Genomic DNA, 70,669 nt, shown 5'->3' on the forward strand with positions numbered 1-70,669 from the left:
CTCAGCAACTCAAAGGTTCACACTTTCTATGATCACTGTTGACAGACACTTGGGTGGCTTCCCTGGCCCATCAGCAGGCTGGCAGAGCGCAGTGGCAAAAGCACACAGTCTCATCTTCCTGTCCATCCACAGGCCATTGGCAAGGAGATGCCTCATGCGTGACAGACTATTTGCTTTTCAGCTTAAGAGACCCAGTGCTGGCAATACCTCACAACCATAGGCAGTGAAGGGAAACATGCAAATCCCCAGCCTGGGGCCACTGACAAGTGGCTATCCGGGCAGACAGCTCACATTAAATTATGATAGAAGTGGCTGAATGGGACACATTGGCTGTTCTGCACCAGCTGTGGGTCAAGTCAGTGACTGTCAACCTGTGGGTCGTGACCCCTTCGGGGTTGACCAACCCTTTCACAGGGGTAGTATATCAGATATCCCGCATATCAGATATTTGCTTTATGATGCATAACAGTAGTGCAATACAGTTAAGAAGTAGCGATGAAAATACTTTTATGATTGGGGGCCACCATAACATGAGGAACTGTATTAAAGGGTCACAGCATGAGGAAGGTTGAGAATCACTGATCTAGAAGCTACTGGAAACACAAAAGAAATCAAAAGTTTCTTCTACTCTGGCTCTTCTTAAACAGGGTCTTCGAATCTAAAAGCTGAAGTATAAAAGAGACTTTGACTGCGGATACAAAAGAAACCCTCACCCATGAATTCCTTCTGGTCTCCTTCTGTGATGGGCAAATTATCAAAGTGACAGTCTAAAAACACCTGAGAAGGGAGTCCCAGTGAGGTATTGTCTGGATCAAGGCAGTCTGTGGCCCTATCTAGGGGGTTATCTTGACTGTGTTCTCTGATGTAGGAAGACATGCCCATTGTGGGTGGCACCATTCCCTATGCAGGAAATCCTGTATATAAATATAAATCCTGTATATAAGTAGAGAAATCCTGTATATAAGGAAGTTGAATTCATGCATAAATGCATTCACTCTGTGTCTATATTAAACAGCACAGAAAGCAACACACGAGGAAGGAACAAAATCCTCACAGAAATCTTTTAACAGTGTTACGAGGGATTAAATCATTGACTCCAATTGACCCAGACAACAAACAGTACTATCAACATCATTGTTTATCAACCAATATCCATAAATGAATATTCATTTTAGAAAATGGCTTTCAATATGTTTCATGCCTGTTTACGCGGTACTGGAAATCAAAACCAGGACCTCCTGGCATGTGAGGCAAAGCACTCCGCCAACCAAGCTACAGCTCCATGGGGCCAGGCTCACGATGCTGGGCACAGCTGTGCACACTGTAGGCATTCGGAAAGTCTGTGCTGAGTAAAAGAACCACCTCTACTGGGAAGGGATCATCACGTCTCTGTTATACTTAAGAGAACAAGAATAGGAAAAAAATGCATCCAGTATCCCAGAGCCACAGCGCTCAGATGTAACACTAGTCAGGATGGGCTGGGGTTTGCCGCAGTAAGTAGGGAGCTGAATTTTAGGGCTTACTCCAATGGCAGGCTGCTGCTCTCCCATGCCCAGTGTCTCTTATAGCCAAGCTTCCACTGTGCTCCACAGGACATCACAGGTCTCAGGATGAAGGAGCCCCTCTCAGAGTACCGCTGATCTCACGCAGTGGGGAAGGGCACCCACAGCCCAGCTGTGCACTGCCTCTAATGGGGCTTGGAGGCCTCACACCTGACTTCTGCTCACATTGATGGAACCGAGCAGGATGCAAATTACACATCAGGAGCAGGAGCATCAGGTGGGGGGGCTCCTGTGAAACACATTGTAACAATTCCTCTCATGTAAATCACCCAATTACCACAATTACACAGGCACCTGCAATTGCCCTCCTAGCTATAGTCCCAAAGAACTGAAGATACTATCAGTACAGCTTCGAGCTGTATTAACAATGAAAGGAAAGAAAAAAACAAACATATATGTCATCAGAGGAATGGGTAAAGAAAACATCCATTCCTGCAATGGGAAATCGTTCAGTCTTAAGGAGAAATGAAAGGCCAACACACGCTACAACATGGAGGGACTTTGAAAGCGTGTACGGCGGCATACATACACCATGCTGCAAGTGGTAGATAGACGATAAAGGATAGAAATGACAAAGCACTTACGTTTTATAAGCTGGGAAGTATGATGACCAGGCATGCGGGGGAGGGAGGAATGTAAAGTTCTTAGAGGTAGAATTTCGGTTTAGAACGACGAGAAATCTGGGTGTGGATACTGGTGATGGCCTCAGAACGCTGTTAGTGAGGAGCTGGGGGTGTAGCTCAGCGGCTGAGTGCTCGCTAGCACGTGTGAGGCCTTGGGTCTGAAACTCAGCCCTGTGAGAAAATGCAAAGCAGTGAAGCACGATTAATAAAGAACTCAGAGAGACTGGGGTTCAGCCTGAAGGTCAGAAGAACCAAACAGCCAGCCACTGGCTCTTACCTCGATCCCACTCCAAAAATGGCCATCCCGCTTCCAGGAATCTCAGAATAAGACTGAGCCTTAAGAGCTGTCTCTTCCCGTTTTATAATCCTCTCTAGGGCTGGGATTAAAGGCATGCTCCGCCCAGTTTCTATGGCAACTAGTGTAACTACTGGGCTTAAAGGTGTGTGTTACCACTGCCTGGTCTGTAAGGCTGACCAGTGGGGCTGTCTTACACACTGATCTTCAGGCAAGCTTTATTTATTAAAATACAAATGAAATGTTACTACAAAGCAGCAAATTGTGTGTACATTTTACCACAGTGAAGAAGCAAAAACAAACAAAAAGATTAATTCTGGGTTCCACAGTACCAGGGTCTTCATTGAAGCAGAACCCAGGAACACAGCAGTATACTGTGCCTTTGTCTCCCTGACCTCTGTGTTGGCTGTGTGCCCCTTGGCTGGTGGCTGTGCCTCCAGCAGTACCTGGTACAGTTTGTTTTCTATTGTGATAAAACACTGACCAAAGACAGTGTGGAATGGAAAGAGTTAACTTGAGTTAGAGTCCATCATCAAAAGACAGAGGCAGGAACCTGGAAGCCCAAACTGAAGCAGAGACCCCAAGGGAACCCTGCCTCCTGGCTTCCCTTCTAGCTCATGTTCAGTTACCTTTCTTAGACTAGGACCACCTATCCAAAGGTGGGCTGGGTCCTCCACCATGGATTATCAACCAACCAATCCAAAAAAAAAAAAAAAAAAAAAAAAAATACTCACACAGTCATACCCATTGGGCCACATTGATGGAAGCAATTCCTGAAGGTCCCCTTCCTCTTGTTTGTGTCTAGTTGACAGAGGCCACAGAGGGTTACTGCTTAGTGGCTTGTTCCTCACGGCTTGGTTAGCTTACTATCTTATAGAACTCAGGATCACCAGCCCAGGGATGAACCCCCTCAATCACTAATGAAGAAAATGCCCTACAGATGGATCTTAGGGAAGCATTTCCTCAATTGAGACTCCCTCCTTTCAGATAATTCTAGCTTGAGTCAAATTGCTTTAAAACTAACCAAGCACAGTCACGATGTGTTTCTGTGGCGGCCCAGGTCCACCCCAGGACTTCGTGCATATTCTAGGCAATCGCTCTACTGACAGAGCGGCATCCCCAGTCATTATTTTTAATTGTGTCTTCCTGTAATGAGCATGGAAACAGATTCCTCTGAATGAATAAATAAAGGGGAATCTGTGGTGTAGATAGAGCAGGAAATTTATGGAATAAGAATGAATGCAACTTGGTGTAATGTAAAAGCATTTCTTCTTGTGTGTGGTGTGGAAAATTACTAAGGTGAAATATTAAGAGAACATTTGCCCGCTTGAAGGCTGCCACACCCTTCTGGCCCTGCCAGATGGGGGGGAGCTGCACCCAGCAACTGTGGTAACAAAGTAATCTTGCCATACAAGAGGGACCCCCCACCCTTTGTGGCCAGTCGATACTGATAACCCAGGACACCTGGTTATCGGAAGGATCAAACGAGGGGCAGTTTCGAACTGACTTAAAAAAGAGGGCTGAAGCAGGACGGTCATCTCACTTCTCACAATGGCCTGGGCACCAAGCCTTGTAAAGAGAGATCCTCCAAACCTGCCTCCCGGAAAGCAGAAATATTAAACGCCTTGCCTAAACATTTAATGCTCTGTCTCCCGAGTACAGAACTTCATCTCCCGAAAACAGACATTTAACGCCTCACATTCTGAATGCAAAGCCTCATTCCCTGAGAGTGGACATTGAAGGTCTGTCTCCCGAGAACAGACAAGATACTCTGCCTTTCAGAACGCTTTGCCATCCCGAGAGCAAAGCTCTCGTCCTCGAGGGTAGAGAAAAGCCTTGTCTCCCGAGACTCTGTCACCCAAAAAGCCGAGTCCAAAGGCCCTACATTCTGAGATAGTCCACAGACGACGTGGTCAAGGACTGATCCAGGACCCGATACCAATCCTGGAACGGGACATCAGAACCTTACCTCCCCAGCGCAGACTATGGGGTCAACAGTCGATCTACGCTACTCAGCCCCCAGTGCGGACAAGAGCCCAGCCTGAAGAAATTCAAAAAGCCCTTTTTAAGCCAGGGAATACCAGGTGGTATGATGCTATTTCATGTGTGTATGAGATGTTAAGAGCACAGACGTGTTAATACATATGTTTAGTGTGTGAAATGTTAAGAGATATCTTGTGGATAATTGATAAGATTAGGAAATATTAATGGATAAGTTAAGGTTAAGGAGTGTTTTATAGATAAGTAATGGATAAGTTGTATTAAGGTTAAGAAGTATTTTATAGATAAGTGATAAGTTAAGGTTATGAATTGGTTTTATGTATTAGGTTTAGTAGGATTAATAATTGTGATATTGAATTGCCTGTGTGTTGCCCATTATCAATCCCCGATGCCTATTAAGATTGTAAACCCCATTGATGCATTGGATATTTAAGTTGCTAGTAAAGAATCATTATAAAAACAATTCTCTTGGTCTGGTCACTCATCCCTCTCTGGGGAGAAGGGCACAGAGTCCTCATAGATATTGCTCGAAAAGAACCTGGAGCTGAAGTCCCCCAGCTGGTAACACTTACTCTGTTAGCCTTAAAACACCTTTGTAAACTCTCTTGGCCAGGTGATACATTTTAGTTCCCATCCCCCGCCGCCAAGACCGAGGACTCCTGCTCTTTAAACTCTGAGGGTCACGGGGTCACGTGAGTGAACAAGGCTTTGAAGTCACTTTAACAAAAGAAGTGTGGAATGATGCTATATACCGAGTAAGCTCGGCAAATGGGTTTCACTGGATACTCAGTCCGCGTACAAAGCAATAAAAATGCCATTTAATAAGGTCGTAAACACGTGAAGACCCGGGACTATTCTCCCAACAGAAAGAGACAGATCAAAGAGTGAGAAGTGGAAGAGGCCACGAGAGAGGCAAAGAGGAAGGAGAATGAGGGACTGGGAGAAATGAAGACCTCAGCCTTGGAGTCTTGAGCTAGCCCAGGAAAACTTCTGGAGACCAGAGGGACCCGCAAGGGCGTAGCCCGACATCCACTGGTCCCACCTCTTCTTTCCCCGCCCATCGCCGCCCCGCCCCATCACGCTCTGCTCCTCGGCTGGTCCCTGGCCCCACCGGGGTGGGGGTGGGGACCCAAACCGGTAACCTCTACCCGGCCGCTTCCCATTGGCCATGCACGCGAGCGAAGTCCACACAGGCCAATGAGCGGCGGCCACGGCGCGGCGAGCCCTTCCGGCCCGCCCCCGCGCGCCGGCGCACCTCCCGCTAGAAGCCGAGGGCGGGACGTGGGCGCGGCAGAGACGAAGCAGCGGCGGCGCGGATAGAATGCGGCTTCTCGGCATGGCTCGCCTGGAGCTCGGTAAGCGCTGCCCTGCGAGCGGAGGCCTGGCTGGGGTTGGCCGGAGAGTCCGGGGCCCTAGTGGAGGGAACGGGGTGCTGGCCCGGCTTGGGGACTTCTTGGCCGGCGGGGGAAGGCCCAGCCGGGCCCTCTGCAGGAGGCCCCCGGGAGTCGGGGACTCACTGCTTCTGCTCACCTCGAGCGCCGGTCACCACCGGTCCAGCTCAGCCTTCACTTTTAGACGCGGGTAGCAGAGGTCTGACCTGTGATGCGGACTGTAGGTGGGCAGTGCCTTCCGAGGGAGGCCTCACCGCGCTTAAGCACTTTAATGCCTTTGAACGTCCGCCTAGGTGTCCCGGAGTGATGGTTAGCGACCCAGTGGGTGAATTTTGGGGTCCCCTCCTTCCCCGGCTGGCTTTGTTCATGGCCCTAGAGTCTTTAGACAGTATTTTGCGCAGCCTAGATCATGACTGGAAAGAAGGGAAGATAGGTCTCTTGCACTCCCTCCTGTTTGTGACCGGCAGCGTGTTTTCTCACCTCTCTGCCAGTGTTCTTTTTTTTTTTTTTTTTCTTCTTCTTTCAACCGTGCTCACCCTATGAGCGGTAGTACATGTTTAAGAAGTACTTGCTGGGTTACCGTAGAGAGCAGATAAGAGGGAAAAGATTTAATCTCTAGTTTTCCCCGTGAGTGGCTGTGAAAGTGAGCCTATCAATTAGCTCATTATTTTAATCAGGTAGTCAGCCCTCTTTTGGACACCCTGCTGCAGGCGGGTGCCAGGCAGAAATATTACAGGCGTGAATTTATAACACCCTTAACGGCTGCGGAGATTGAATGGGAAGCCACAGATGGCCAAACCATCTGCACGCATGGAGTGTGGACCCCGGGAGTTCTGTTTCCCGTTGGTGCTCATAGTCACTGTAGAGTGGCCCAGCGGAACTTGATGGGTCAGCATTGACCTACTCCCCCGCCCCCCCCAATCCCAACCCTACGAGGGGGGTGATGCTGGCAGAGCAGATACAAGGGGACAGTGTGTTTGATCCTTCCTGACCCTGGTAGATCTTCTTGGAGCCATCATTTGGTAGACTGAGGCAGAATTGGGAGGTTCTGCTTCTCTTGGCTATTTGGGCAGGCATCTGCAGGGATAGGTGGTGACTCCATCCTCAGGGAGGGAGGCATTTCTTTTGCATGGGCGATTTGTTTTTCCTAAAGGTTGTGGTTCAGTCTTTTGTCTGTACACTTTTACCTAGTTCTCTAAAGAGCTTCCCTTAACAGATGTGGCTACCCAATTGAAACAACTTATCAAAGATCTAAGACCTAAACACCTTAAAAAACTTAGAGTCACCACCGGTCAGAAGTAGATTGCAACAAGGTTCTAGTGTGTTGGAGGTCATTGTCCATATGACTTTGGGTACAGAGTTTCCATAACTTCTGATTTTTTTTCTCCAGCTCTGAAATTTTCATAAGGCATTAGTGTATCAAGCAAGTCTGAATTCATAACAATTTCATAAACAAGATAAACTTCTTGTAAAGCAGTAGAACTCATTGGGCACGTCTTTAATCCCAGTACTCTTGAGACAAGCTCTACTAGTCCCTTGGCTGAACAGCACCATCCAATAGAAATACAATGATGCAAATGCTCTGTGTAATGTAATTCTAAATTTCCTAGGTGCCACACTAAAGCAGAAGAGGTAACAGCACTTTGAGTTAATTTTATGTAATGACCTCATTTATGGTGGCAACCCCATTGGATTATACGCCCTAATGATGTCCTAGCTGTCCCTATTTGTGGCTTTGTCGCAGTGGTGAGATCGGCTACATGCATGCATTACAGGACGCGTCCTGTCACTAAGCCCGCTCATCTGTACTTAGCCCATCATGATTTCAGCACATGCTCAGTATGAAAATATTAATAAAATTTGTTTCTATTTTCTCTCCAGCTCTTTGGAATCCAGTATGTTTGTTTTTTGTTTTGTTTTGTTCTTTACCCTTGGAGAACCTTTCAGTTTGGGGTAATGACATGTGGCTGATGGCTTCCATAGTGGATATTAGCTAGAGGGACCAGCCCCACCGACTGAGCCAGTATTTAGAAATGAACTCATCCTGTCCTACTCTGTGAATTAGATGGAGGCCTCCAGAGCCCCCTTGTCACCGACTCTGGATTCCCATCCTGACTTGGGGCATTTTGTTGAGATCTTCAGTGTCCTTCACCTCTCCCACTGTGCACATAGGTCCACACAGATCAGTCCCATCTCTACACCGAAGCTCCCCTCTACTCTTCATGGCGCTTGCTCTCCCCAGTTCCTCCTAACAAAACTCACTGAAAGAGCTCTCCAGACTTACTGCCTCCTCTCTCCAATCCTCTGCCCACTAGCTGCTGGTTATTTTCACTGTCACAGTTGCCCAGGTGCTCACAGACAACTTTGTCATTAAATGCAGTAGCCAGCTTGAACCTATCTTGCTGTTCCCTGGTAGTATGTTGATTGTCTCTCAGTCCATACTTCTTGGTTTGTGTGACATCACTCTTAGTAAAGGCCGCTTTTATTTCATAAGTGTCTACAATATTGGCCCCATCTATAATTCAAATGCAATATATTTCTTAGACTTTTATATTTGGATATATTAGCTGTACAGAATAGTGGGTTTCCTTGTGACATTTTCGTGCATGTACATATGTATTTTGGTCATATTCACACACACACACACCATTACCCTTTCCTATTTCCTGTCCCTCTGGTCCCATTCCTTTCTCTATAGTTCCCTTCTGTTGTGTGTTTGTGATGTGGGAGTGTGTGATACGTTCTCTTGCGTGTAGAGATGTATACACCTGTGCCTGCATACGCAGAGGCCAGAAGGGCATGTTGAGTGTCTTCCTCTGTCACTCTCTACCTCATTCCCGAGAGAGGGTCACTGAGTCAAAGGCTCACCTTTCAGCTAGGCTGGCCAGCAAGCTTCCAGGAGCCTGCTCCCCCCTCCTGTCCCCCCATGGTGGTGTTACAGGCATGTAAAGCCATGCTCACCCCTTTATGTGGACAGTAAGGGTGCAAACTTGGATCGTCATGCTTGCATAGCAAGTGTTCTTGATCCACTGAGCCATCTCCCCTACTTTCGCATGTTTAAAAAACAAATTGGATTCCATCAGATGCAGTGTTCTTGAATAATGTATCTGTTTATTCATGCCAAGGCGTACATAACCAACGGCTTGGAAACAGGAGTTAGAGAGCCACTCTGCCGCTTGTCGTGTTTGCATCGACCATACGTGGGTCTTTTCTTCCTGTGTTTGCTTATTTACAAAATGAGGATGATTCCTAGATTTCTAGCTGTGAAGAATCAGGCGCTTCATTTGACATTGGAAGCGGCAGCTGGCATGATTTTGAGTGCTCCATGCCCTTCATGCCCAGCACTGCAACAGGAAGGCCCCAAGGGCAGGCCCAGGCTGTCCTCTTCAGCAGGGTCCTTGGGTTGGGGAGGATCCTGTACTGTGGGCCATGCTGTCACTGCTGTGTTTTGTCGTTTGTCCAGGTCTGGTGAGCTGTGCCTTCTTTCTGGCAGTCAATGGTCTGTATTCCTCTAGTGATGATGTCATCGAGTTAACGCCATCAAATTTCAACAGAGAAGTTATTCAGAGCAATAGCCTGTGGCTTGTAGAGTTTTATGCTCCATGGTACGTATTATAAAATAGTTATGCCTTTTAAAGATTGACCGGTTGATTTTCTTGTATTTTGCCATAGCGTCACTTGCTCCAGCTGACCTGTAATTACGTAGACCAGGCTGGCCTTGAGCTTGCTGAGGTCTACCTGCCTCTGCCTCCCCAGGGCCAGAATTAAAGTTGTATACCGTCATGCCCAGCTCTTTTTAATTGTGTTTATGTGCACATAAGTACAGGTGTCCTGTGTGGTCTAGGTTGGTCTGGAACCCTGGAGTTGTGTAGCCCAGGCTGACCTTGAATGTATATGTTCTTGCCTCAGCATCCTGAGAACTGAGATTACGCATCTCTGCCACCATGTCCAAATAGTTGTAGACTAGGAGACTGGACTGCACATGTCAGTCTCTTGAAAGCCTCGGAGATTGAGTCAGTTTTGGGGTGGTCTGGCAAGGCGTCTCAGTGGGAAAAGGTTCTTACAGCCAAGCCTGATGACCTGAGTTCAGTCCTCGGGACCACGGTGGAGCGAGGCCTGGGCTTTCATACCTGCACAGAATGCAGTGCTGCACTGCGCGCTGGGTAAAGCCTGTGCTGGAAAGGAAAGCAAAGGTGCAGCAGTGGGAACTGTGTGAAGTGTGCAGGGCTGTGGTGGCTGTAAAGTGGCAGAACATCAGACCCCTGAGAGCAGCTGACTGCCAGATGCTCCTCTGAAGAGGAGCTAAGCTGAGAGGTGGGGCGGCTTCTTGTCAGTTTCGGAAGGGATATTTTTAGTCACTTTTCTAGTGCTGTGGTAAAACACCACAACCAAGAAACTTTCAGAAGAGTTTATTTGGGCTTATGGTTCCAAAAGGAGAGTCCGTAGTGGTGGAGCCGAGGTGGCCGACCAAAGGCATGGTGCTGGAGCGACAGAGTCAGCTGACTAGAGGTGGCATGAGTTGAAACACTCAAGGCCCACCACGGTGATACACATCCTCAAGCAAGGCTGCACCTCCTCAGCCTGCCCAGACAGCACCACCAACCGGGCACGGAGTAGCACAATAACCAGGACTACGGGGAGCATCACAGGATATGACACGAGGCAGGTTCTTATCAAGTTGCCCAGGCTGGCCTTGAACTTGTTCCTTTGCATTAGTCTTCCCAAATAGCCGGGATCACAGACCTGTACTGCCAGACCTGAGCTCATGGCATTCTTACCATCGGATCCCAAAGTCCTGAGTGGGTGCATTTTAGGGTGTGCCCACTGAAAGTTCTGTTGTGGATGCTGAGACTGTTCTCGAAACTTAGCACTGCTTCTTGGAAAATTACCTGAGGGTCAGTCTTAACATTTATGCCAGCACAATGCTTTGACTATCTTCTAAAGATCTTAAAATTTAGTTGCTGGTTTCCATCTGAATTAGCCTGGCAAATAGTACTCGCCCAGGCTGCTAAGTTATTAAATGGCTCTAGGAGGCGATTTAGCACACTCAGCTTCTTATGTCGTGGGTAGTTCATTTGTTTTTGAGAACTGCAGCACAAGAAAACGTCCCAGGAAGCCTAGCAGATGGTGTGATCTCGAAGGCAGGTTCTGGATGTGGTAGGCAATAACTATGCCGGCAGTTTTATGCGTAGTGTTCTGAGAAAATGTCTAATTAGAACAATCGCTTTCAGTCTTTTTATGCTTGGTTTCTAACATCCCAGAGACAACCGTGGAAGGCTTTAGATGTTGAACAGAGCAAAGTAGGGTATAATAGGTGTCATGTAGTGCTCCAAAAGTTCCCTGTCTGGATGGTTTTTCTTGTTTTTTACTTTTTGCAGTGCTGGGAGTTGAACCAGGACTATGCTCACGCTGGGCCCTGAGCTGCATCCCCACCTCTGGATTTAAAATTTCAGGATTATGGATACTTATCTTGCATTTCTTTTCTAAACTAATAAATACCAAGAAGCATCAGCAAGTCTAACAGCTATGTAATTCTAAAGGTGTTATACACATAAATGATGTTACAGTGTCTTCAGCAATTGTAATGATAAGAAAATAGCTGTGGTTTTTATTTATGGAAGCCATTAAGTAGTAGTAATCTCACCAATTTTGTGTAACACTATGAATTAAAACCCAGAGACAGAAATTGGGGTTCAGCCTGAAGTCAGAAAAGCAAAACAGCCAGCTACTGGCTCTCACCCCTACCTCAGTCTGAAATGGCGAATCTATCTCCTGGAATCTGATGAGACTATGTGTGAGAGCCGTCTCCTACCATCTTATATTCCTTTCTAGGGCTGGGATTAAAGGTGTACACTGCCCGGTTTCTATGGCAAACTAGCATGACTACTGGGATTAAAGGTGTGTCTCACCACTGCCTGGCTAAGGATGACCAGTGGGGCTGTTTTACTCTCTGAACTTCAGTTAAGATTTATTTATTAAAATATAAGTGAAATATCACTATAACTGTAGATGTTTACATTTATAATAGAAAGAACTTCTAAGTTTCTATTATAGGTTAGCAAAAATGGATTAATTTTTATGTGGTACTTTGGTCTGTGCGTAGGACCTAACATCAGATTGAAGCAGTGTGTGCTCTAACCATTTCATTTGAATCCTCCTGTCTTAGAGAAACCGAAACCTAAGCCTTGTGAATATTTGACTTCCGGATTTTAAGTGTCTCACCTAAGCAGCGAAGCATACATAAATGTGTGTATTAATATGTTAAAGCACCGATTCAAGACACTGCTGCAGAATAACCTTGCTTAAAATGTTGGGACTGAGTTCGGGTCCCTCTAGAGTATTAATTACATGGTGTCTTCATGGGAGCATGGTGGGGTAGGCTCCTTCGGAAAAGCAGTGGCCCAGGCAGGCGAGCACTGGAATCGAGTCATTTGCCAGTCTCTGTTTCTAGAGTGAAGATAGTAGCAAAGTTCTGTCCTCGGCTTTACACAGATCCAGTGATGTCCTTAGAGTCCCAGGTAGAAGAGACGAGTAAAACCTTGTTAAATTGTTTACCATACTGCCTGTTAGTAAACTACACTGTCTGTACACAGTGGGCATTGCACGGCCGTGAGATTGAGTGGTGCCGTTACCATGACCTTACTGGATGGTAGAAGTGGATCTCTGTTTCTGTCACACAGTATACTGTGTTGTTATGTTCACAGCACATTGTGTTTGGCCTTTGAGAGAGGATCTCGCTGGGCTTGTCTTAGCTGTGCTGAAACTTACCGTGTAGACCAGGCTAGCCTTGAACTTGTGGTCCTGCCTCTGCCACCCAGGTACTGTCCTGACAGGTTTGTCCTGTCCTGCCTGACTTACAGAAGGTTTTGGTTGGTTTTACGGAATTAGTGCCTGCAAAAGGTTTGCCTGTGTGATCGTTTGTTGATCGGTTATGGTTTGCTGGAGTTGTTAGATTTATGAAATGCTGAGTACCCTAAATACAGTCACTGGGCCTCTTAGTCCTTGTCTACCTTACAAGCTCCCGGCCCTTTGGGGTCCCCCACTGGTGGCTGCTTTATGAACTGAAGGTCAAAGGATTTAACTGTCAACCTTATTTGTGTTTTGACGCTTGCAGGTGTGGTCATTGCCAGAGGTTGACACCAGAGTGGAAAAAAGCAGCCACTGCATTGAAAGTAAGTGTCTGAGATGGCCCATTCGCTGTGTGTTTAAATTTGAAGATGGGTTAGTGTATGCTGGGAAGATAATTTGCATGGTGAAGTCCTGAGTGCTGGTTGTGCTGCCAAATATCATGTAGGGGACAGATATCATGTAGGTGTGGGACAGATACTATTCTCATGTCATCTGGTTTATTCCATCTGATTTCCAAGCTAAATTATGTAATTATCTTAGCCATGCTGGTTCTGAAGTCTTTGGTGTCCAGTTGTCCCCCAGAGACACCCCGCGTTGGCTGGACTTGCCCTTCACTCATTGTGTGACTTACATGCTCTTCTTTCAAGGCTTACCTCCTCAGTGGTCCTTTAACTTCACTGAGTTCTTTTTACCTTGTGTACTTGAGTCTGACGGGGCTGTGGGGTAGGGAAAGGAGGTAACCTGTCTGTATTTCCTCAGGATGTTGTCAAAGTTGGTGCAGTGGACGCAGATAAGCATCAGTCCCTGGGCGGTCAGTATGGTGTCCAGGGATTTCCTACCATCAAGATATTTGGAGCGAACAAAAACAAACCAGAAGATTATCAGGGTAAGGACTCTACTCCATTCCCCTGTAGGCAACACCGTCTGTAACCAGTCAGTCTGGCTCCCTCAGGGACTTGACCTTGCTGTCTGTGCTGACGTACAGCACTTAGTACTGTTGAGTATTAGCTTGTAGGTAAGGGGGTGTGTCCAGGCACATGTGTGCGTGAATGTCAGTTCTTTAGGGTGGCTTTAGGGCCCACTTAGCTCCATGCCTTTCCCATTACAGCTGTTTCATATTTGATGAAGATCTGTTTTCCTCCCTTTCCTGTAAGCCTAGAGACTGGCAAAACATACATAGTATTTGCCTGTAGTCTTTTTGCCTTAACGCATGCGCCATTGACTAGGAAACAATTATTAGTGTCATAAACTGTTGGTAATGTGCTCCACATTCTCCCAGTTCTAGAGATAAGAGAATTGTGTGTGTCTATTAGGAGGCAGGTAGAGAATCCGGCCCTGAATTCCCAGGATTAAATGTTATCTTAGTCACACTGCTCTCAGAGCACCACTGGGGATAGGACTGGCGTGTCTGTTGGTGAGCTGTGTTTGTACATGCAAGGTTAAAGATTTGCTAAATATGGCATAAAGTAATTGATAATTGTGTATGTGAACAGAAGTGCCTATGGGCTGAATCCCAGTCAGACTCGGCCTGGGGAAGTCCCAGGGCTGTGGAATCTAAAGAGTAAACTCAAGGCACAGCCTGCTATAACTGCCCCGCCTCTCCATGCTTGGGCCTCTGGTCCACACGGCACTTAACTGCTCTGGCCTTGCTGCTTTTCTGTAAAGAGGCAGGAAATCTGCCCAGCCTACCAAAATGTAATTGAAATAGTACATGCTGAGGGTAGGGGATGCATACTTGGTAATAGTCTGCTTGGTAAATCTCTAGACTTGGGGTCAGAAGCCTTAAAGACAAAGCCTTGAATGCTTGGTTTCTTCTTGATGATGTTTTGTTTTCCAGAGTAAGCATGTCTGTCTTTGCTTCAAAATGATAATTGGTTATAGTTTCGCTGCTTGACAAAAACAGAATACTTAGAGCATTCTGCTGTGGCTGTAGTTATTTGTAAATAAGGTTGTTATACTTATTTATTGGTGGCATGAATGGACTTCAGTGCTCATATGAAGTCATAGAACCATTTTCAGGAGTTCTCTCAATTCAGGTTGCCTGGCTTGGTGCCAAGCACTTTTACCTACTGAGCCATCTCACCTGCCCTACATAAGGTGTTTGGGACATAGCCCCACCTGGGACTTCATGGATTGGCAAGGCTGCTTTTGCACTACAATAGCAGAATCAAGTGGTTACAAGAGGCAGATTGACCCCAGAGATAGATAGCACTTGTATGCGTATGACCTGTTGTGGGAAGAGTGGTTAACCCTCTTTCCCTAGATGGTTCTCCTTGGGTATATTCTGTTCCATGGGGTGGGACAAGGACGCTGGCTGGGATATAGCACTATCTGTGGTAGGGATGGAAGGCTGCTCTCATGTTGAGTCTGGCCCTTCAGTTAACTGAGCGCTTCCTAAGTGTTCTCTCTGTACTGTTTAGTAGGTACGTGACCGTAAAGCAGCTTTCTTTCCCTATCCATGTGTCCTTTATAAACTAGGAGGCGGAGACCAACAGTAACTAACGGTAAAGTAGAACTATGGAAGTTAGTGACTGCAGTCTCTCTTCAGAGAGCTAAGACAAACCATATTCTTGGACTGTGGCTGCGGGGACATAGAAGATAGGAGCCGCAGGTCAGGTGTTCCTCTGGTGTTTCCCTTCTAATGTGATATAGGCCTTTCAACTTCGAGGGTGGCTTCAAGGCATGTATTCTGTGTCCCATGTCCTCTTCCCACACACTGTCTACTCTCCGTGTCCCGTATCCTCTCTTCCCATACTCTCCTGTCTATTATCCATGTCGTAGAAAAGGTGTGTTGACTTTCTCCCCGGTGCTTGGGAAGTTTTTCGTCTTCCTGACCAGCTGTAAGTGTGTCTTCCATGTTCATGTTGTCCGTTCAGTAACATGAGATTCTCTCATTAGAAGATGCGATTTTTCCAGACAGTAGGCAGGGAACTGAAGAAACTGGCATTTTGAGTGGGGAGTCTAGGGGAGAGTGCCACAGTGAGTGTGTGAGACCTGCTCACCATCAGCTGCTGACAGATGTGGAGTTACGTGGCCCTTGTGCAGAAGGCCAGCCTGAGATTGCCTGTCCTTGCTGTCCCACAGGTGGCAGAACTGGGGAAGCCATCGTAGATGCTGCCCTCAGTGCTTTGCGCCAGCTTGTGAAGGATCGCCTTGGTGGGCGGAGCGGTGGGTACAGTTCTGGAAAACAGGTAAGGCTGTGTGGTGCCTGACTTAGTGTGTCTTGGTTTTCTGCCTGAATGTGTGTGTTCCTTACAGAGGGCACCATGTAGCCTAGGCTAGCCTTGGATTCTCTCTGTGGCCAAGGATGACCTTAAATTCTTAAATTTCTACCTCCCTAGTTCTGGAATTACAGGCGTGTACAATCTCTGCCCAGTTGTTCTTTGCCATCCTTAGAGTTACATGGCAAAACCTACTTAGTCACAGTCTGAGAATGACCCTAGCCTGGAATGTAGTTGGAATTACAGAGTGCAGAAGCTCCGTGCCGGGGGCGGAAGGCTCTGGGATCTCGTGACCTTCCCGGTTCTGAGAGGAGAACAGAGTCCTGGACTCACTTTCCAGACTCTTTTTGCAAGAGCTCTTGACCTGTGTCTGCGGCAGTGAGTCCGGAGTACATGGGGCATATAGGTAGGCATGGGGTAGATAGGAAGCGGAAGAGAGACAAGTTCCTGTTCTAGGATTTGTGCCCGACGTGGTTTTGTATAAATGCAAAGCTTGACTGTGATGCGCCCTTAGAATGAAGCTGTTTATAAAATGGCTCTCTGCCCTAAGGGCCAGTCCAACTTAGACAGTCTTAGCCCTACTCATAGGTGACATCGTTGCCTTGCCTCTGCCATGGCAATTAACCTGGTGACAGGCAGTAGCATAGCAGAGTGATTAGCACCGTAGTTCTGCCTGAAGAAAATTCAGGTCTAAGGGTGTAGATTCATGGCTGAGTCCTTGCCTGTCACCAAGACTTGGGAAGATGAAGCACTGGTGTGAGCTGTTTGAAGGATCTGGACATGAGAATATGAACATAGAGAAATCGTTGTGTCTGCACAGAGCCCTCTGCTGGAGCCTGCATTCAGCTTCAGCCGTGCTGTGGGCATTGAGCTCTTCATAAACACAGCAGGTGGAAGAATTCAAGGCAGACCATACGTTGTTCTGAATGTAATAAGAAGTGTTGAAAAGTGAGACTACTACCAAGCAAAAATCGTAGTAAGGAATGCTTCCCATTCAATCATTAGATAGTGGTTTTCATTTATTTGCCAATGAGCAAATCGAAAACTTGATTACCTTGTAAAAATGATTGTTTGGTCTAACTTGCAGTAGTGGTATTCGTTTTTGACCGGGTAGTAGTTAATATTTCCTGTTGTTGTGACAGGGCAGAGGCGACAGTTCAAGTAAGAAGGACGTGATAGAGCTGACGGATGACACCTTTGATAAGAATGTCCTTGACAGTGAAGATGTTTGGATGGTTGAGTTTTATGCTCCATGGTGCGGACATTGCAAAAAGTAAGTGCCTTTGACCAAATAAGTGTGTTCAGTCATGGTGCTCCCGGTAATAGGTAATAGTCATCCGGCTACGAGCTGTGCTATTCCCAGATTCAGCCAGGGCCTGGCTAGTGTCCAGATTGGGGGACAGGTGCATCATCTCTTTGGTGAAGCCACCAAGATGTGTTTGAAGTGTGAAGGCAGAATGTAAGCTCAGTCAGTGTGAGGACCTGCGCTGTGGGCTCACTGTGCTTCTAAAATGGGTCTCTGTAGCCTGGAGCCAGAGTGGGCGGCCGCAGCCACAGAAGTGAAGGAGCAAACGAAGGGGAAGGTGAAGCTGGCAGCTGTGGATGCCACCGTGAATCAGGTTCTAGCCAGCCGATACGGGGTGAGTGTGTTTACGACTCATTTACTTGGAGAAATACTCAAGATTTTCAACAGCTGTTCGACCCCTGACCTCCTTTCGAAGTAGGCAGGAAGTGTTTAAGCACTTGTAGATGAAGAGATGGTGTCCCTAGCTGCCGAGTTGGAACTCGGGACTGGTGGGTTAGTACACGTCACTCCACTTGGCCTTTGCTTGTTCTCATTTGACTTTTGAAAATTGATCTTGTTCTGGAGTGTACGTACTATATTAAATACCCAGAGCTTGGACAGGGTTTGACTGAACTCCTCAAGTAATGAAACTCTGACCACGTTTCCAGCTGGGAACTCCTCCTCCTCCCCGTTTTGATGGTTTACGCCATGGTGTATGCTAGGCAAGAGCTCCACCACTGTGCTACGTTCCCGGCACTTACGTATTTATTTTTGGGGCGGTGTCTTATTAAGTGGCCCAGGGTGGCCCCAACTTGTGATCTTTGCTTCAGCCTCCCAAATAACTTGAATTACAGGTATGTGCCCATGCTTGACTGGAACATATTTTTTGTGATAGTGAAGTGTCTATGAAGTGGTTTTAGAAACCATAAAGATTGTGGGTTTATTGTTATTATTATTCAATTTTCCATTTTAAAATATTGTGGTTGTTACTGTACTTTAACAGATTAGAGGATTCCCTACAATCAAGATATTTCAGAAAGGCGAGTCTCCTGCAGACTATGATGGTGGGCGGACAAGATCAGACATAGTGTCAAGGGCCCTCGATTTGTTCTCGGATAATGCCCCGCCTCCAGAGCTGCTTGAGGTAAAGTGCTCCCCCTGGTGGTGAGGAAGCTCCCGTCTGCTGTGAACCCTTTATCTGGGTGAGCGCTTTGCTTTTGACTATGTAGCCCAAACTAGCCTTGAATTCACAGCAGTCTTCCTGTTTCTGCCCCACAAATATTGAGATTATAGGCATGTGCCCTAGTGATTTACTCCCTTTCTTTAATTTACTACTTTTGGGGATTAAAATACTGTACAAAACCTCACCTAAGTGGATTCCGTCACCTGGGCTGTTGGAGCCCTGCCTGGCTCTGCCCGGTAGTGCAGATGCCTCCAGTTCTCACAGCAGCACCGAGAGGGGAGATCTCTCCTGCCTTCATGCGCTTTTGAGAAAACAGACACAAGAGCCTCGAACTGTGTGAATGTCTTGTGCACAGACATGTGACCTATTTATTCAGCTGTGGCAGGCCAGGCTGCTTAGGTGGCCTAGGAATGAATGATGGCATGCATTTCTAGAGGGTTCTAGGTGGCATGTCTGTGTGAGGAGACATCATGTAGGGGTCTCTGAGTGCTGCGTTGCATAGCTGCTCTGTCTTGGTGCAGATAATCAACGAAGACGTTGCCAAGAAGACATGTGAGGAGCATCAGCTCTGTGTTGTGGCCGTGCTGCCTCACATCCTGGACACCGGTGAGCACAGGCTGGGTCTCATTGCTGCCGGCTGCCACTGCTCAGAGTACTTCCTGAGTAAACTGATTTTATTTCACCTTCCATGTTCTTGTCTGTAAATCAGGGGCTGCAGGCAGAAACTCTTACTTGGAAGTTCTTCTGAAACTGGCTGACAAATACAAGAAGAAAATGTGGGGGTGAGTTCTGAAGCTCAAAGTGACCTCTGAGTACAGGGCACAGACCTGCCTGCCTCTTGCCTCGAATGTTCTTTGCAGTATTGCCTGTTTGTCTGCTTGTACTTTGTCACTAGATGTTACTTACCAGTCCTGAGATATGTGTGATAACCTAAGTTTAGGTAGCATAGGAAATCTGTGACTCAGTGGACAACAGCCTTGTAGGATCTGAGCACGCGCCCATCCCACACTCCTTTCTAAGATTTGGATGTAACTTAGATTCTAATCCAAAAAGCGTCCTTACCCTAAAGCCAGTCTGCTTTCCCAGGTGGCTGTGGACAGAAGCTGGAGCTCAGTATGAACTGGAGAACGCACTGGGGATCGGAGGGTTTGGGTACCCTGCTATGGCAGCCATCAATGCACGCAAAATGAAGTTTGCTCTTCTCAAAGGGTCTTTCAGTGAACAAGGCATTAATGAATTTCTCAGGTAATATTTTCTTAGTTGTTTATTTTCTTAGTTGTTGGGTTTTGTTGATTTATATTGTTATGTGTCAACCAGGCAGTAAGTGGAACTAGTTTGCATTTAAAACGTAAGAGTAATTGGCTGGATGGCAGTGGCGCACGCCTTTAATCCCAGCACTTGGAAGGCAGAGACAAGAGGATCTCTGAGTTCGAGACCAGCCTGGTCTACAACAGCTAGTTCCAGGACAGGCTCCAAAGCTACAGAGAAACCCTGTCTCAAACAAACAAACAGCATAAGAGTGATTGGATGTTTATAAAATTGAGCTTCTAAATCATTGCTCTCTCCTGTGGCAGGCATCCCACTCTCCCTGCCCTGCTTGTCATGCTGCGCACGTGTTCAGGCCTCACTCTTAACCACGAGGTCTTGTGTGTCTCACCGTTCCCACCCTTAGTCTGTACTTGGTATTGCTGACCTCAGGTCAGAACCCTTGGCTGTGGAATGTATGTGAAGGCGAGGATCCTCCTGCTGTAGGCAAACATGATGGCCTCTTAATTCCTAAGCCAGTTTGCAGAGCTCTCCATCCTGCCCTGCTCTTCACCTCTTCCTAAAACTCATTCCATCTGTTCCTGGGCAAATACAAGCATTGACCTAGAGAGGTCAATTGTGTTTCCTCTTCCTGCTTTCTTCCTTGTTCATTGCTCAGCTGGCATGTGAAGTGAGGGTTTTTAACTTTGTGCTTGATAACAAACGTTGGTGGCTGGCACTCTGCTGAGACTGCCCTGTAAGTTTGCCTGGGCCAGGGGCCACGCTGAGGCTGTTGTTCAGCCATGTAGACTACAAGTTGTGCCATGCTTAATAACAGTGGGGAATGTTGCATTGAAAACCTTCCTGTAAGTCCTGTAGTGTCCGTAAGACGTGAAGTGAAACTGTACAGTTCCTCAAGCTGGTAATAAGTGGAACCCAGAGTAATGAATTGTTTTGTGTCCCTGGCTGTCCTGGAACTCACTCTGTAGACCAGGCTGGTCTCAAACTCACAGAGATCCACCTGCCTCTGCCTCCCGAGTGCTGGGATTAAAGGTGTGCACCACCAGTGCCTGGCTTAGTAATGAATTTGTTTCTTTGTGTAATGGTTTTCTTAAAAGTATTCTACAAAAGATAAATAGCATAAAACTACAGAACCCAATGTAAAAGACGGGTTTTAGCCTGACACGGTGGTGCATGCTGTTGTCTATACACTCAGGAGGTGGAAACAGTAGGACCAGAAGTGCAAGACCAGCTCAGGCTACAGTAGTCTCAAAATGTCACCAATAGAAACACTCCACAGACAGCATTCAAAAGTCCAGTTAGAGCTGGGCTAGCAGCAGTTAGATGCCAGCAGCTGGTAGAGGCCAGAGGATCAAAGATTCTCTCTGGTAGTAATTTTGAGTATAGATGTTCACATCATACTGGCAAACACAAGACTGGTTGGCTGAAAGCATCACCTCACTAGTAATGAGCTTTTCAAGCTCATAGGCTTAGCAGGCAAGGGTCATGGGCAGCTTTTGCTGAGTGAACTTATTTTAAAAACACCCTCTCATGTTTTATTTATTTTAAAAAGAAAAAGAAAACCTTAGAAGTAGTGCTTGACTTTATGGGTGCACGACACATTGCATTTTGACAGTTTGCTTGTTGGAAATATATCTAAAATGCGTTGGGTATTTTTTCTCCAAGGGAACTGTCTTTCGGACGTGGCTCCACAGCACCCGTGGGAGGTGGTTCCTTCCCTACCATCACTGCCAGAGAGCCCTGGGATGGGAAAGATGGTGAGGTAAGTGGCAGTGAGGGGCTCTTCTCCCAGCTTGTGTCTCTCTGTCTGGAAACCGCGTCCACCATAACCAGCATGCACCATGACTGGCTTCTGTTTTAGAGAAAGACAGTTGTAATCATGATTGGGGCTGGAGAGGTGGCTCAGCAGTTAAGAGAACTGGCTGCTCTTCCCAAGGACCCAAGTTCAATTCCCAGCATCCACACGATGGCCTACAGCCATGTGCGACTTCAGACCTGGGGGATCCAATGGCCTCTTCTGGCCTCCCTGGGCATTTTGTGCACATGGTGCACAGACATACATGCGGGCAAATACCCATACACCTACATAACATGTTTAGGAGTTTAGGACTCACAATTTAAAGGTCAGGGGAGCTTGGTTTCATGCCTGTAATTTCCACACTACAACACTTGAAAGGCTGTGGCAGGAGGATTGCCATGAATGATTTCAGATTTGAGCTAAATAATGGAGCCCTGTTTCAAAAACTCAGACAGAAAACTCGGGTGAGGCGCATGTGTAGAATCAGCTGTGGGACCCTGAGGTGGGAGGATTTCAAAGCCAGCCTAGGCTACGTTTGTCAGACTTTGCCTCTGCACCCACCCCAACCCCCACCGCCTGTCCAGTTCTCTGGTTTCCCATCCATGTTATAATTGGTGCAAGAGCCAGGCTGTAATCCTGGAATTTGCTTTTCTGTTGAAACCGTTGGTCGTTTGAGGCTCTAACATCACTTTCTGCCCCAGCTTCCTGTGGAAGATGACATTGACCTGAGCGACGTGGAGCTCGATGACCTGGAGAAGGATGAGTTGTGAGGGCCGCAGCCCAGCCTCAAACTTCCTTTCTTGGGAGCAGGCAGTTTCCCAGCAGAGAAGGTTCTGGTCGGTGTCTGCTGTTGGCTTTTCCGAGCAGCACTTGCCGGCCCTGGAAACACTGCAACAGTGAACCTCAGCGTCTCAAGAAAACACTGAAGAATTCTATGAATTGTAGCCATGAATTGGATTGTATTCTTTGGCATATTTTGAAGAAAACTGGGCTGTTGAAACATTTTCCCCTCCTCTTGACTGCTGCTTGACTGTTCTTGACTGTTCTTGGAGGCTGTTTCTATGTATAGGGTTTTTAAATGTGATTCCTTTGTTTGAATATTAATGGCTTTTTCCATTAAAGAATAAAATGATATTTTGGACAATGCTGATAATGTATGAAATTAGTGGCACATCATACAGTTGGAGTCTGATGTTTAGCCTGAAAACTAACCCTATGAGCTGACGACACCACCACTTCCCTGAAAGTGTTTTTTAAATGAAGACGAGACCTTTTGGAAAACTTGGTACCAAGTGAGAATGGCATTTCCTGCCCCAAAGTCTTGTCTTGGGGCTTCACCGGTGACAATTAGGCTCAGGTTGTCAACATTCTCACTAATCTCCCATTCAAAGTCCCATGAATACAAGAGCCTAGTTAGTGGGTTACCCTGTTACAGGCTTTTCGCTCTATGTAAAGCGCTCAGGAGAAAGTTTGGAGTTATGTTAGAACACAAGAAGAGACTCAGAACTGAGCATTTTATTGTAACTTAAAAAAATAAATACACTCTAACTAATGTCTGTGAGTATCTCGTGAGTCAGGATCCTGCAGGACTTGGTTATCTGGCTTAGAGCAAGGTCTTAGGCTGCAGTGAACCAGGCTGGCCACCTAGTCCAGAAGGCTGAGGTCAATGTGGAAGTACACGTAGGGGAAATAGTCCTGGTTGCTGAGCTGCAGTCCTGGGATTTCCACAGAGGCCTGTGGAGGGAGCAAGGGCAAGGATGATTCTTGTTTTTAAGGGAGCTCCTTGGGTTCTGGCCACGCGCCCTATCCTGTGCAGTTGCCCCACCACTATCCCCCACCCCCTTGCTTAAAAGTATGTGACATCATACAGCCCTATGGTGGCAGGGCCCTTGAGTCCCCATGATACCTACATCCAGTAAGCTTGCTGCAGCAACCTCATCTAGATGCCGGAAGACAGAATTGAGCACCTCTCTCAGGCGCTTGGTGGCTGACTTTTTCTGGGGCTGCAGGAGCACAGCCTGGAAGTTCACTGGGAGTCCGTACCTGTTCCGACAAGACGACCGTGTGGGTGTTTAGTGTAAAGGCCATCCAAGACAGCCAAAGGCCCAGAGCCCATGTCGGGGGCTCACAACTGCCTATAACTCCAGCTCCAGAGGATCCTACGGCCTCTGGCCTCTGGTCAGCTGAGTACGTGTGTTGCACACTTGGGATTAAAAAGTGAACGAATGGCTCACTGACACAACTGAGGAAAGCAGAACTAGAAAATGGTGGCCAAAGACTGGGAGTAAGATACTAAGTCTCAGTACAGTGCCAGCCGTCTCTGCAGGTCAGAGCTCATGGCCCTGCCTGGCCACCTTGCATACTTAGTTGTACAAGCAGTGGATCTGAACTTTGCAGGTCGTAAATGTTATATGTGCCAGCTGTTATGTGCCCACTAAAGGAGAACAGCATTAGCCATGTCAAGGTATAGTCATGCCTCTTGTTCGGTTTTTGGGTGTATGGAAAAGATTTTAAGTCTGCTCAAACATTTCCTCCAGAATCACTGCCTGGGATGTCCATTACTCCAGAACACTGTTGAGGTATATCACTGAGCCATGCCCAGCCAGTGCATCCAAACTGTGCCCCAGGCGAGTGTCCTCGGGTGACTTGGCTCTCGTCTAAGCAACAGGATTATCTACCTAGAGTCTGCTCTGGAAATGAGTCAGCTGGGATCTGTGGCTACCACCATCATGTTAGGAATGACTCCCGAACCTTCCCAGTCCTCACACACTGTGGGCAAAGCATCCCTGGAATGTGGCACTGCCCTTCCCAGTCTGTCTGCAGAGGCCTCTGGTGGCTCTGTTTTTGTTGGCCAGAGAGGCCCCTGTACTGCCTGCCCTCCTACAAGACAAGCTGGCCAGTAGGATGCTCATAACATGCAGGCAAGCCGGGGTGAGTGACAGCCTAGTTGATTGTCAGACTGTTTGCTCTTCTATCCCTCGCTGACCAGAGACTAAGTACCTCACTCAGCGCCCCCCACCCCCCCCGCCCCAAGTGCAAGGATCATAGGCTTGAGCCACCACATTCAGGGCCATCTCATCCTATGTCCTTCAGATCTTTTAGCTTTTCTGCCAGGGACACCAATCCTGCTAACCCTCCTGGACAGTTCAGAGAAACATTCTGCCAGGACATGAGTTCAACTGCCCATCCTCAAGGTGACATCCAGGATGCCCGCCCACCTAGACTTCTCAGGAGAGAAGCTGCCTGCAATTTAACATGAACAAGCTCGATATCTGTCCCCTGAGAGCCAAATCTGCACACCCAGTGTCCTGTGTCATTTATTCTTTAACCACTGCCTCCCTTTGGAAAGCATTTGCTGTAGATTCCTTTTCCATGAATACATTGAGAATGATAGGCTATCTGAACATTAAATACTTGGGCTGGGGGGAAAACAGAACCATAAAAACCTAAATGAGCACACACTGGGATGTGTTTGTTTGTGGTTTATTCTGTGATGCTCAGTACTGAACTGGGGGCTTTAGGGGTGCCAAGGAGATGCTCTCTCACTGAGCTCCACCCCAGCCCCAACAAGTGATTTGGATTCACACCTGTGCTTGCCTATATGGTTTCCAAATTTTCCACAGTGGCTCTATTAATTTTAAAATGATAGAAAATAAGACAAAATAATGTTTGCATGTGTAGCTTTCCTATTTTAGTGGGGAGCTACCTGGAGATCTTCCCTTAGGGGGTGAAGAAATAAGACAGTCTAGGGACATCTTCCAGGAGCCACTGGGGCCCTGCAATTGCACAGAGGGCCTGTATAGGGTACACAGGTGGGGCAGGCAGAGCACACAAACAAGTCTGGAAGAAAAGAGTGAGCTCTGGAGAATGGGGCACACATGGCCAACAGGGATTCCTTTGACAGAATGGAGAAGATTGCCACGACATGGTCACAGAAAGCAAAAGGCAGGAGGGCTGGAAGAGAGCAGGGAATGGAGTTTCCGAGCTTCCCCTCCAGGCCCTGCCGCTCACCTCTCCAGCCCAGGATCCCCAGCACACACCTGAGCACAGACTCCACAAACACTCTCAGGGCCTTTATGTGGATCCAGGCAATAAAGGCCTCGCTGAAGTTCACCTTGAGCCAGCGCAGCAGAGGGCCCTGCAGAGATGGGAGAACGGCATGAGCCTCCGGACACTCTCCTGATAACGGCCAAGAAAGGGCTCGCTGTATACAGAGCAAGCCCTGCAACCAGAGGAAAGGGCCAGGAGCCAGCAGAAGCAGAGAAGAGCCTGGGGAGGCTCGGGACCACAGCATGCAGGTGCCTGGTACTGGGGAAGCTCTGGGGCAGCCACTGGCACATGCGAGAGGCCACCTCGGACCAGGGGTGGGAAGCTAGGCAGCTCTTGACCTCAAGACTGTCATATGAGCTAATAGGTTCTTGTCTGGCACTGCACAGCCAAGAAGCCCACCTCATTGGAAGGCACTACTCTCAGGGTCCAGCCCACCCATCTACCAGCTGCACCTGTCAGGGGCTCTTCAAGCCTCATCTAGGCCATAGCTACTGCTGCCGAGCCTGACGTGGTTGTTCCTTAGTGGCAGTCCCCCTCTGCCACTTCTAACTGCTCGACAAGGCCAGAGGTGATCCAGCCAAGGCAGTCAGGGAGGAACGCTGAGCGACCCAACCGCCCTCCCTCCAGTCAGAGCCCTGCCCATCACCAGACACCAGCTCCAGCCACCATCAGCCAGAGCACAGACATCCCAGCCAGCCGACAAGCGCCATTCCCTGCCTAGAGAGCCAGCTCCAGGAAGACCATGAAGGCTAGGACAGCAGGGTTCTGGGCTCCTCCAACTTCAGACCTCACAAGCCATAGGAAACAAGAGAAAATGCAAAGGTTTGTTCCTCAGCTGGGGAAAGAGTTGAGCCAGGGATCCCCAGGGTTCCCAGGAGGTTCTTACCTCGCCCTCGCCCTCACTCTCTCTGTCTCTGTCGGTCTGCCCCGCAGCGGGCCTAGCAGGGTTCCCTAGCGGGGTTACCTTAACCTTGTGGTCCCGGTAGGTGGCTGATCCCTTTTTAAGAGCAACACAGGAAGTTTGCTAAAGGTATAGAAATTATTTATTAATCTTTCAGCAAGCATGGATCGTGAACACAAATAATTCTCATGGCCCGGAGAGCAGGTGCAAGCAAGCTCTGGAGTCCGGGCTGAGAGAAGGGTATGGCGGAGGTTCAAGGCCTGTGATTTCAGACACTAGGGACAGAGCCGAACCCATGTGCCTGCTTGGGTCAGGACCCCAGAAGCAGCAGATTAAAAACTGCTCCCAGAAGGATTACTGAAGTATCCTGACCTAGGGAGCTCATCAGTCCGGGCCCTGAGCCTCAGGAACAGCATCCTCCGTGGTGTTCATGGGACACTTCAGCATGTTACATACAGGACATTAGTCAGGTATACAAACAGGCTGTTTCACCCTTTATCACCCTGTCTGTAAATGGGTAGAAAACACAGGGTAACTAACCCGGTCCCTCAGCTCCAGTGACTTGGTAACTAAAGGATATGGGATGCTTGGCTGCATCTGCTCCCAGCCATACCAGACGAGAGATTTCAGGGTCCTGGGGTGGAGGGGGTCCTTCCTGAGCCTCTCTGAGGCTCCATTCACCAGCATGGATTCTGAGTGCCTCCAGGAGACTCTAGCAGGTTGTCTGGGGCACGTGGGGCTGCAGAAGTCTATGCCATGGAAAGATACCCACCAGCTGGGAATCTGAGCCCCAAGGAGAAGGCGGCAGGCTTACTTGTGTCACCCTGATACACAGGGTGGATGCCAAATGTCCTACTTCACCTATAGGCAGGGCCCTCACAATCTGTCTCCATCCAGGGGTACTGCAGGGACTCGGTAAGGGGAGGAAAAGCTCCACCTAAGGGGAAGGCTGGGCATTGTGATGGACAGGGCCCCAAAGCTGAGGTCAGGCAGTGAGCTGGGCATCTGATTTTGTTAGTGACAGCCACTCCTGCCAGAATGTGCCATGTCTATGCCATTGCTCTAAGGAGCTTAGAGCATCTTCAGGGACTCAGGGCCCAGGCCTCTAGCCAGGCCGTTCATCTTTAGGAGCCCTGGCTAGAATCCAATTGATTTTGGGTCTGAGCAGTGTGGGTAATGGCTCAGTGCATACACATGGCATATGTGTGTGTGCAAGTGTGTGTGTGTGTGTGTGTGTGTGTGTGTGTGTGCGCGCGCGCAAGTGTGTGTGTGTTCATGTGCCTATGCTCACGGGAAGAGGGTTAAAACTCTCCATTATGGGCTGGGTGGTGGTGGGCACATACCTTTAATCCCAGCACTCGGGAGGCAGGTGGATCTTTGTGAGTTCAAGGCCAGCCTGGCCTACAGAGCTAGTGTCAGAGAAACCCTGTCTTCAAAAAACAAAAAAACAAAACAAAACCCCACACCTCTCCACCATGGGGCTGAGTGTCGGACCATGCACCTATAATCTCTGCACTCTGTAGGTGCCAGCCTCAATAACATATTAAGTTAGAGGATACATGAGACCCTCTCCAAAAACAAACAACACAGAAAATCCAACGCATGAACCATCACCAGTCGGGCTTCCTTTCTGAAAAAGGAAATAGCAGGCAGGTGAGGCTCCAAGAACTACGTTGGGGATCTCGGTGGCTTGTGCTTATTCCTAGAAGGGTGGGTGAGAAGAGCCACTCACTCAGCAAGATCAGATCGGGGGTGCGCGCAGGCTCTGCCTAGTGTGGGAAGAGGCCTGGTGCAGACGCTGGCGCACGTGTGGAGCGCTGTACCAGGCCAGCGGCCCTGTTCTCCCAGCACATGCTTACAGCTCTGAGTACACAGGCTTCCCCCTGAGGACTCAATGACACTCTACGTGTCCCACCTGTCACTGAAGTGACACTAGAAGGTGCTCAGCGGCTGGGGAAGAAGGGGCCAGAAAACACACACCCAACCAGTGCCTTGAGGAGGCAGGGCAGAGCTGGGGCCGCTGTTCCAGGCCTCCAGAATCTGGAACACACTGGCAGAGCCTAGAGGTGATGTCCCCCGTTCAATACCGCGCTCTCAGCTTTGCTCCAGGGATGGAGGCTGACCTCTCCACAAAGCTCCTAAGTGGTTATGGCCAGAATCTCAGAGAAGCACCCACTCTGCTAAGAGCATTGGAGAGGTAAACACAGGCGCTGGTGACACCCTGAAATCTACAGTCACAGACCATAGGAAAGGAGTGGCTGCGCAGTCTTTGAGGCGGTGACCCTATCCACTCTGGGCACAGATGCTTCATCCTGGTGCCCCTGCTCTGGCTGACCTGTGGCAAAGCCCAGGGTGGTCCCCCTGGCCAGGGCTCACTTCAGCATCTCAACTACTGTGCAGCAGACAAGCCCTGCCAGAAGGCAGTGATCCAGGTGGCTGCGAGCTGCGTCAGGGGGTGGAGCTCAGTACTTATGACATCTGAACTCACATGTGTCTCGACAGCACGAGCCCAGGAGATGGGGACAGTGAGACTGAGGAGTGGACTCTGGGCCCCCGGAATGTCTAGAGAGCCCCTCCCACACCCTGGTACTCACATACTGTTGTCTCTTATCAGACAGCAACCTGGTCATCTCCTCCCTTTCTCTTTTAATTTCTTTTTCATCATAGTAAAATTCCCGGACGATGAACCTTCAAAAAAGCAGCTATAGCTGTCACTGAGAACACGGTCAAGGCAGACTCTCCCCAGGGACTCGCACCAAACCCGAGCAGCCGGTGGCCCGTATCCTTACTTGTTTTCTTTGGCTTTAACTTTGAAGTCTTCAGTCACTTTGCGGAAGAGAGTCACTGTGAAGAGGCCAGCCTCATTGTCCTCGGCGATCAGTCTAAAGGGAGAAGCATTTGTTGGCTGGATAACCTAGGGCTACTCCACTTCAGGCTCTGAGCTGAAGCTAAGTTAGGAGAAACTCTTCTTCCACCTCAGGAGGTCATCCCCACTGACAGAGTCAGGTGCCCTGAGCCTGGTCGCCTATGCTTGTGCCATTGGCAGTCACCAGGGGCTGGGAACCAAAGGTGGCCTAGGACAGCTTCCTAGGTCTGCCCCCACTACCCACCCCTCCAGGCTCAGCCTTGGGAGCTCAGCAGAGCCTCTGGTTGGAAATGACAGGGAGTGCAGCATCTGCTTTGCCTTATGATCCTCAAATGGCTGAGTGATCCAGTCCCCCATAGGGCCGGCCCAACACCGCTGCTGGCTATGCAGGTTCCAATGAAGTCAGTGCAGAAGCCATTCCACAAGCCCACTCCACTTTCAATAACGTGAAGCCCTAACTAGGCATGTCATTGCCAGCATGTAGCACAGGCTGCTGGAGTCACTGTCCCAACATGGAGATAGCGGTCTAAGCAAGAAGTCATGGGGGTCTAGGCATGCCTGGTTGGAAGATTACCTCTCCAGTGTATCCAAGCCCACACCCACAGGAACTGCCCCTAAGCCCCAGACCTTTCCAGGATTGTTGGTGCAGGCTCTCAAGCTCTCTGAATCATGGAGGGCCTGAGGTCTCTGCTCTGATGCCCAACATCCTGCCAAGCTGAATGCAGTGGTTTGAAAAGGAATGGGCCCCCACAGACTCATGTGTTTGAATGCTTGGTCCATAGGGAGTGGCACCATTAGGAGGTGTGGCCTTGTTGGAGGAAGTGTGTTGCTGTGGAGGCAGGCTTTGAGGTCTCATAGGCTAGACCTAGTGTGGCTATGCACACTAGGTTCCTGCTGCCTATAGATCAGGATATAGAATTCTCACTATCTCTCCAGCACCATGTTTGCCTGCATGCCACCATGTTTCCTGGCATGGCGACAATGGACTACACCTCTGAACTATAATCCAGCCCCATTTAAATTCCGTCCTTTATCAGAGTTGAGTGATCATAGTGTCTCTTCATAGCAACTGAACCCTAACTGACACACTGGCCCTCCTAAAAGGACCCCAGAGGCAATCTTTAAGAACAAAAGAAGCCTGCCTTCCAGGCAGCTCCTGACTGGTGTGACCTGTAAGATGGACCTCCTCTTCAAGCTCCTCCTTAATCCTTATACTATGACTAACCTACTCCTTGCGATTCCTCATATTAGCTCCTGGTGGCTGTCTCCTGGGAGCTGGTGTATGTTCCTCAGTGCCAAGACCTCAAGAATGAATGGGTCGAGATAGGAAGGGGGCTAAAATGGGATGGGATGAGGCAGATGAGGATGGGGTGGGACAGGGCAGGATGGGTAGGGTGTGATGGGACGGTGGCTGTAATGGGATGGGGTGGGAAGGGGTGAGATGGAAGTGAGACTGGATGGGGTAGAGTGGGAGTAGAACAGGATGAATGGGTAGGGGTGAGGGAGGTGGGATGGAAGGAGGCAGATGGAGTAGGTAGGGTAGGATTGGATGAGGTGGAGTAGGAGTAGAACGGGATGAATGGGTAGGGGTGAGTGATGTGGGATGGGATGGAGTAGGCAGGGTAGGATTGGATGGGGTGGAGTGAGCTTGGATGAAATGAGATGGGGTAGGTGGGATGAGGCTGGGTGGGCTGGAGTGAGGTGGGCGGCTCTGGGTGCAGTGTGGTAGAGCAGATAATTGAGCTCATGTTACTTGTGGCTCATTCTAAAGTTTCCTTTATGGCATACAGAAAGATGTATGACTTAGGATCACAAACAGGTCCTGCGTAGTTAAGAGTTCCTTAGGCCCTGCCTCACTGAACTAGACATGTAACTCCTTGCCACTCTGACCCCGCGGGTGATTTTCCTCATTCCCAGGGCCCTGTGACTCTGCCATGGACTGTATTACGGCCCAGGCACTGAGACATTCCTGTCGCATGGATTTTTTTTTATTTTTCTTTTTGGTTTTCTTTTTTTAAATTCAAGATAAAAGGCATGGTCCTCTGTATACCTGCTGTGGTAATAAGAACGGCTACCATAGGCTCATTTTTTTGAATGCTTAATCACCAGGAAGTGGCACTATTTGAGAAGGATTGGGAGGGGTGGTCTTGTTGAAGGAAGTGTGTCTCTGGGAGTGGGTTTTGAGGTTTCAAAAGCTCACGTCAGGCCTAGATGTGCATTCTCTCTCTATTTCTATCTCTTAGTTTGTCTCTTTGTCTCTCTGTCTCTGTGCCTCTGAGGATACAGCTCTGAGCTATTGCTCCAGCACCATGTGTGCCATTACGATCCCTGCCATGATGAAAATGGACTAAGCCTGTAAAACAGCGAGCAAGTCCCTGACTAAATGCTTTCTTTTCTAAGAGTTGCCTTGGTCATGTGTCTCCTCACAGCAATGGAAGTGTGACTAAGACACCTGCCAACAGCTACTGTCTGCTCATTCTCCGAGGGAGCTCTGATGTGTGTAGTTCATTGCTGGTTTTCCACGGCAGACACGGAGTCAACCCTGGCCTACCCATCATTTTTGCAGTGCTAACTTGTTCCCATTCTGACCCCAACTGGCGACACACTGAGAATGTCCTCCCTGCCCAACCTCTGAGGGCAGCCCTACGCTGTCACTCTGTTCAGGCATTTGCCAAATGGATGTTTAGTAGAGAATAAAGAGCAGGCCGGCAGAGAACCCAGAAACTGTGCTGGAAGCAGCCAGAACAGCCTTCCCAGAGGAGGGACAGGGAACTGGAGCTTTGAAGGACAATGGCAAGAAGGAATTCCAGGCCACAGGGACTTACTGCGCAGGCATGGTGCTGTGAGGTGCCCCACCCTTGGCACATGTCTGGTGCTCCAAGAACATCCACACATTTCCCCTCTGGGGATGTAGACTAAGCTGAGGTCTCACTTACTTGGTTGACCGAGGGACCACCATGTCAGACAGGGACTCATACGTCTTCTGCCACTGTGCATAGCTTGACCTGTGAGGACACAGATCTGTTGAGTATTTGAGGAAGGAAGGACTTCTGTTGTCTCAGGAAACTGTTTGCACCTTCTCCTGAAGATGGAAACTCAAGAGGTATCACCAGGGAGTGCCCCTAACATCCCCAAACTCCTGCTATTGCCCAGGGCTGCACTGAGCCCAGTCTGATTGCAAGGGCTCCAGGTCTTCCCAGAAGGTCCCCATGTAGAGAGCTCAGGTATCGGTATATTTGAAGCTTACTAATAATGATCTGATCCTGGCCCAGGTGACCTGAACCAGGGGAATGGTCTTTCTAGCGCCAGGACAAAGGGAACAGCAGAGCTCTCAGGCTCCTTGTGGGCACAGCACAGATCCTCATTTAAGGCTCTGTCACTGCTATCATCTACCTGGCTCTGTGCCTGTGGAGATAGTGCCCCCCGCCCCCGTGAGCCCCGAGAAGCAATGTCTGCTGACCTGACCCAGCAGGGCACAAGGGGCCCACCTCATTTTCCCCTGAGCAGCACACACCCACTATCTTCCTGCCCACATACTTGGGAACGATGACCAGAAGGGTTGTGAGATATTCCGAATCAAGTACAAAGTCTTCTTTGCTGACAATGTCGCTCAATGTCCGAGTGAAGAGGTTTCCCCTGGAGGACAGAGGGACAACGGGTAAGTCCAGCAGAGAGAGGCTCACTGACCCCACATGCCTCAAGAGTCCAGACAAACAGCAGGAAATAGAGCAGGCCCAGGGGAGTCTCTGAGCTGTCTGCCAGGGCCAGGTACAGCCAAATGGTAAGTGAGCTACCTCCTCTTCTCTCTGGGGGCAGGGAAACTGGCAGAGCCTCTGCAACTATCACCTGCCACTCAAGGGGCTGCTGAATCTAACACCTCAGTGACCCGCACTGCCCTCAAAAGCCAACCCAGGTGCTGGGAGGGGAAGTGGCAGGCGGCTAAAGTTATTCAAGTATCAAAACAGCAAGGTTGCATGGGACAGATAGGCCCAGATAGAGCTAGCTCTGTGTCACTTTACAGGCTGTTCGGTCCAGCAGCTGGGGACACTCACCTGAAATATCAGCTTTGTCTACACCACCAGCCCTGGCTCAGATGAGGAGTGTGGTATTATTACCAAGCTGTTGCATGGACAGACGCAGCTACCAAGACATGGTAGTTCCCCACACTGCAGAGTCCTAACCAGACAGCCCCTAGAGCACGGAGGCTGCAATGTGAGCCCAAGGCTTCCCACCTCCCAAGCACAGAGCCAAGGGCAAAGCCTCAAAGGCAAGAGAGAAACTCTATCTTCCAAGGGTATCTGCTCCCGCACACAACTATGTGTGCAGACAAAGCTGGTGGATCCCCTCCCAGCCACCCTGTCACCACAGTCAGCACGTCACCCTGCTAGGAGACATAGATAACCCACACACATAGCAAACCCACAGGTTTGCTGAGTGAGTGGCTGTGACTTTTTGCTTTATGTCCACAGGGCCTGAGGACATGTGCATTGAGAGAACAAATGGAAGGCAAAGTCAGCAACTGATTGGTGAAGGAGGAGGAATCAGAGACCGTAGGGGAGAAGCAGTTGGACCAGTGCCCCGCTAAAGTTCCAATTCTCTAATTGCACTTTTTATTTATTTACTTTGTGGTGTGAGCGTGTGTGTGTGTGTGTGTGTGTGTGTGTGAGCGTGTGTGTGTGAGCATGTGAGTGTGTGTGTGTGTGTGTGTGCAGGAATCCATGTGCTATGGCACATTGGTGGGGGTCAGCAGACAACTTACAGAAGTCAGTTCTCTCCTTCTGCCAGGTGAGACCCAGAGACTGAACTCAGATTGCCCATGGATCCATCTTGCCAGTCATCAAATTGTCTACGACTTGGTGGTGAAGTGAGTGGGTGGCCCACCATGGTCTGGACCCCAAGCTCAAAATAGACTAAGCTACCCTGAACTCAAGGCAAAACAGTGCCCGCCTGACTGGCATCCACCACCGCTCAGGTTCAGGTACCCAGAGGTGAAATCAGACAACTGGAACTGGCTTTCTAAGCTCAGTGCATCTGTGGTCTTCATCCCCACTGACGGAGGGCAGCTTCTGGTGGATTTCAGGTGGTTTTGTTCATTTGAATGTTTTATTGGAATAATGAGCTTTCTTAGAGGAAGGACACAAGTCAAAGCAGAAACCCATTGGCTTCATACAGGACTCATACAATAGCTGGCAGAGAAGCTTACATGGCAGTTTTAGTGTTTGTATCATGCCCGTGGCCAGAGTCACAATAGGGTCAGGTGCAGGACTTTCCATTTAAGGAATCATGTTGACGCTTAAAACTTTTCTGGTCTTGGAGCATTTTTTAATTTCGGATTTTCAGATTAGGAATGGTCAATCTCTGTTCTCTTTTATGACTGGAAAAGCTAGCCTAGGGAAGGTTTAAGAGGGAAGCTTAAATAAGAGACACCAAACAGAGGGAGGGCAGCTGGCTCTAAGCTCCTGGGCCACTCTGCTTTTCTAGATTCAGACTCAGGGTATAGAGGTGAGTGCTGGGGACCACTTCATGCTTGCTCGGGCCCTACCCACTCTCCCCTCTCAATTGGGACCTTGCCTGGCTCCTTATTGCCTGTTCCTCCTAGGGTGCTCACTGCCATCCCCAAATAGTCCCTGCCATGATGGTCCCGAGCTTCCTTTTTTATTGATTCCACCACTATGAAGCCTGGTCTGTCGGGGGCCTGAACAACCCATTCTCCAGCAAACAGCCAGGGCACCTGAAGCCCTGCAGCTGTCAATCCTGACTGCTGCCCATGAGCCATCCTGGTCGGCCCTGGACTGCTGCCTGTGATCCTATCTGCCCCTTGAAGAGGTCTGGGCTCTAACATCCCATCCTGCCTGCCCTCCCTGAAGATGAGATGCAGCGAAAATCCTAAGCAGGCTCCCCAGAGCCTCCTACTGGGTAAGGAGTGGGGACAGGAGAAAAGGAGGAACGAGAGGAAGCAATACCGTGTTCCTCTGTGTTCACAGGCAGGAGTGGCGACCCTGCCTGGCTTTGTCCCCTTAATCTGCCTCAGGTTCCTAGCACACAGCTCCAACTGTGCACCTGTTCAAGGCCACAGCCACGGGGAAGGTACGAGTGAAGGCTATCCCCGCCCCCCACCAATGCATGCATGCACAGAGAATGCAATGGGTGTGGTACGCACGTGGATTTCTTCTCCAAGTTCTCCAGGTTGGCCTTCAGAACGCTGTACGCAGCTGTGCGGGACTTCAGGTCTGTCTCAATTTGTGCCAGTTGCTGGGAGGGAGGGGGGGAGAGACGCTCCTGGTGACCTTGAGGAGTTAGTAAAACTCTTCAAAATCTGGCCAAGCATCCATGGGACACTTAACAACAGTGACCAAGCCAGCCACTGGGGCTCACTTCTGTAATTCCAGCACTTGGGAGGCAGAGGCAAGATCAGATCAAGATCATCCTCAACTCCATAGCCAGTTGCAGCTCAGCCTAAGTGAAACCCTGTCTCAGGATAAAGAAAGAAACAAGGAAACAAAAGAAAAACAGCAACCGGCCTGCTCATCAGGGTGGTCGGTCTCCCTCCTGACTCTCCCAGTCCCCAACCCCTGGCCCTTGCAGTCAGTCCCCACATGGGGAAGTGGGTGGAGACAACTTTACAGCGACTGAGGTGCCACAGCTTGCCCAGTGTCACACACTAGCTTGTGCTCCTTCCCAGCAAGTGATGCCGGACTTCCCGGCCCTAAGTACCTCTGCTAGGTACCTATCTTGTCTTCCCTGCTCATCCTCCCAATCACCCACCTCTCCAGACTTGACTGCAGCTCCTCCCAACCTGCAGTGCCCAGTGACTGAGCGCCTCTGCTCCTCGCCCCAGGCTCCCCATCTACTCAACATAGGAGGAACGCCATCTTTAGAGAGGCCCCAAGGACAGCTGACCCCAGTGAAGAACAGTTCAAGAGGATGATGGTAAAAAAAACTCTCTGAGGCCAGAAGGTGGCAAGTGATTCAGAGCCACAGTAAGTCCCTCCCAAGGGCTGAGCTCTGTGGTAATTTAAAGACAGTTCTGTCCTCCAAGGGCTCACGGCAGACCTGACCCTGCAAAGACACAGCAGGACAGTGAGCAGCGCCTTGCAGCCATAATGACAACAGGTGGCTGTGTATTTGAGCATGCTTGGATGCATGTCAGCTGGAAGGCAGTCACGGGTACCCCAAAACACAAGCCATCTGGCCACCCGTTTGCCTCCAGTTTGGCACTGGGATATGATGAGTGTGTGTGTGTACGCCCAACAATGTGCGTCCATGCTGTAGGGTCATGCACACTTCCGAAGGGGAAGCTGTTGAGAATCATGAGCTGAAACCCGGTGTACTGTGGAAGTTTAAATACTCAGAATAGACATCCAAAGAGAAGCACGCTCCCAGGACCTTACAAAAATGGCTCCACAGAGATCCATGTGCCTCGAGGGGTTCCGTCACTGATGACATCCTACCGCATAACTAGGCTGCACAGCTATGCTGTACACATGGACCACACGGCACATACCAGTCAGGGTGCCGCTGCATCACATGACCATAGGACAATGTGCTACACAAACTGTACAAAGCCCTAAGCCACCTCAGAAGAACAAGGTGAGGCTGGGGCTCATAGACAAATTCCTGGGGCAGCACAGACTGAAGGTCCAGTCTCCCCCAACCCCTGTCCTGCTAGCCTACAGCCCTGTGATGGAGCGTGGAGCCTGAACACTGCACACCTTGTGGGATTCGATCTGACCCACCTGTCCTCAGTCTGTTGCTTTAATAGCTGTGCATTTGGGTACCCTGGACTAGCGGGGAGCCAGTTCTGACTCTACTGCTCTCCGACTCCCCCAGGGCAAGTCCATTGTCCCTGGGACTCAGAATCCCAAGGTGGCATGCGCAACCCCACAAACATCTGTGTTCTCCGGCTCAGTGGTGGATGTGGTGATGCTCTCCAGAAAGCCATACCTGGCACAATACCCTGGGCTGCTCCCCCTGCTAGAAGAACCTCTGAGAACCTCTTGGGAGGGGATGTAAGCCCAGGGAGCCACACCCAGATTCCCAAGAAACTTGAAGGAGAAAAGGTCTCAAAGCCACCCTTCCTGTCCTGACCTGCCTACTGCCCTCAGGGAAGCTCAGCCACTTAAGAGAACAGGGCAGCTTTGTTGAGTGTAGAGCTGGGATTTCCCCAGCCATTGGACCAGCCATGACATATAAAGGGTTCCGTATGCACCAGCAATATGCAGGAGAGTCAAATCTCACCCATGGTGAAGGCACATAGAAGTCACCTTGGCTATGGGATGCCCACATTGTCCCTGCAGATCCCTGTGCTATGGGGCGTGTACCCAGTGTGAATTGAAGAACATGGATTAGTAGATCGCACCCTGTCATGGTACTGTTTGTTGTCACAAGACACTTAGTGGATGAGCTGGCACAATATGACCAAGGGGTGGAGCTTCTACGCCACACTGTCTTCTAAACAATGATGTTTTGCAAACCATTTACCAAGAGAGCTGGGCCTAGTACCCAAGCCCTGTAATTTCAGCTACTAAGGAGGCTGAGGCAGAAGGATGAAAAGTTTAAGTCCAGCTTGAGTTTCAGAATTGGCTCAAGGCCAGTCTGAGCAACTTAGTGAGACCCTACCTCAAAATAAAAATTAAAAGAGCGCTGTGGTAGAATACTTAGTATACCACAAAGTCAATCAATCAACCATCAATCATCCAAAGGGCACTGGGTCCCCAAGTGGATGTTGAGGGAGGCAAGACTAAGCCATTCCATCACAGGCTTTGAGTCACAGTAGGGGAGTGAAATGAATTGGGACCTGGGGTCAGAACACAGGTGCCTCAGGCCCATTCAGGGGACTCTCCTGTGAGATTACAGCCAGTTCTCTGGGTGACAGAGACAGGAGACGAGTGTACACACGTCTCTCCTGAGTTCTAACCTTACCCAGGACATGGTAAGAGGGACCTTCCCTGGATCACTCACAGAGCTAACATCCCAGCCTTTGGCCTTCTACCTTGTTGGCGTCCCAGCCCCATGTATGACCTCTCAGATGGTCAGATGTTTCCAAGCAGACTCTCCTCACCTTGGCCAGTGTGTCCACCACGTTCATCAGTGGCTGCTTGACAGGATATTTGGCCATGTCCCACTCGAAGTGCGTCACAAAGGATGTCAAGTCAACTGGAAGAGCAAAGGCTAGCTTGAATCCAGAACCAAGCCAAGAGAGACAAACTGAGCTTGGTGCTCACACCAAAGAAGCAGTCAGGGAACAATTGAAGAATAGGCATGGGCTCTGGAGTGTATATGCTCCACGGTGGGAGCAGTTCAGAGCCAGTGGGAGGCATCAGCTTGCCATTGTACATCAAAGCCAAGCACCAAGCTCTCCTTCGGCAGCTTCCACCTAGAGTTTACTACGAAGCCTGCTCTTCCTGGAGGTTGAAACCAAGGTGACATTCTGTGGCCATTGGTAACTTCGTCACCTTCAACGGTTGCTTGGCCTACCCTCCCCAGCTAGTTCACCAATCTGTTTCGAGGCATCCAGAAGGCACAGCAGAAAGCATCAAACCAGGCTCCCAACCACTGGGCCATGACCTGTCACAGGCGCCACCTGCTTCTTGAGTCCCCAACAAGAGCCAGGTGATATTAAGCTACATCATCCCCTTTAGGGAGGACATGGCACAGCTCAGCCACACATGGAACCTGCTTGTCACTGTCTTTCCCACCTGGAGCTATGGACATCATTCGGTGTGTGCACACTGAAGTCTAGAGTGAGCAGAATACACCAGTGTTTTCATCAAAACCAAAAAAATTCCACGGCAAAGAAGGATGTGCCTGCCTAGCCTAGCCAGCTGTGCAGCACAAGAGTGGGAGGAACTGAAGGTGGTTCAATTGCACTGACACATTTTAGTTCAAAGAGCCTGGCTGATTGGGACATGTAGGGTGGTTTTTGTTTGTTTGTTTGTTTGTTTAGTTTTGGTTTTGTATGGTTGTTGTTTGAGACAGGGTCTCACTGTCTGTCTCTGGCTGTCCTGGAACTCACTATGTAGACCAGGCTGGTCTCAGAGACTTGCCTATCTCTGCTTTCCAATGGTAGGATTAAAGGTGTGCGCCACCACGCTCAGCTGTGATATTTAGTTTTAATTTTTAACACAATCTGGAGTCACCTGGGAAGAGACTCAGGAATGGACTGTCTGGATCAGGCTGCCCTGTGGGTGTGTCTCTAGGAGATCACCTTGGTTAAGCAGTTGATGTGGGAAGACCCAGCCCACTGTGGGCAGCACCATTCCCTCAGCCGGGGTCCCAGACAGGGTAGGTGTGGAGAGGGAATTGAGCATAAGAAGCATACATGCATTCCTTTCTCTCTGCTCTTGACTGTGGATATGCCGAGCCGCTCCAAGTGCCAGCCTTGACTTGCCTTCAGGGACACACTGTGACCTTTAATTGTGAGCAAAACAAACCCTTTCTCTCTTAAAGGTGCCTTTGTCATTTTTAAAATTATCTCAAAGGAAACCAGGACACTGGCTTAAGTCCCGGGTCTCACACAAGAGAGGAACTGAGTCAGTGTTCCTACCTGAGAGTGGTCAGGCCTCTCACCTCTTGAGGGCTTGCTTATTTTGTTTTGAGACAGTATTAGTTAAGCTGGGATTCGCTATGTAGACCAAGCTGTATTCAAACTCACAGAGATCCATCTGCCTCTGCCTCTCAAATGGTGAGGTCAAAGGCTTAATTACACTTTTACCCTACATTTCCAGAGAGCACCATAGGAGCATGTGATTTCTCCTTCATTCATCCCACTTTTTTTTTTTCCTCAAGACGGGGTTTCTCTGTATAACAGCCCTAGCTGTCCTGGAACTCACTTTATAGACCTCTGTCTCCCGAGTGCTGGGATTAAAGAATGGGCCACCACCGCCCCGCTTTTATTTCTTTTAAGATGGGGATCTCTTTGTGTGGCCCAGGCTGGCCTTGAACTCCTAAAGTCAAGCCATTCTCCCTGTATCGAGTGTCAGAAGGACTGACGGTCACATTGGGGGAGGATGTTAGGAGTCTATATGAAGTTGACGGAGCAGGGAGCTAGGCAGTCCAGGAATTAGGAGACTTGTACCTCTGTGCTTGGAACTGGTCATGGAGAAACAGTGAGAGAGTCCGTGTTGGGAGTGGACAGAAGCCAGTGAGGATAAGGGAGAGGGGAAAGACAAGAAGCTCTGGGAGCAGAAAGGAGGGGACCCACTCAGCAGGATGCAGGGGACAGTGACACACAAGGCATGAAGTAAAGTGACACCCAAATTCCTAGGCTGGGTAGCTAAGTGGAGGGAAGGACAGTCATTAACCTGGGGGCCATGGAGCAGAGGAAGGGACAGGGCAGAGAGGATGAACTCAGTATGAGGCAAGAGCAACTGTGATGGGTAGATGTACTAATCCCCAAGAAAAAGACGGAAACCAAAGGGGATTCAAAGGGAAGTGGCCTTACTACTTAGCAGGCAGGAATGCCTTAAAATAACAGTGGTGACGTGGACTCGCTCGCTCGTTTACCTTGGGCTGGGAGAAGTGACTCATCCCCTCTGATTTACTCTTCAGCCCTATTAAGGGATGTCAGTATCTCCAGGAGGAAGCTCCAGCACAGAGTAACTTATGTAAGCTCCATTATGGCAGGAAGAAATAATACAGAGCACCCAACGCCCTGCCCATCACAAAGAAAGGTCCTTGGTCTTTGTCCCCATTGTGCCCAGCTATCAGGATCTAGCTATGTTGTTGGAGGAAGGAGGCTTGCCCCTTCACCAGCCCCCTTATAAAATTGACGCTCTTGATTTTATTCCAGAGTGGGTAGACTTGGCAGAGACTTGCCAAAGAACCTCTGTTGAACGTTGGCCACAGCGCCTCGGCCTGTGACAAGAGAATCTCTAAAATGCTGGGGGTAGGACACCTGGTGAGATCTGGGCTCTTGAAAATGGGACATCAGAGCACTCTGCCCATGCTCACTGCCACCCCATAAGCAGCCAAGGAAAGACTATCTGATGACACAAACTATGGCTGCCCATAACCGGGCAGAGTCCTCATTACAACCTGAAACACCTGGCCAGGTGTGGTGGTGCACAACCATGATCTCAACACTCGGGAGGTCAAAGCAGAAGCTCGCTTTGAATTTGAGCCTAGCCTGAACTACATAGTGGGTTCTAGGCCAGCCTGGCCCATACATAGAGTGAGACAGTGTTGTGGAAGCCTCCTTGTCCAATCGGACTGACAGATGTTAGCGTAGGTTTTGGCATTAGGAAAAGCTTTGTCATTCCCATGACCCAAAAGCTAAACAAAGGTCACATGAGGCCTTTCAAGAGACAGCAATGCTAACTGTTGGGAGAGTACTGGCAAGAGAAAGAACGCCCACTGATGACCTCAAGTCTTTCCTGAAAGTGAGGAACTAGCCGCCCGCCAGGACAGATGTCAGGGTGATGTGTTGTCAGGGGAACTCCCTCTCCACCCTCCGCATCACCTGCAGCATCCTGGAGCCCTCCCACTCAGCCCATGGAGTGCTCAACTGCTCTCCCAGCCTCTCTGATTAATAGAGGCTGCTCTAGCTGACCTCCCCCAATGCCCATATCTCCAGAGCCCACCACAGGACCTTACAGAACCAAGCATTCCACAGAAGGCTCAAGACACTGACAGCCACACTTAGCACAGCAAATACAGCCAGGGCAATGTACTTTCTATAGGCTTCTCAGCAGAGATACACTTCAGAGCAAGATCTGCTATTTATGCCTTGCCACCAAACCCAAGGCCCCATGGATTTCACTATTAGGAGGGAAGGTTCCGCTGCATGGTACAGGGCACTGCGCGTCTCTCTCACACCAGCCCTGAGCTCCCAGAGGCACCAGGAGGCTGACAATTGTCTTCCACAGGAGCTCAATGGGTCTCCTTGTTCCTCTCTCCTGTCTCCCACTTCAGTGCTAGTTCTGGATACTAACCTTTGCTCCAGATCACAACCTGAAAGTCCTTCCTGTCTATACCGTAGGCAGGAATATTACTCCAGAGTGGCCTCTGCCACCCCAGCCTTCCTGCCCTCTCAAAACACACTCCCCACAGGCGGCTGTCTCTTGAGCAACAATGACTTCACCTGAAAAACCAAGCCAAGGCCTTGCCAGCATACAAGATTATGCTGCACAGGCGGGCAGCCCAATGCCTAGCTAGCCAGACAGGTCTTCCACAACCCGAGCCAGACACGTGTGTGTCTGCTCTGCTTCTGCTGGACTCGCACGGGTCTTAGCATGCTCCATCACAGCTGGTGGCAAAGACAAACAAAAGCAAAAGGCGCCCAGCAAAGCTAAGAAGCTAGACTGAGACTGTTACTAAGTCTATTTGCAAGTGAGAAAAGCAAGGTCAAGATGGACAGAGCATGGCATGACCAGGTCTAACCCCTTCAAGTCTCCATGATGCCAATGCCCTAAATTCTCTTGAAGGAGATGGGATTAAAATCCCATGCACAGAACAAAATAGCTTTAGGAAATTCTATCCCCAGTCTGAGAATATCCTGCAGAAGAAAATCTTCTGGGAAAGCAAGTTAAAGTCACTGGGCTTTCTGGGAGGCGTCAATGCAAAGGTGTGGACTTAAGGTTGGGCAGCTACTGTAGGCACTACCTCACCATGCTGCTGGGCCTTTGGAAGGGTTGATTCACAGAGCATGCTCAGAAATGGCCTTGGAAGTAACTGGGACTTACCTGCAGAGGCCTTGCAGGAAGCCAGGAGATGACGGCACATGCTAAACAAGCAATAAAGACCAAGTTTCCTTGTCCCTTAGTGTGCTCTCTCCTAGAGATAGTGCACCCAACAGGGGTGGATCCCACAGCGAACGACACATCCATGTAAGTGGCATCAACTTTGATTTGAAAGCTAAGTGGACGGGTTTGTTTGCTTATCGTGGTTTGTTTGGTTTGGTGCAGTGTTAGGGTGGAATCCAGGGCCCGGCACTTTGCTGGGCAAACACTGCCAATGAGCCGTATCCCCAGTCCTGGAACGCGGTGAGCATTTTAATCAGCATTTTAGTGTATGCTTAAATAAACCATAAACCAGGTGTGGTAATACACATCTGCCATCTCAGCACTTGGGAACTGAAAGCAAGAGGGTCAGAAGTTCAAAGTCACCTTGAGACACACAGTGAGCCTTGACTGCATGACATCATTTCAAAAAATAAGATGAAATAATATTACTTGTTTTGCATTCTGCCTGTTACAGTAGATGAGAGAAAATGCTAAGCCAGTGGTTCTAACACCAGCTCCAGGAGTAGCCTGTTCGAGAAGACCCATGACCCCAATGAACCATATAAACAAGGTCTGGCTGAGCGGACATCCTTAGAGAGCAGGTGGGACAGCAGACAGGCTTCAAGATCATGCAGATAGCAAGCGAAAAGATGCTGAAGCTCACCCCAAGTCCCTGGAGTTGATGCAGTTCTGTTTCCAGGTAATAAGCAGAGAGGACAGGGGGGAGACAGGAATGAGATTACTGTGAACTGCATCATCTGGGTACGGTGACCAAGCTCTAAGGTAGGTTGCTTGAGAAACCTGGGCCTGATCACTGTACCCTATGACCAGCCTGAGGCCCTGCCCTCCCAGGGACATGCAGCAGCACACTGAGCATGTGCACGGCAAGCAAGACACAACCTACTCTTTAAACACTTCATCTTTTCCTTCAGACCTGAAACATAATATAAGACAGGGTTATTAAACCACAAAGACATGCGGATCCGGCTCAGAATGGGGAGAGTGGGGATATTTCCATTTGCCAGTTTAAACCAGTAGAAGACTTTTAACATTCCAGGTAGCATATGTGTGTTCATGTATGTGCTGTTTATCCCAAATGATCTAAGTGTAAATGTGTATGCTCTCGTTTTCAATAGACATGTAGAGAGTCAAGGTTAATTCTCTCTACGGATATGTCAATGTTTAATTCTAGAGTTTTCAAAATATCCAAGTGTTGTTTCATGTCTGTGTTTTGCTTTTATATATATTTTGAGACAGTCTTAGATAGCCCAGGCTGGCCCTGAACTTACTCAGTATCTCAGGATGTCCTTCCTGCCTCTACTTCCCTAGTGTAGGATTACAGATGTGTGCCACTATACCTGGGGTTCAAAGTCTCTATGTTTTTGCTACACATTTAAAAATACAGCCCAAATGGCATGTGCATATTTAACAGTCAAGCAGTACTCGGGTGCCTGAATATGTGTTCATCAGCATGGGAAGCCAAAACTCTGGAATGGGGACATTCCGCATCAAGTGTCTTTGATGCGGCCCTGCTGTCTCTGGTTGGAGGCATTTCTCACTACATATAGCCACTTCTCATGCCTTGTTTGGTTTTTTTAAAAAAGTGATAAGTGGGTGGAGATGTGTGAGATTTTCCAGAAACGGGACAGTAGGCTTAACAGAACTGCACATTCAGAGCTCCCATTGTGGCCATCACGAGGGAAATGGCTCCCGAGAAGAAACCTCTGTGGACCTACCTCCGTTAGCCAGGAGGTTCTCGTGGACTTTGCTCTTGGAGTCTTCCATGACCTCCACCACGCTCTGCGCCATTCTCTTTATGAGGCTTTGGGTAGAAAAGAAAGAGCCAGTCAGAGTGAGAAAGTGAGAAGCTGCCTGCAGGACCACTCCACCCATCCTGCAGGGAAAGGAGCCCTTGAAGCCACTGGGGGCAGCAATTTGGCAATCTGTAAGGAGAGACGTAAGACATTAAGAGCCTTTGAACCAGTCATTCCACTTCTGGGAAACCATCTTGAGGAAACAGGAAAAAAAAAAACCAGAAAAGCCTTCTGAATAAAAAGATGTTCTTTGCAGCAGAGCGGCGGACAATAAGAAATTGGAAGCAACCCGAAGGCTCAACAATAGAGAATTGTTTGAAGATGGTCTATTCAGCTGAGGATTATTAGCCACCATTGAAAAAAAGGTTTACAAAGAATTCCAAATACCATGGAACAAGGCACGCATTATAACGTTAGATGGAAAAAAACAAGGCAGAAACTTAGACAGTAAGACGATCGCTGGCTGCGCTGTGGGCAAATATTTCTACTTGATATCTTTCTAGTATAATCTGGTATTGATTTTATAGAAAAGCCAAACCTTGGGCCTCCAGTAAACACACTAAAAGAACTCAAGCCATATACCAGATTACAGATGGAGGTTGGAATACGTTCCCTTTCATTTTCATTCTCTCTCTCTCTCTCTCTCTCTCTCTCTCTCTCTCTCTCTCTCTCTCTCTCTCTCTTCCCTCTCTCCCCTCCCTCTCCCTCTCTCTCCCACTTACCATCTAACTGATAAAAGGCCTCCTGTACTCCAGGATGCCCCCAGACTCACTACATACCTAATGATGACCTTAAACTTCTGATCCTCTTGTTTTTGCCTCCCCGGTGCTAGGAATACAGCCACGTACCCCTATGCCCAATTTTGTGGTGCTGGGGACAGAACCCAGGGCCTTGTATATGCTAGACAAACATTCTACCAACTGAGTTATGTCCCTAGCTCCAAGTTCTTCCATTATTGCAGGCACAGTCCCACTAACTAAGCATAGTATGGTACCTTGGGCCTGCCATAGAAACTGAGGCAGATGGACAACTTGAAAGACCCTGTTGTTTGTTGAAAGCAAGAAAAGGAAAGAGGTAGTCATGTTTTCTTGGCCAAAGTAATCAGGGCTGACAGCCAGAAACTAAAGACCTAAGTGTGAAATAGTTTAAGATGAACAACCACAGCACTTGCCTAGCATGTGAGGCAATGGTTTTGATCCCTAGCACAGTTTAAAAGATATAGATATAGATGATAGATAGACAGATAGATGATAGACAGATTATAGATAGATAGATAGAGAGATAGATAGAGAGATAGATGATAGATAGATAGATGATAGATAGATAGATAGATAGATAGATAGATAGATAGATAGATAGATATAGATGAGAGAGAAAGAGAGAGAGAGTGATACAGCTCAATACTTGTCTGGTTTGTCCATCAGGTAAAGCTCTGGTTCAGTCCACAGCGCCATAAGGAATATTCAGTGCAAACAGTGGAAGCAGGAGGTTCAGAAGTTCAAAGTCATCTCTGGCTACTTAGTAAGTTTGAGGCCAGCCTGAGATATACAAAACCCTGTTCCAAAAATAAGTAAGGCCAGGCATAGTGGCACATGCCTTTACTCCCAGCATTCGGGAGGCAGAGGCAAGTGAATCTTCAGTTCGAGGCCGGTCTAGTCTACACAGCAAGTTCCAGGTCTGCCAGTGGCTAAGAGCACTGGCTGTTCTTCCAGACTCCTGGAGTTCAATTCCTAGCAATCACATGGCAGCTCACTGTAACTCCACCTCCAGGGAATTCAACACCTTCACACAGACATACATGCACACAAAACACCAATGCACATAAAATAAAAAATGAATCATTAAAAAAGTTTTAAAAATATGTAAATAATATTTTTTAAAAAGAACAACTATTGTCATCTAAGTACAGGAAACACACCAGTTAGGCGTTCTTCCAGAGTCTACCTTCCGCTTGGGTCAAGAGTGCTTAGGGCTCCTTTGATAACCGACTCTCATCTGTAGGCGTGTCTAAGTGTCAGTTTTTCTGGAATCATTGTTTTAGCCTTACAAGGATTCTGGGAAGTTGAGTATTATCCCACCTATTAGATGAGGAAACTGAAACAATTTGCTCCCTATCAAGTGTCTGCAAGTGGGTTTCAAAGACAAGGCTCTTGGCCACTGGGTCATTCTAGACGACACTGTGGCCTGCCTTGTGTTTAAAAGCTGACCAGTGTGGTGTGCCTGCATCTCTTTGATTAGCAATGCACAGTCTCACTGTGGGGAGCCCTGGCCACAAACCTAACTGAGCTGTTTTTTCTGGGCCTTAGCCTGGGGTGGTACTGACAATTTCCCAGGCTTCTTTATGGAGTCAAGGATGTATTCCCAGGTGTTTGCAGTGAGAGAAATGTGCTTCAGGCATCTGGCTGATTGCTCTGAGATCGCTACTCTCTGGCTCCCAGGTGAGCTCAGCAGATCAAAGGGAGACCGAATGTCCAGTCTGGTTCCCTCAGGCAGAGATTTTAGCTCCTGAAGCCTCAGGCCTGTGTTTCAGCCCAGGGCCCATCATTGTCCCTTAAACTCTGCTACATTCCCACACAACTCTGGCCGCTTAAGTCACAAGACCTCTTCCAGTTACCCGAAAATAATGTGCCTCCTGTCATGTGCTGGGACGCTGATTCAGTTAGGAAATTTTATACACTAACTAAGCAACTACTGTACACCAAGCAATAATCAGTGCTGTAGCCTAAGCAAAGTCCCTGCTTCGTAGAACTGCAGTTTCAGTGCTGTTGAAAGCTCCTTTTCTTTACTCAGATCACCATAGTAACACAAGCGAGTTGGACCTATTTCTGTGGCCACCGTAACCCATCCAGTAACTACCTATTTACATGAAGCTGGTAAGACCACAGCTGCTACCACATCACCTGGCTCAGCAACGTCTGCTGACGGACTAAACAAAGCCTCACCGCACCTCATCCTTCTGTGGTGTTCTACTCCTCCCCATCCGAGCCCCTTCAGAGTGTCTCACCCAGCACGCAACACGGCTTCCGGGACGTCTCAGAATGGCATGCTCCGGTGAAGCTCAGTGGCTAGAAAGATCTCCTGCTCCACAGAACAAAAGCAACCTGTTGTGATCAGCAGCTGTGGCCACCGGAGAATTACCATGTCAGTAAGCCAGAACACTTTTTCTCACCAAAGGGAACTGAAGGGTCTCACGCCATTTTTAAATTTCCCTTTCTCCCTTTACATCACGTGGTCTCTTTATTGTCAGAAGTGAGCTGCTTCCGCTTCCCTTTAATCTACAGCGCAGCAGCCCAACAAGTTGCCCTGCCACAAGGCACCCACCCCATACCGCTAGGTCGCTTCCCATTTGGATGGATGTTGCAGCAATCCACACATTTTGACCTCTTGCATGGGTAGTATAGAGAAGCTACTGGAAGAAAAGGGGTGGTCATTTATAATGGCAGGCAAGGCCCCAGCATGCAGAAGCCTGCTTGTTTCCCTAGACCCTGGCCAACACCAGTCTTAGGAGTCCTTTCAGTCTCTGCCAGTCTGAGAGCTGGAAACCTACACGTCACTGTCATCCCGATTTGCAGATGTGTGATCTCCAGGGAGGCTGCGCATCCCTCCTCAGGTCCGCTGATGACAGAAGGCCGCTTTCTTCTATGAATCACAAATATAAAATCATTCTTTCTTTTGTTTTGTTTTCCTCTGTTGCTTTCTTCATTGATTTGTATGAGTTTCCATGTCTGGGAGATCTGGTTCTGGTGGTAGGGTTTCCAGCTAGCAGACGCCATCTTAACAATGGCTTTGTGAACAAGCGTCACAGGAAGAACTGATGGAAAACTGCAGGGTCTCTAAGATTCAACAAAGAATATTCCGGCAGCTTTCTCTAAAACATCTGACCAAAATGAATAGTAAGGATGGAAGCATGGAAGCCAGGAGGTGGTGGTGAACATCTTTAATCCCAGCACTCGGGAGGCAGAGGCAGGCGGATCTCTGTGAGTTCAGGCCAGTATGGTCTACAAGAGCTAGTTCCAGGACAGGCTCCAAAGCTACAGAGAAACCCTGTCTCGAAAAACCAAAAAAATAAAAAAAAGGGGGGGGGGGATGGGAGCATGACTCAGTGGCCAAAGTCACCTGCCACCAAAAGATTGAGTTCAGTCCCTATGAGACCCACATGGTAGAGCTCCGGAGAGAAACAATTCCCTCAAGGTGTTCTCTAACCTCCAAACATGAATTATGGCACCCACTCATGTACGTACACACATACACACACACTAAAAATTAATTTTCTTAAAATGTAATGTGTATTAGTCCACATGGGAAGATGTAGAGATCATACTAATAAATGTGTAATAATCTTAGTTGGTCACATAAATATATATATTCATCAAAACTTACCAATTTGATTACTGCAAATGTACACCCGTATCTTGGTGTGTGTGTGTCTTTGTCTGCATGTACAAATGTGAGCAGGTCCATATGAGCATCTGGGCATAAGTGTGAAGCCCGGAGCTCAGCCTTGGGTATCTTCCTCAATCACTCCACACCTTGTCTTTTAAGACAGTGCTTCTCATTGAACCTGGAGCTCAAATACTCAGTAAGCCAGGGTCCTTCAGTCTTTGATCCACCCCCAGAAGTGTGATTGCAAGCTTGAACAACCTTTTCCAGCCTGTGTAAACAAAATCAAATCCAAAATAGTGGACAACCCTGGAGGAAGGTGGATCGGTAGCCTTCACATGCACAAACACACAAAACTGCAAAGCTTTTTTAAGAAAGGACACAAATAAGCTGAAAAGAAAAAGGGAAAGTTAACTTTGTTTTTTAAAACATAAAATAGCAATTTAATTGTAATTTCTATAATTTTATTATATTTATTTCACTTTTTGAGTGTCTGTGTCTGTTTGGATGTATGTGCCTGAGAGTATGCCTACAGAATCTAGAAGAGGGGGTTGGATCCTCTGAAGGTGAAATACAGGCAGTTGGGGTTGTGAAATGGAAATCAGGTCCTCTGGAGGAGCAGCAAGCGCTCTTAACCACTGAGCCATCTCTCCAGGCCCTAGTTTATTTTATTTTATTTGTTTTGTTTTTCCAGACAGGGTTTCTCTGCATAGCCGTGGCTGCCCTAGAACTCACTCTATAGACCAGGCTGGCCTTGAACTCAGGTCTCTCTGCTTCTGGTCCCCCAAGTCCTGGAATTAAAGGTATGTGTCACCACTTTAGACGCTGATTTATTTAAAATAGTCTCATTTGTACTTTATTTTACACATCCCCAGATTTGTAGATGGACTTTTGTCTATTTTAATTGTTGAATGATAATTCTACTAATAAGTTAGAAACCCCCCAAAAAAGAAAGAAAAAAGAAAAGACAGAAAGACAGACAGACAGACAGAGAGACAGAAAGACAGAAAGAAAGAAGGAAAGGAAGAAGGAAAGGAAGAAAGAAGGAAAGAAAGAAAGAAAGAAAGAAAGAAAGAAAGAAAGAAAGAAAGAAGGAAGGAAGGAAGGAAGGGAAGAAGGAAAGAAGGAAGGAAAGAAAGGTATGCAAAAAGTAGATCTTGGCCCCAAAAGTAGCTCCCCCAGGGTCCAAGCACAGAACCGCAGCACCCTTGCCCTAGGGGTACAGATGAACACCAGGAGGGAGAGACCTCAGATCCCCAGCTTCTGTAACCACAAGCCAGGAAGTGGCTGCTATGCAGGGCCTGAGGCCCTGGAAGGCCCAGTCTCTAGGTAGGAGGGCAGAGGCTGCAGTTACTGGATGACTCTGGAAGGGAAGGCTCACTCCTCAGTCACCTGAGTCACAGTTCCCAGGGCCCAAGCAAAGAGCAGATTCCTCCTAAGTGGCCTTAAGACATAGTGGCCCCAAGGGAGTTCGCCCTGCTATTGTATAGCAGAGTCCCAGTGTCTGAGCAGCCTGGCCAGACAAGTTGTCATCTGGGGCCCCGCCTGCCCCAGGAGCTGCAGCTCAGTCCTCCAGCCTTCTGGAAGGAAGTGTTAGTCTGCTCCTTCTCTCAGGATGGCAGGTGCAAGGTTCCAAGCTCCTCCAGGGCAAATCGGCCCTGCAAAAGTCAGGTTTTGGGGCTAGGGCCATGACTCAGTTGGTCAAGTGTTTGCCTTAAGAACCCAAAGGCCTAAGCGTGATACCCAGGCCCATGCTAAAAATAAAACAGACCAGTGTGATGGTGCACGTCTGTAATCAGTGCTGGGGAGACACAGGCAGATCTCTGAAACTTCCTGGCTAGCCAGCCCAAGCTGCTTGATGGACCTAGATACCGGTGACAGACCCTGTCCCAAAAGAAGAAACGTGGCTAGTTCCTGGGGAACGACTGAGGTTGTGCTTTGGCCTTCTCACTCACACACACACACACACACACACAGCCAGGCTCCCCCCTCTTTCCTGACTCATTGGAAAATTCTAGCAAACCAGAATAGAGTTGGTCTGACCTTGCCCATACGCCAGGAGGAGAGAAAACAGGTTACAAGGCTAGGTCCAGGGAACGTCTCCAGGATCGAAGAAACAAGTTCCACCTCGGAAGCCTTCCTTGGTCCTCCAAAGGGACTCTGTTGAGCATCGACTGAATCCTCACCAAACAAGACAAAGCCTGAGTGCTGAGGAAACTGAGGCCGACAGAGCGAGGAAGACTGCCCGGCCACACAGCTCATCTGAGCCTGCGTGTCTCCATCACAGACGCAGGTCTCCATCTGCTAGACGACAACCAGAAGGCCCAAACTTGCCCTGTGTCCCCTGCCCCCAATGTGCCCAGATGGGAAATACCACACAGGGGAGTGCCTGGCCCAAGAAGTGAGCCTAGAAGCTTCCACACAGGGTGGGATGTGTGATTTACTCCAGTCTCTATTCCTGCCTCTGCCAAAGGACAATGACATACGCTCTCCAGCAAAGTCACCAGGAAGAGGTAAGCCGAGATCCGTAGTAACTTTCTTTATATAAAAACAAAGATTGGGGCTGGAGAGATGGCTCAGAGGTTAAGAGCATTGACTGTTCTTCCAGAGGTCCTGAGTTCAATCCCTAGCAACCATATGGTGGCTCACAACCATCTATAATGAGATCTGATGCCCTCTTCAGGCCTGCAGGCAAACATGCAGACAGAATACTATATTTATAATAAATAAATAAATCTTTTTTTTTTAAAAAAAGCAAAGATTGAATGAGGCTTCTAGAGGTTTCTAGAGGTTCTCTGCTCCAGGGATCTCTAGGCCCAGGTATACCTTGCTTTTAACTTCCACCCTGGAAGCTTTGAAGACACTGAAGTTTAAAAGAAGATAAATCTGGAGGACGTGCCTGTAATCCAGGCCACTCAAAAGGCCCAGGAAAAAAGATGGAAAATTCAAGGCCTGCCTAGATGGCAAAGTAAGTTGAAGGGAAACCTGGAAAACTTTTTGAGATCTTGTTTAAGAAAAAAAATGTGCCGGGTGCTGGTGGTGCACACCCTTAATCCCAGCACTCGGGAGGCAGCAGTAGGCGGATCTCTCTGAGTCTGAGACCAGCCTGGTCTACGAAGCAAATTCCAGGATAGTCAGAGTTGTTACAGAGAAATCTTGTCTTGAAAAAAAAGGTCAGGCAGTGGAGGTGCACGCCTTTAATCCCAGTACTTGGGAGGCAGAGGCAGGTGGAACTCTGTGAACTCGAGGCCAGCCTGGTCTACAGAGCAAGTTCCAGGACTGGCTCCATAGCTACAGAGAAACCCTGTCTCAAAAAACAAACCAACCAACCAAACAAACAAACAAAAGAAATTTAAAAAGTCTGGGGACAGACCTCAGTATTTGTCTAGTAAGCAAGCATAAAGCTGTAAGTTCAATTCAGGTGCACAAAAATGAATGAATGAATGAATGAATGAATGAGTCTTTACAGAAATAAGTACTTATGGAAATATAGTGTAGAGCTACTCAACAAAATTACCTTTGCCGAGCACAACATAATTCTTTCTGGCAAGTTGGCATTCTATAACTTGAGCCCACACTATGGCCCAGCAGAGCAAGCTCTCAGGAGGTGGACGCAGGAAGATCGGGCATTTGAGGTCATCCTTCTCTATCTAACAAATTCGATGCCAACCTGTGCTACCTGAAACCCTATCTCAAAACATAAAAACAACAGAAAACCAGAGCACCTCTAGTCATGGTTTGCCCCCAGAAGATACATGGGTAAGGCAGGGTGCTAGAACTGAGCGCAGTCCCAGAGGGCTGTCATGAATTGCCCTGAGGGCCCACAAGAGTTCAGCACCCCCAAGTATCTGGAGAGCAGTGGGTCAGTATCCAGGCATTTATCTTTGGATACTTTTCCACCAAGTCACTGTGCCCTGATGTAGGCTCCTGTCCCCCCAGAAGGAGGCTCCAGGACACACAAGGGGAGAGCACCCTGGGGAGGTGTCCAGGGACTGCATGAGCAAACGCGGGGAAAGGCAAGGCATGAAAGCGGAAGTAGAGGTGGTTAGCAGGCACTTGAAAATGTTTAGTCTGGCTGTGATCCCGAGAAACACTCATGGAAACAAGCACACAGCCTCCTCCTTCTGCCTGGCAAGTGGGCATTCTCTCTGATGGGGATGAAGAAAGGGCCTCTTGCTACCCCACAGGGACAGTTTGGCAATGTGTACAAACAGCTTAGATATGCCATGGCATTTGACCATGTAAGTGTGTGTGTGCGTGCATGCATGTTACTGAGAATCAAACCCAAGGAGAACTAATAATTGCGATCTGGGGGTATTAGGATAAGCAAAAACACAGAATTACATTAATATCAAAAGCAATACATAAAAGAACAACGATAACCACTTATTTAATGTATAATAATATAATATAATATAATATAATATAATAATGTATAATGTATAATATTTATTTAATGTATAATAGAATGAAATGTATATTCTAACACCATAAGAAAGAAACAATGGTACAAACCTATACAACCCTAGCACTCGGGAGGGCTGAAGCAGTAAGGCTAGGGGAGCTCAAGGCTAGCCTGAGCTACATATGGAGGCTGTCTTATAAACAAGAGTGGGGGTGGGAGAGATGGCTCAGCAGTGACGGGAGCTTACTGTTCTCACAGAAGACTCAAGCCTGTGTCCCAGCAACCCTGCCTATAAGTAAGTCCAGCTCCTTAGAATATGATGCCCTCTTCTGGCTTTCACAAGCATTGCACGCACACACACACACACACACACACACACACACACACAATAATAAAACAAATCTTTTAAAAATAACCAACATTAGGACAGATCACAAGAAAAATTTCAAATTCTCAAAGGTAGAACTAGCTCCTGATTCATTCTTTGATAATACAGCAAAAGAATTAAAAATGAAAAAGGCAGAAATAACATTTTTTAAAGATTAACTTTTCAAACATATAAGGGTTAAAAATTGCAGAATACCTAAATTAAACTAAAACAATACACATTAAAATTATGAAAGCATAAGCATACAGAGGAAAAATTCAATGCTTTTGGCATTTCAAAAAAGAACAAAATATTAACAGAGGCTGGTGGTTAAACCAGACAAACTAATTTTATCCAGGGGCTCACATGGTAGAAAGAATTGGTTCCCACAGTTGTCCTTTGACCTATGTGTGTATGCACAAAAAATAAATAATAAATAAATAATTTAAATTAAGCAAGCAATTAAATATGCTTTCTTGGAAAAAGCAAAGAAAAGCACCCAGACAAAGCAAGAAGGAAACAAGGTTATATGGAAAAGTAAACTTTAGAAGTTATAGGTCATGTGACCGGAGATGGGAAACCTGGAGACCTCTTTAGGATTCTAGCCCACATCCATTCATGGTGTCCTGATAAGAACTGTCTGGCATTGCTGCGCAGACAGCCACCCTCATGGATGTAATCTCTGATCAGTCACCTCTTAGACAACTTCATGGGACCACAAGGGAAAGGCAAAGCCACCCAAGGGCAAGTGGCAGTCAACAAGGTACCGGAGGAGCCCACGGGGCACAGCTGAGTGGCCGTGTGGAACCACGTGCCTGTGAAATACAATATACCGACTGGCACTACATACCAGGCTGAGGATCTGTGAAGGACTTGACTCTTCGGAAGGGGGCTTTTAATGGTAAAATAAATGGGCTTCTTAAATTTTTTAAAATGATTTACAGAGTAAATTAACACAGGCAGTGTGAAGGAATAAACTTTTCTAAAAACAGAGCTCCCATAAGCAGAAGCCTTGCAGCTGCATGGAAAAACACTCTTGTGCCCAGGTAAATAAATAATAAAAGGATATGGAAACAATACACCTTGAAAACTGTCCCTTCTCTGTTCCCCTGGCCAGAGGCGGTGCTGACAGGTTCCCGCTGCATGGCTTACAGGCCCAGCTAGCATGTATTTATCTAGTAACACTTGAGTACTATTCAAAGAATTGGGGTGGCCACTCCAAAAGACCGGAGGATTTATGACTAGAATCCATTTCTTTTATCCTAAGCTCTAGTACAGAAAGATTCCTAAGGAGAGACACCTGCCTTGAACGAAACTGTATTCGAGGGGGCTCACAGCACACAACTGTCCTTAGTCCCCTGTAGGAACATCTGGGGATGCATGCCTACCAGGAAACTGGAGACAGTACATAGTGTGAATAAACTTTCATCCCTTACCACACCTAGTCTCTGCTTTTTTTTTGGGGGGGGGGGTTTCAAGACAGGGTTTCTCTGCAGCTTTTTTAGAGCCTGTCCTGGACCTAGCTCTTGTAGACCAGGCTGGCCTCGAACTCACAGAGATCCACCTGCCTCTGCCTCCCGAGTGCTGGGATTAAAGGCGTGCGCCACCACCGCCCGGCCCCTAGTCTCTGCTTTTAAAAATGGTTTTGCAGCATCTGTGTTTCCCAAGGATGACCTCGTCCTACTAGCACATGTATATTTGTATGTTTCTTACGCACACGCTGCATTACCATCAGGGGAGACGCAAGCAATCAAAATGTATAGGGCAGAATATGAATGCCTATCAGGAGGAAATAGCATGCAAACAAACAAAGAAACAAACAAAAATAACCCCAAAGCCAGACGCATCCCGCATCAGAGTTCTCAGTGCTGTCTGGGCTTCAGTGAGGGAGGAAGGAGCTAAGGCATGTGCACAGGGGTAGTTAATGGTGTCGAGTTCTAGAAAAAGGAACGGCTGAAGAGCTGCCGTTTCTGCAGCCAGGCGGGAAACAGCCCACGCCTCCCCAGCCCACTGTGCAGGGCTGCACAACCTCACACTGCAGCCTCCCTGGAGCCGGAAAGCTGAAAGCCTGAGGCAGTCTTGTGCAGGGAGCTGCGCTCAGGGTCTCTGCTTCTGCATAGACCATCATCTGCTGGACTTGAGTTATCGAAGGCAGGTCAGGCCCCTGTGTCGCAAAGTGCAGCCTCGAAAGGAAGTGGACACAGGGGACTCTGCTCCTTTTCTCTGGGTGACATTCTTTCACAGATTCAAGACTGGCACGACATCTCTCCCCTTCACTCATTCATGAGAGCAGAGCAGTGGCCACTGTTATCTCGTGGTTCTCTTCATGGCTAATTTCTGCTCATAGCTTTGCGAACTACAGTGGCAAGGATTGCCTCCAGCTATACTAAGCCAACCTCCCTCATAGAGCAAAAGACCGATCAAAGATCCGAAAATCCAGTTCTGAGGCCGTTTTGGCGAGAGTACGGATGAGCTCAACAATTCCGCTAGGGGCAACCAGGGCCTGTGCGCAGACTCTCTGAGCCCATACCTCCACATTACTTCTACATGTATACCAAAAACCAGTGCACCGTTGGCGAAAGCTAAAGACTCGGAAACACAGCATCCAGCAATAGAGACAAGCAAATCTGCTAAGGTAACACACCCAGAGAAAAACCAAACAAACAGGCAGTCTTGAGCTAACATGAAACTTTCGCTGAGGTATACTAATATGCAGAGTGGGAAAAAAAGCAGGATATACTATGTATGTTATCATACATACATAATACATTTTATTTACCTAGAATTATTCTAAGGCTCTACGGTTTTATTTGTGAGACAGCCTCAAGTAGCCCAGGTGGCCTCAAACTTGCTATGTAGACGGTGACCCTGAGTCCTGGATCCTTTTGTCCCTGCCTCCCAAGGGCTGAGATAATAGGCAAGAAATCTTACTGTGTTGAGTAGGGCATAGTGGCCCATGTCTTTAATCCCAACACTAGAGAGACAGAGGCAGGCCAGTCCCTGTGAGTTGAAGGCCAGTCTGGTCTACAAAGGGATTTCCAGGCAGCCAAGGCTGTTCTAGAGAAACCCTGTCTTAGAAAAACAAAACCAAAAACCAACAAGAAAAGATATTGCTATGTTGAATAGGCTGGTTTTGAACTCATGGACTCAAGCAACAGGCACAAGTCCCTGCATCTAACAAGGCTGTACACATATTGACTTGTACTTTCATAGGCTACCTCTGGAAGCTTCACCTGCTAAAGTTATGATAACAAAGCTTCAAGAGAGAGGAAATGAGGTGATGAGGGAACAGGGAGGAGGCAAACAGATCCAAAGAAAATCTAACTTTCATTCTGTAGTCTGTTTTTGTTTTGAAATTTTTCTTATGTATATACATTACTAAAAAACAAACTGAAGGCAAACATGGTGCCTTGGCTAGCGTGTAGCAGGCTGGAGAAGTTTAAAGGCAGCCAGGGCTGCTACACAGTTCAACGCCAACCTAGGCAACTTACTGAGACTCAGAACAAAAGGAGGGGAGGGGAGGGGAGAGGAGGAGAGAAGAGGAGAAGAGGGAGGAGGAGAGGGGAGGGCAGGGGAGGGGAGGGGAGGGGAGAGGAGGAGGGAGGCAGGGAGGGAGGGAGGAAGGGAGGAATGAAGGAGGGAAGGAGGGAAGAAAGGAGGAGCTGTTAAAAAAAAAAACACCAAAGAGGGACCCAAAGGACCCAGCACTACTGACACAACATCCCCAGGTGAACCCACTGGTTTTTCTCTGGCTTCTGAGACCAGATTTAGACAGGCCATACTTTGGTTTGGCCAAAGCAAGAGCGCTGTGTGCTCTGACAACAATGTCAAATTCTTACTTGTATATAGTAAATAAGAAATGTTTTACCTTTCAGCAAAGGTATCAAGTTTCCCCAACTCATCAGAGAGACCAACAAGGGAATCCAAGGTCCCCACCTAGAAAAGACCATAAAGGAATTAAGCTCATGTTCTTTCTGGTCAGGAGTGTAAGGTGTCCCTTTTAACAGTCACATAGGGACTCACTTCCCTTTGAGTTGGATGTTTTTAGTGAACAGCCAGACTAAACTATGGGAATACACTTAGATTAAGAACTATCTCTTTAGCTGGGCAGTGGTGGTGCACACCTTTAATCCCAGTACACAGGAGGCAGAGCAGGTGGATCTCTGTGAGTTTGAGGCCACCCTGGTCTACAGAGTGAGATCCAGGACAGCCAAAGCTTTTATATGGAGAAATCCTGTCTCAAAAAACAACAAAAACCTCTTTTTAACTTTATTATTATCTGTGTGGTATGTACATGTCAGTGTGTATGTTCTATGTATACACATGTGTGCAGATACTTATACATGTAGAGATCAGAGGTCAACATAAGGTGTCTTCTTCAATTTCTTTCTATCTTGTTATTTGAGACAGAGTCACTGAAACATGGAGCTCACCAGTTCAGCTAGACTGGGTGACCAGGGACCTCATCTCAGCTTGTCTGGGGCTGAGATTACAGGGACTCCCATCTCTGCTTGCCCAGTACTGGATGACAGGTGCATGCCAGTGAAACCTGTTATAGATGCTAGGGAATCCAAACTTGCTTCCTTATTTTTTAAAATTGTATTTTCTGGGACAGGATGACAACAGAATGAGACATCCTCTCTCTCCCAGAAAGGACTATTGATGACCTGACCTCAGCTCAGTTTGTAGCGGGCCTTTTCAGACTCAGGGCCTGCTTCTTAGTATAGCAATGAATGTGGTGTCCACAGACCTCCTGGAGGGTCTTTTCAGAGACATGGAAAGGTAGGGTCTGCTCCTCAGTACAGGATGACAGGTGGGCATGCCCAGCTTTTTACAGGGCTGTTGGGACTTGAACTCAGGTACTCTACTGACTGTAGCCCAAGCCTCCTCGCTCCCTTTCCTCCCAGCCCCCTCTCTGAGAAAGGGTATGACAATTTAGCCTTGGAACTTCTTTTGTAGAGCAGGCTAGCCTAGAATTTATAGCAATCCTCTAGTTTGCCTCCAGAGCGCAGGGATTATGGGTGTGAGCCACCACGCCTGGCCTGGCCTGACCTAATCTTTTTGAAAATGATCATTCCTGGAGGCTGGAGAGATGACTCTGTAGTTAAGAGTGCTGGCTGTCCTTCCGAGGACCCAGGTTCCATTCCCAGCATCCACATGGCTTAAGTTACAAGGTCTCTAATGGCCTCTTCTGTCCTTCATAGGCCCCAGGCACATACATGGTGAGCAAACATACATGCAAACAAAAACACTCATATAAACTAAATATTTTTTTTAAAGATTGTTCCAGTCTCGCTTGTCTTTTAACATTTGTTTCATCCTAACCTCCCCATCCACTGCAAGAGCCCTCTCAGAATCCCCCATCTGAACCCTCCTCACTGCAGCCTCTTTCTCCCCTCCAGCAGAATCAGAAGTCCTGGACTTCCTAGACTCCCTCTAGTCAAGAGAAACATCAGAGCTGAAGGGCTCCCAAACCGCACCTTTAGCTATGCCGCGGGTCTGTTTAGCTACTGCAGACAGCACAGGAGCACTCCAGGAGCCACTCCCAAGGATCCCTTCCACTTCCCATCCACACCCTAACAGCTGTGGCTGCCCTATTCGTGCTTACCTGTGGCTTCAAGTCCCGAGGGGCCACAATTAATCTGCAGCTGTGGCAGAAAGTCCCATGGACACCCTGCCCCTCTACCTCTGTTCATCCTCTAGCTCGTTTGTTATTTATCTTTGCCATTCCTACATGTGCCTTCCTTAACTCCTTCTGCTCCCCTTGGTTTCTGAGGAATTCACCTTCTTGCTCAGAAATCCCTGCCCCCCTCCAATCCATAACCCGCTCCCTCCTCTGGGGCTCTTACCTTGAAGTCGGGGATGGCGAACTTGGTGTTGTGGGACAGGTTGGACTTTGAGGTTACATTGTTCATCCTCTCCAGAGCTTGTAAGTTTTCCTTATCACCAGGAGCCGAAATAAGCCAAAACTCGGACATGTTTCTAAGTCTTCCGGTTATCCAGTTACCAGCGGGCACCAAGACAAATGCACACAAACAGAAACAGGAGCGGAGATGTGTCAGATGTCTACTTCACCCTTCCTTACCTCAGAATTAATCCTCTCTGGGCCCTGCCGCCTTTCTGTTTGTCATGCCTGGGCTTTGACCTTCTTCTGCATTTTCAGCAGCTATAAGGACACCTATCTGCCCCCTATGCATTCTGTCTGCAACCCATGGGGAAGTCTCGTGGCTCACCCACCCTAGGTGCTCTGATTGATGCCAGACTGTTTGCTTACACTCCCGGGGCTCCGGTGCATGGAGCCTTCTGGGAAGACACTTTCCATCTTTTACATATTGTATTTTATGGAGTCCAGGAAGCGTGGATGGAGATGGGAGACAAGGGATTTTTCACAGGATAGTATCAGGTCAAGCCCCAGATCTCAGCTGGTTTAGAATGGAATTAGCTGTAGAAACAAACTTCAAAGGAGCTTTTCAAAGGGTTACTAGTCTTTTTTTTTTCTGCCGAGAAAGAAGGCTCTCTGTGGGGCCAGGTAGCTTGCTAGGCCGGCACAACCAGCAGTTTCAACGTTGCATAGGGGTGCAGGGGCCTCGATTCGTTCTGCTCATTCAAACGTGTGTACATCCACACCTTCCCCCTTGGCGGGTTCTCCTCTCCTGTCACCTCCCTGGTGAATCCCGTCCTGGGACATCTACAGAAAACTGGAGAATCACCATGGGATAGCGTGAGCCCCCCGCAGAGCTCTTTTCTGTCTACCTCCACCTCACACCGACCTGAGACCCTGCGCGTCCTTGCTAACCTTGCACAAACCAAATGCTGTTCTTTCCGACCTGACCGTATATCGCCTGGGGACAAACTGGCTAGTGCGTAGCTCCTGGGGAGATGCCACCTGCTAAGCCTGGGAGAGTGCGGCGTGGGCGCCGGCTTCCCACGTTCCCATAGAGAAGGGGCACACCCGGGCCGTGAGGACTCAAGGAGGTGCAGACCCGATGAGGGTGGTAGGTCGTGTCGCCCCAGGCTGTCTCAGCAGTTCACTCCCCACCCGACTCTTGTTGCTACTCGACCACGCGTCCTTACCAGGAGCAGCGGGAGATTGTCTGGGCTGTAGACGACACGCGGGGACGCAGGGCGGGAGGCACGGCCGGAGCGCACGGCCGGCTCCCGGGAGGCAGCGGCTTCAGTAGTCCGGTGCGCGCCCCGCCCCGCCTTTTATCCCAGCGGGAGGGGCAATCCCAGGCCCCTCGGACATTTGCATACGGGTTGCCCGCCTCCCTCGGTGTCTCTGTTGTTGTGGCGCTGCTGGGGACCCGCGACTCTCAGAGCAAGCTCCGGGCAGGATATATATACAGATAGGGTACAGAAGAGCACTAGTCGACGCGGGGAGGGGGGGGAGGGGGAAGTGGGGGAGGGTGTCCAACGTCTCTTCCGCTCGAGGGCTCAGTCCGGAGTTGTGGGGTAGTTGAGAGCCTTACCCGATGGCGCTTAATAGCGACACCTTAGCGAGGCAGCAACAGGAAGGGATTCCCAGAGGGTCCTCTGGGCTGCAAGCCTCCACCTCCTACTCCCACCCCACCGCAGCCTGGCTAGGTATCCAGGGAAATCACCTGCTCCAGGGTGGTTTCCAAGGTCCATGCACGAGAGTCCAGGCTAACTCACGGAAAGCAGCGCAACAGGTTCACAGATGTTTTTCAACACACAAACGCACACACACACCTGCAGGGAGGAGTGGCTCCTCTACTGTCAGCGTGGGCGCTTGCCTTCCTGCTCGAGTTGCCCAGGCAACACCCATCTCACATCACCCACACAGAGGGGGGTCTAACGCTGTTGAGGTTGTGCTGAGGGATCGAACTCAAGTGGACTGCTTGCCTAGCAGGTGCAAGGCCCCGGGTTCCATCCCTAGGACAGGAAAAAAAAAAAAAAGAATATGGGGGAAAAGTTGCATAGGATTTCAGTGTGACTAATGAGCTCTTACTAGCCCAGCCCAAAGTTCATTTTAGTTCCCAGCGAAATTAGATAGGTAGGTAGGTAGGTAGGTAGGTAGGTGGTAGGTAGGTAGGAAGGTAGAAAGGATTGGGGTCTACAATGCTTAAGCATATATTCTCTCTTAAATTCAGAAAATGGAGTCATGAGATGGCTCCACAGATGGAAATGCTTGCCATCAAACCTGATGACCTGAGATTGATACCAGAACCCACACAGTGGAAGGAGAGAATTGACTCCCAAAAGTTGTCCTTTGACCTCTACAGGAATACCTTGGGAGGGTACACCACACACACACACACACACACACACACACACACACACACACACACACACACACACAGAGAGAGAGAGAGAGAGAGAGAGAGAGAGAGAGAGAGAGAGGAGAGAAAGAGAGAATACGAATGAATAAATAAATCTACAAAAATATTTGAAACTAGAAAGGGAAATCCCAAGAATTAACCCATGAATGTAAAAGCAGGAGTCAGACATAGTGGCACACACCTTTAATCCCAGCACTGGGGAAGAAGAGGCAAGCAGACCTCTGTGAGTTTGAGGCTAGGTTAACCTACATAGTGAGTTCCAGACCAGTCAGGGATATATAATAAAACCCTGTCTCAAAAAAAATAAAAACAGGGGGCTAGAGAGATAGCTAAGATGTTAAGAGCATTGCTGTTTTTCCAGAGGTCCTGAATTCAATTCCCAGCAACCACATGGTGGCTCGCAACCATCTGTAATGAGATCCGATGCCCTCTTCTGGCCTGCATGCATAATAAATAAATAAATCTTTTAAAAAGAATAAAAACAAAAATAAGGCAAATATACTCACACGCCCCTAAGAATTCATTTCTAGGGCCAAAAAGAGGGAGCTGAGCAGTCCTTTCCTGCAGGCAATGACTTCAGGGGTTTCTGGGAGAGAGGATGCTAAGAGGGTTATTGAAGGTGTTTGCTGCTGCCTTAAGAAAGGGCTCTTCTCTCTACTATATCAGACCAGCCGTATTAATCCACTCACATGAATGTTTTCCCATCCTTGGGGAGAGAACTTGACGTGGTCTGAGACTTGCTGTGACGTGTGGTGATGGGAAGTCCAGGTGGCAACAAGTGTGGTTTAAGGTCAAGGTGATTGATCTCACTGTGATGCATTGTGGCCCTGGAGCTCCCAGCACCTGCAGTGCACATCACTGTGTTGAGACACTGCTGGGCATTAGTCAGTCCTTGCAACATGTCCTGAGGGAGGACACCTGAAACCGAGGGATGAGGAAACGCTGTGTGCACATGGAGGCTGAGGGCCTAGACCAGGAAAGGAGCAGCCTGCTTGAACACTGTGGTCTCAGTCTTGGACTTTGAATCATTCCATTTATTTTTCCAGAGAAACCAATATGATAGACTCAGGACCAGATCACACTGAAAGTCAAGGGAAGGGAGACAGTCAAAAGAGTTCGATGAATGGCTCCATTAATGGGAGAGCTGCAAACGGAACTCCGGCTGCTGATCTGGAGTGTATCCTCACCTGCCTGCCAGCCCACAGGACTGTGGCATCACTTGAACCCATGTCGTCCCTTCCTGTCAACATTTTTCATGCTTCTAGTGTTGGCTTTCCCAAGACTATGTTTAGAAGTGTCTTTGACTTTGCTTATGACACCATTCTTCCTATAAATCTCATTTCTTCAAGTTTGTGTTGTTATTTAAGAGTCAAGACATGACTGGGATGTTACGGAGTGGCAGAACATTTTCATGGTATGTCTGAGGCCCTGGTTTTAATTCCCAGCACTTCAAAATAAATAAATCAGTAAGTCATTCAAACTGGCTGTGGTAGTACACGCCTGGGACCCTAGTGCTCAGGAGGCTGAGACAGGGGTGGGTACTTTGAGATCTAGGTCATCCTGGACTTCATAGTGAGGCCCTACCTTAGATACACATCTATGCATACATGTATAAATACAATTTAAAGTCAAATAATTCTGGGAACACTGATGGAGGAAACAGTAAAGAACTGTTGAGTTCTGTGTTCTTCCACACATTTCTACTCAAAATCTGAACTACTAGCCTTTTACTCTCTCTCTCTCTCTCTCTCTCTCTCTCTCTCTCTCTCTCTCTCTCTCTCTCTCTTTCTCTCTGTCTCTCCCTTTCTTTCTTTCTTTCTTTCTTTCTTTCTTTCTTTCTTTCTTTCATCCATCCTCTCTTTTTCTTTTTTCTCTTTTTGCTTTTTGTTTCTTTGATACAGGGTTTCCTCTGTGTTACAGTCCTGGCTGTCCTGGAACTTGCTTTGTAAACGAGGCTGGTCTCTAGTTCACTGGGATCCACGGGCCTCAGCTTCCCAAATGCTGGGATTAAAGGCGTGCACCACCACTACCCAGCCAATTTCTTTCTAAGATGTATTGGTTTATTTTACATGTATGGATGTTTTCCTCGCAGGCAGGTCTGCACCACTCACACGCAGCATCCTTGGGTTTAGGGTACTACAGATGGTAGTTAACCACCATGAGGTGCTGGGAATTGAACCTGGGTCTTCTGGTAGAGTAACCAGTGCTCTACCTCACAGGTGCTCCACACCACGGGCCCATCTCTCCAGCCCTATTGTCAATTTCTTGTTCAACATCTACATTTACAATGGAGATATCTGCTGCTTTCAAAGGCAACTTGACTTTTTCTATGTAACCTTTCTTCTGCTTACAAAGACACTTCAGGGCTTATTATAAAGAATTTGGAAGTTGGACAAGGTAGTACCTGTCTATAATAGCATTAATAGCAAGGTTTACGCAACAGGATAGCAAGTTCCAGGTCCACCTGGGCTATGTAACCTGACCCTGTCTCCAAAAATGTTTAAAAAAAAATAAAGAGCCGGGCGGTGGTGGCACACGCCTTTAATCCCAGCATTCGGGAGGCAGAGGCAGACGGATCTCTGTGAGTTCGAGGCCAGCCTGGTCTACAAGAGCTAGTTCCAGGACAGGCTCCAAAGCCACAGAGAAACTCTGTCTCGAAAAACCAAAATAAATAAATAAATAAATAAATAAATAAATAAATAAATAAATAAATAAAATAAAGAAGTTAAAAATACTCTATAGTCCTGTGTCTAAAAATCATCACTCTTGACATGTAGATTGTTAGTTTTAATACATATTCATATGTGCAAATGTATACTTTTGTATGATTAAGTTTATATGTTGTGCATAAAGTCTAGCATCTTGCTATTGATTGTTTTCTCTCTCTCTCTCTCTGTCTCCTCTCTGAGTGTGTGTGTGTGTGTGTGTGTGTGTGTGTGTGTGTAGGACAGGTGTTCTCATGTATATACAGGTATTCAAAGAGGCCAGAGATGAACCTTCGATGTCACCTTCTGGTGCCATCCGTTTGGTTTCTGAGCAGACTCATCCCCGATTCAGCTAGGCTGCCAGGTCAGGGAGCCCTCAGGATCCTTCCATCTCCAACTGCCCAGGGCGGAGGTTACAAAAGTGTGATACTGCAATAGACTTTTTAAAAAAAAAAATGTATGTTCTGGGAATTAAGCTCAGGTCCTCGGGCTTGCAAGACAGGCAGTTCACAGACTGAGCTATTGCATGAGCCTTGTTGATAGATTTTTTTAAAGACTTAAAAAAATTACCATATGTATCTTCTCAGTGTCAGCAGCACTTATCATCAGAACTTGAGTCAAATTTGAAGCAAATAAGGAAGACTTGTCAGAGAACACACACACACACACACACACACACACACACACACACACACATATATATATGGGTGTGCTTGTTTCAGGGGGTGAGTCTTGAAGCTTTGAGCTGTCAGAGAACTTATGTATCTATCAGTGTGTGCGGTGGTGAGGGAGTGACTGTTGCCCAAGAGGCTCAACTTGGGATTTTCGAGGGCAAACACATCTATATCCATTAGTTTTCCTATCACTTTAACAGAGAAATAAGAAGCCAGATAAGAGCCCTGGGTCTTGCTTCCTTGTTACACAAAGAGGTTAAAAGCACAGGCTTTCCGCTCTACAAGCAAAGTGCTTCTCTTCTGTGCCTGCCATGGCCCCTTTCCTCTCTCCTTCCCCATACATCCCCAGAGTGTCTGATCTCTACTGCCAAAGCGCTGAGAGTTCATGGCCACAGCTTTAACAGCAGCCCAGGATGCACGGGGATTTGTGGACACGGTGGCTTCCTACCTATTTCCAAGTCATTTCAATGTGTTCACAGAGTCGCCCACCTTGATCATCTTCAGTCTGCTATGAATTTGGATTTGGTGAGCTATTCCTGAAATGTTGGCAAGGATCATGCATTGAGCCAGCTAAAGTCTGTGCAAGATCAAACAGTCCCTTCAGGTTTGGGAACCAGAAGGACAAGGCTGGCCTATTTAGTCTGTTGTTCTCTGGCCACTCCCAGATGGCAGGCCTGGGGACTTCTTTATTTCCTCATTCAGACATGCATCTGAGATCTGAGGATGTACTTTACAAACACACAGAGACAGAACTGCGTCTCGGTGGGGCTTCTGGGCTTTTCTAGGTTTTACTGAGAACCTCAGAGAGATTTTTCTTGTCCACTCTTTGGTGGGGGAAATGGGAGTGGGACTGGCCCACAGGAGTAGATCTGGTTTAAAAAAAAAAAAAAAAAAACTTAGGCTTTGGAATCAGACAATCGGGTAAACTGCTTACCCACACTGCGGTTCAGATTTCCCACTTGAAAAAGGAGTTTGGCGACACCCACATTTTCTGCCTCTCATGGGAACTGTAAGAGAGATGCATGTTTTTGACAAGAACACCTGAGTCACAGTCCCCTCACTGCCCACTCTTCTTATAAACCCAGCAGTGCCCTACATGCTTTGTGTGACACACTGGCTATGCCTGAGAAAGCACAAGGACTGAACTTTGGTCTAGGGCTTCTCTTTCAGTCAAAACCTCTTGATGTTTTAGGAGAGGCATCATATATCGCGGCCATTTGTTGTTGTTATTTCATTTGTAGCTCCAGTTGGCTTTGAACTCACTATATTCACCTGGCTGCCTCCTGCCTCTTCCTCTCAGGTGCTACAATGAAAGGCATGGGTCACCATGCCTGGTGTCACTTCATCCTTTCCTCCAGGACTGGGGACTGAACTTGGGAACTCATTTTTGTTGGGCGTAGCTCTACCACTGAGCCATATCCCCAGATTCAACATCGCTTTTTGTTGGAGAGTCTTGTGACTTCTTTTCCCAATGGTCAATGGGCTCCTCCCCTCAGATCCCCATCTAACATGTTTCCCTCCCTCATTTTTGAGACATGCAAAAATAATTCAGCGTTTATAACTACAACAGAGCAGCGCAGGCAAGGTGACAGAATTGTGAGCAGCCCCAGCTCTCTAAGGTATGAATGCTGAACACTGGGTAGTAAGGGCTACCTGCATAAAAATGAAGTATAAATAATCAAGAAATGCCGTGATCCTCATTTCACAGATGAGGAAGCAGGCTCAAGGCGATTAAGGGTTCTGTCTGACCTGAGCACAGATGGCGGTTCACCTGGGACCTGACATTCATCTTCCAACCTCCAAGTTCTTGTTGTCCTACAAAAGCTAAAATATTCAGGGCAGTGGTGGCGCACTTTTAATCCCCGCACTTGGGAGACAGAGGCAGGCGGATCTCTGTGAGTTAAAGGCCAGACTGGTCTACAAAGTGAGTTCCCGGATAGCCAGGACTAAACAGAGAAACCGTCTTGAAAAACCACCTCTCTCTCTCTCTCTCTCTCTCTCTCTCTCTCTCTCTCTCTCTCTCTCTCTCTTTCTCTCTCTCTCTCTTTCTCTCTCTCTCTCTCTCTCTCTCTCTCTGTCACACACACACACACACATACAAAGAGCTAAAATGCCCCTCTGAGGTTCTGTCTGAAGAACCTCAGTTATGTGCAGCTTTTACACACACTAATTCTTTGACTTTATTAGACTTTGTTTTTTTGAGACAGGTTTCTCTATGTAACAGTCCTAGCTGGCCTGAAACTCACTTTTGTGGACTAGGCTGGCCTTGAACTCACTGAGATCCACCTGCCTCTGCCTCCCAAGTGCTGAATTAAAGGCATGTGCTACCAGCACCCGGCGACTTTTGAAGTGGGTTCTCAAATGTGGAAGATAATAAGCACCTATTATCAGTACTTTTTGTTTTGTTTTTCGAGATAGGGTTTCTCTGTGTAACAATCCTGACTGTCTTGGAACTCACAGAGACCCGCTTGCCTCTGCCTCACAAGTGCTGGGATTAAAGGCATGTGCCACCATTGTCTGGCTAGTACTTCTATTTTTTAATTATTATTTTATGTTCATTGGTGTTTTGATTGCATGTATGTCTGTGTAAGGGTGTCAGATCCCCTGGAACTGGAGTTAAAGACAGATTGAGCTACCTTGTAGGTGCTGGGAATTGAACCTGGGTCCTATGAAAGAGCAGCCAGTGCTCTCAACTGCTGAGCCTCTCTCTCCAGCGCCTAGTACTTCTTTTTTTAAAAAAAGACTTTCTTTTACTTATGTGTATATGTACATGTCTGGGTATGGGTATGTACACATGAATGCAGATACCTGTGGAGGCCAAAAGAGGGCATCAGATGCCCCTGAAGCTGCAATATCACGTGGTTGTAAGCAAACCAACATGGGTGCTGGAAACTGAACTCAGGACATCTGCAAGAGCAGTGCATGCTTTGTTTGTCTGCTTTGAGACAGGGTCTCTCCATAGAGCCCCAGCTGTATTGGAAGTCAATATGTAGAACCAAGCTGAGATCTGCCTGCTTTCTGTTTCCCAAGCGCTGGGATCAAAGACGTGTGTGCTACCACACACACACACCTTTCCACCTTGGATCAGTATGTGATCTTAAGCATTGTGCCATCTCTCCAGACCCTGATCTTTATTGTGTCAGCTTGATTGGATTTGGGACACCTAGGACACTAGTGAAGCACACTACTAGGTATTAAATATTCTTCATGGCCAACAAATCTCTCCACCAATGCAAATAATTCCAATCAAACCAAATTAGACCAAATTAGAAGAAGCCCAGGTTTAATGGCAACATTCCCAGGTGCGTCCCCTCTCCACCACCCGGCCCCCCGGGAAAACACAGAAAGGGGAACAGAGAACCAAAAGATCACGGAAAACTGGGAGACCACATGTTCATTCTCTGGGGGGGGGGCAGTTTAAATAGCCTGTGGGAGTGGTCTTGACTTTCCCTGGGGAGGGGTCACCATTTGGTGTGCTCTATGGAGGTGGAGTTTGAACTGAGGTAACTCCCAGGGAAGGGAGCTTAGAATGGAGTTCTCCACCCAACATTTCAAAAATGAATGCTGGGGGGCTGGGGTGAAGCCCCCCAACTAAACATTTCAGACTCTTTGTATAAAGAGGTGTTAGGGAGCTGAGGTGAAGCCCCCAACTAAACATTCCAGACTCTGTATAAAGGGGTGTTAGGGAGCTGAGGTGATGCTTTTAACCAAACACTATGGTGAAATGTCTAGAGACAAGTAGACCTAATGAATGGATTAATTTTGCATGGGTTCATAATTCATTGGCATTGTTGGGATAAAAGTAAAAAGTGGAGCCTAGTCCCTGCTGGGTGGTCCCCTGGGGGATATAATCCTGCTCAGGCCCCTTCCTGTCTCTCCCCTTTCTCTTAGCTGGCTGTCATGATGCGAGCGGTCTATTGCCACACCTTCCCCACCATGATGAACTGAAGCGTTTGAAACTGTCGACCAAAGGAAAAAACAAAAACACAGAAACAGACCCCTCCTCCCTTCACATTGTTCCCACTACTCCAGTGACAGCCATGCCAACATAAGAAAATCAGTAGCCAGAGTCGGGTGGTCACTGTGACTAAACCTACCCATGGGGTTCTTGAGCCTTTGGAACGGTTTGAAGTGGGGACTTGGAAATGTTAGGAGATGCACACTGGAGAAATCCTGAAATACCGTAAGCATCTGAATGGCTGGCATCTCAGAAGACAGAAGCACAGACATAAAGGGAACTCATGAAGGTTCATACGGAAATGATTGCAGCATTAGGAACAGCCCAGAGCCCATTATGTTACATTCTAACAGATTTTAGCATCTGTGTCTGGAGGCTTAGTGGGGCTGAATTTTGAAGTACAGCCACTGGGAATGTATCTCAGCCTAGCACACTGGAAACTTGGGGTTCAGTGTCTAGCACTGTATAAAACAAGTGTGTGGTGCTGTGCATGGCTATAACCTCAGCACTCAGAAGGTGGAAACAGGGGGGTCATTAGTTGAAGGTCATCTTTGCCTATAGAGTGAGTTTGAGACTTCCAGAAGCCAGAAGAGGGAGTCAAATCACCTAGAGCTGGAGTTACAGGCAGTTGTGAGCTACTGGACATGGGTGGGTGCTTACTAAAATCTCTCTCCAGTCCAAGAACAGAAAGGTGTTTAAAACTGCAGTATGAGAGCTGGGCGGTGGTGGCGCACGCCTTTAATCCCAGCACTCGGGAGGCAGAGGCAGGTGGATCTCTGTGAGTTCGAGGCCAGCCTGGTCTACAAGAGCTAGTTCCAGGACAGGCTCTAAAAAAAAGCTGCAGAGAAACCTTGTCTCGAAAAACCAAAAAAAAAAAAAAAAAAAAAAAAAAAAAAAAAAAAAAAAAAAAACTGCAGTATGAGGCTGGCAGGATGGCTCACTGGATAAAGGCACTCGCTGCCGAGTCTAAAAACTTAAGCAATTCTCAGGGCCCACATGATGGAAGGAGAGAACTTATTATCACATGATGTCCTCTGAGCTCCACACATGCACA

At 48.1% G+C, this 70,669-nt stretch overlaps 2 protein-coding genes across 4 annotated transcripts; one reads left to right on the forward strand and one right to left on the reverse strand.

Moving 5' to 3' along the window:
- Window positions 1-5,706: 5,706 nt before the first annotated feature.
- Window positions 5,707-22,624, forward strand: Pdia6 (protein disulfide isomerase family A member 6). Its single transcript, XM_038318908.1, has 13 exons — window positions 5,707-5,836; window positions 9,336-9,477; window positions 12,987-13,044; window positions 13,481-13,607; window positions 15,806-15,912; window positions 17,085-17,215; window positions 17,468-17,582; window positions 18,231-18,371; window positions 18,932-19,016; window positions 19,120-19,192; window positions 19,497-19,655; window positions 21,342-21,438; window positions 22,176-22,624. Exons 1-13 carry the CDS (start codon window positions 5,803-5,805, stop codon window positions 22,242-22,244), a joined length of 1,338 nt encoding a protein of 445 aa, XP_038174836.1. The 5' UTR covers window positions 5,707-5,802; the 3' UTR covers window positions 22,245-22,624.
- Window positions 22,625-23,118: 494 nt separating this feature from the next.
- Window positions 23,119-59,956, reverse strand: Atp6v1c2 (ATPase H+ transporting V1 subunit C2). 3 transcript variants are annotated; one of them, XM_038320026.1, is made up of 14 exons: window positions 59,828-59,956; window positions 57,847-57,914; window positions 44,749-44,834; window positions 43,917-43,946; window positions 38,353-38,447; window positions 35,452-35,543; window positions 32,829-32,927; window positions 32,228-32,296; window positions 29,215-29,307; window positions 29,020-29,113; window positions 26,411-26,548; window positions 25,515-25,612; window positions 23,385-23,517; window positions 23,119-23,208 (listed from the first exon to the last, which is right to left on the reverse strand). In XM_038320026.1, exons 1-14 carry the CDS (start codon window positions 59,954-59,956, stop codon window positions 23,119-23,121), a joined length of 1,314 nt encoding a protein of 437 aa, XP_038175954.1. The 3 variants fall into 3 exon arrangements, with proteins under 3 accessions (XP_038175954.1, XP_038175955.1, XP_038175956.1); XM_038320027.1 differs by lacking the exon at window positions 43,917-43,946; XM_038320028.1 differs by lacking the exons at window positions 26,411-26,548; window positions 43,917-43,946.
- Window positions 59,957-70,669: the final 10,713 nt, after the last annotated feature.

This window comes from Arvicola amphibius, chromosome 2, assembly GCF_903992535.2.
Source record: "Arvicola amphibius chromosome 2, mArvAmp1.2, whole genome shotgun sequence".
NCBI classification, from domain to species: Eukaryota; Metazoa; Chordata; class Mammalia; order Rodentia; family Cricetidae; genus Arvicola; species Arvicola amphibius.

Coding starts and splice junctions, on each gene's coding strand:
- Pdia6 (XM_038318908.1), top strand. CDS start 5,803: ATGCGGCTTCTCGGCATGGCTCGCCTGGAGCTCG. Junction 17,583..18,230: donor TTCTAGCCAGCCGATACGGG/GTGAGTGTGTTT, acceptor GTACTTTAACAG/ATTAGAGGATTCCCTACAAT. Junction 19,656..21,341: donor GGCATTAATGAATTTCTCAG/GTAATATTTTCT, acceptor TTTTTCTCCAAG/GGAACTGTCTTTCGGACGTG.
- Atp6v1c2 (XM_038320026.1), bottom strand. CDS start 59,956: ATGTCCGAGTTTTGGCTTATTTCGGCTCCTGGTGATAAGGAAAACTTA. Junction 32,297..32,828: donor CTTCTGGTCATCGTTCCCAA/GTATGTGGGCAG, acceptor GTGTCCTCACAG/GTCAAGCTATGCACAGTGGC. Junction 29,308..32,227: donor GTGGTCCCTCGGTCAACCAA/GTAAGTGAGACC, acceptor TTCTCCCTTTAG/ACTGATCGCCGAGGACAATG.